This window comes from Cornus florida, unplaced genomic scaffold (assembly GCF_030987335.1).
Source record: "Cornus florida cultivar Cherokee Brave unplaced genomic scaffold, ASM3098733v1 CherokeeBrave_3.0.0_Hap2_Chr08, whole genome shotgun sequence".
Lineage (NCBI taxonomy): Eukaryota > Viridiplantae > Streptophyta > Magnoliopsida > Cornales > Cornaceae > Cornus > Cornus florida.
Genome location: NW_026775578.1, coordinates 14,065,381 through 14,136,043, shown reverse-complemented (window position 1 = coordinate 14,136,043; position 70,663 = coordinate 14,065,381). Strand labels below are relative to the sequence as shown.

The 70,663-nt window shown below is 35.5% G+C and overlaps 7 protein-coding genes across 10 annotated transcripts; 5 read left to right on the top strand and 2 right to left on the bottom strand.

Annotated features, from left to right (window-relative positions):
• Positions 1 to 1,010: 1,010 nt before the first annotated feature.
• On the top strand, positions 1,011 to 20,992 carry LOC132269520 (V-type proton ATPase subunit a1). Its single transcript, XM_059770750.1, has 18 exons — positions 1,011 to 1,391; positions 2,982 to 3,026; positions 4,096 to 4,215; positions 4,401 to 4,508; positions 7,960 to 8,073; positions 8,168 to 8,341; positions 8,563 to 8,700; positions 9,052 to 9,159; positions 9,283 to 9,390; positions 9,500 to 9,651; positions 10,471 to 10,624; positions 11,795 to 11,955; positions 16,204 to 16,410; positions 16,510 to 16,693; positions 16,790 to 16,873; positions 18,124 to 18,317; positions 18,407 to 18,466; positions 20,255 to 20,992. Exons 1-18 carry the CDS (start codon positions 1,251 to 1,253, stop codon positions 20,457 to 20,459), a joined length of 2,457 nt encoding a protein of 818 aa, XP_059626733.1. The 5' UTR covers positions 1,011 to 1,250; the 3' UTR covers positions 20,460 to 20,992.
• A 2,782-nt stretch (positions 20,993 to 23,774) lies between these two features.
• Positions 23,775 to 28,601, top strand: LOC132269519 (uncharacterized). 3 transcript variants are annotated; one of them, XM_059770748.1, is made up of 5 exons: positions 23,775 to 23,895; positions 25,804 to 25,952; positions 26,872 to 27,955; positions 28,057 to 28,109; positions 28,307 to 28,601. In XM_059770748.1, coding segments are annotated over exons 1-3 (1,206 nt in total). In that variant the 5' UTR covers positions 23,775 to 23,894; the 3' UTR covers positions 27,928 to 27,955; positions 28,057 to 28,109; positions 28,307 to 28,601. The 3 variants fall into 3 exon arrangements, with proteins under 3 accessions (XP_059626731.1, XP_059626732.1, XP_059626730.1); XM_059770749.1 differs by having other exon boundaries at positions 23,775 to 25,952; XM_059770747.1 differs by lacking the exons at positions 23,775 to 23,895; positions 25,804 to 25,952 and having other exon boundaries at positions 25,959 to 27,955.
• Positions 28,602 to 32,564: 3,963 nt separating this feature from the next.
• Positions 32,565 to 35,526, top strand: LOC132269518 (uncharacterized). Its single transcript, XM_059770746.1, has 5 exons — positions 32,565 to 32,768; positions 33,582 to 33,833; positions 34,196 to 34,339; positions 34,418 to 35,101; positions 35,199 to 35,526. Exons 1-5 carry the CDS (start codon positions 32,661 to 32,663, stop codon positions 35,391 to 35,393), a joined length of 1,383 nt encoding a protein of 460 aa, XP_059626729.1. The 5' UTR covers positions 32,565 to 32,660; the 3' UTR covers positions 35,394 to 35,526.
• Positions 35,527 to 39,368: 3,842 nt separating this feature from the next.
• On the top strand, positions 39,369 to 42,381 carry LOC132269517 (protein ALTERED SEED GERMINATION 2-like). The gene is made up of 5 exons (XM_059770745.1): positions 39,369 to 39,550; positions 40,434 to 40,685; positions 41,021 to 41,164; positions 41,245 to 41,931; positions 42,061 to 42,381. The coding sequence occupies exons 1-5, from the start codon at positions 39,443 to 39,445 to the stop codon at positions 42,307 to 42,309; spliced, it is 1,440 nt and encodes a 479-aa protein (XP_059626728.1). The 5' UTR covers positions 39,369 to 39,442; the 3' UTR covers positions 42,310 to 42,381.
• Positions 42,382 to 42,748: 367 nt separating this feature from the next.
• LOC132269516 (uncharacterized) lies at positions 42,749 to 56,886 on the top strand. Of its 2 annotated transcripts, XM_059770744.1 has the most exons (12): positions 42,749 to 42,827; positions 46,430 to 46,633; positions 46,737 to 46,996; positions 47,094 to 47,470; positions 47,722 to 47,849; positions 47,963 to 48,235; positions 48,357 to 49,607; positions 49,701 to 50,498; positions 50,652 to 53,176; positions 53,315 to 53,423; positions 53,937 to 54,017; positions 56,417 to 56,886. In XM_059770744.1, exons 4-12 carry the CDS (start codon positions 47,350 to 47,352, stop codon positions 56,492 to 56,494), a joined length of 5,364 nt encoding a protein of 1,787 aa, XP_059626727.1. In that variant the 5' UTR covers positions 42,749 to 42,827; positions 46,430 to 46,633; positions 46,737 to 46,996; positions 47,094 to 47,349; the 3' UTR covers positions 56,495 to 56,886. The 2 variants fall into 2 exon arrangements, with proteins under 2 accessions (XP_059626727.1, XP_059626725.1); XM_059770742.1 differs by having other exon boundaries at positions 49,701 to 53,176.
• Positions 56,887 to 57,924: 1,038 nt separating this feature from the next.
• On the bottom strand, positions 57,925 to 61,898 carry LOC132269515 (mitogen-activated protein kinase 3-like). Its single transcript, XM_059770741.1, has 6 exons — positions 61,415 to 61,898; positions 61,143 to 61,272; positions 60,069 to 60,206; positions 59,619 to 59,951; positions 59,001 to 59,184; positions 57,925 to 58,883 (listed from the first exon to the last, which is right to left on the bottom strand). Exons 1-6 carry the CDS (start codon positions 61,582 to 61,584, stop codon positions 58,717 to 58,719), a joined length of 1,122 nt encoding a protein of 373 aa, XP_059626724.1. The 5' UTR covers positions 61,585 to 61,898; the 3' UTR covers positions 57,925 to 58,716.
• Positions 61,899 to 64,031: 2,133 nt separating this feature from the next.
• On the bottom strand, positions 64,032 to 64,930 carry LOC132269750 (L-ascorbate peroxidase, cytosolic-like). Its single transcript, XM_059771001.1, has 4 exons — positions 64,789 to 64,930; positions 64,562 to 64,695; positions 64,409 to 64,474; positions 64,032 to 64,169 (listed from the first exon to the last, which is right to left on the bottom strand). The coding sequence occupies exons 1-4, from the start codon at positions 64,928 to 64,930 to the stop codon at positions 64,032 to 64,034; spliced, it is 480 nt and encodes a 159-aa protein (XP_059626984.1).
• Positions 64,931 to 70,663: the final 5,733 nt, after the last annotated feature.

Genomic DNA, 70,663 nt, shown 5'->3' with positions numbered 1-70,663 from the left:
GCCGTTTAGATAGTAGACGTGATGGCATAGCTTCGGCTCAGCTTTGGTTCTGCCTATATTAGACGCGATGGCTCTTGGACCATCTTTAACTCCGGTGCCTGCCCCCTGACCTGGAGGACTTTATAACACTTCACCGTCGATTTGCTTGTCTTCTTCATCGACGGCATCTTCGATCCATCGCCGATCTGCTTGTCTTCGATCCGCTGCAAAATCCACTGTCTAATTGTTTCGCATAGTAGTCTCCGGCGAAGGATGAGATCTTCGCCTTCTTTGAGTTTCCGGCGGTGAAGAGAGAGTTGAGGAAACTCACAATCCCGCCCGGCGAGATCAGTTACTTTGGCTTTTTCAGATTGCCAGTTCTCGACTTCGTCTTCTTCACGAAATTACTGCCTTTTTTGTTCTGTTCTTGATGATAATTATCAAACACTTTGATACATATATATAATGAAAAAGGACTTTACACACGGAGGCAGCGTAGGAGGAAGAGAGAGAGAGGTGTCAGAGAGATGAGACTTGTGAGGGAATTTGGGTTTTTTCTGGGGGTAATTGTGTCCTTTTAATATGTTTGATATTTTACAATAAATCTGAATTTAATAGTAAGGGTAATTTGTCTTTTAGGGGATTTAAGGTCTTGTTTGGTTGGAGTTTCGTATCAGAGGGTGTTTTTGTCCAAAAAAACATATAAGTTTCATCTGATTGTCCTTTTGGCAAACCTGAGGGGGTATAAGTGTACTTTACCCTTAATATTTAGATTGTGTTATTGAACACATTTAAGTTTAGAATTAAATGTTTAACAAACTTATCATAATGAAAAACTAAATTGTTTAATCTAATCTAACCAAAGAAAAAAAAAACTAATAAATTAATTGATATATTTGTTTACCTTTGAAACTACCTGGTTTTGGGTTTTAATAACCCTAACAAAGTTTTGTGTACATGGGAAAGTACTTGAATTTTTTAGGCCGAGTCAGATCGCATATTAATTCCGTTATAAGTAAATAAAATAGTTGCGTATTTCTTCGTCTTCATTTTTCCACCTTCGACGAAAACGACTCCAAATTCTCGATCCCAATGGCAGTTGCCAAAGAAAAACCGAAACTGAGCCATCGAAAATAAAACACACAACTACACACAGAGCTTTTATAGTGAGAGAAAGCAACACATATTTTTAGAGAGAGAAAGAGAGGGAGAGCGATTGTGTTTGCGTCAGATCTGAAAGATCCAAACTCTCCTAATCGAAGCATTGGAAGATGGAGTACATCGACAACTTGCCGGCAATGGATCTGATGCGCTCGGAGAAGATGACTTTCGTTCAGCTTATTATACCCGTCGAGTCCGCTCACAGAGCCATCTCTTACATCGGCGAACTAGGCCTTCTCCAATTCCGAGATGTACGTTCCCAACTCAGATCCGTTCTTGTTCGTTTATCACTCTTTTCTTTTACCAAATAGTATACATGTATTTGCATATACATATTTATAAAGTTCATCGATATCCTTGATTGGTATTTTTTGGCGTTGTAGTTTAACTCGATACGGACTTGGTTGTTTTGATTCAGTTTTTGGATTTTGATGCTGGTTGAGTAGCACATGAATTCCCATATTTTTGGATCTTTATTTTCTTGATTGGAGGCATTTTTGGATATTGATTACCGACGTGAAACAGAAATTTAACACGCATGATGAACCTAATTACGAGTAGAGATGATTTGGGTTGTTTCCAATCTTTTTGTTGAGATTTGGTGCTTGCCTTTCAATGGAGATCGTAAATTATATTGTAAAAAATCAACTGAGTCTGGCCCAGATTTCGGTTTACACAAGATTCCAATAATTATCAGATAAATTATATATAATTTATTAAATAATGAATGTCACAATTGATTCCAATGTGAAACAGAAATTTAACACACATACAGATGAATCTAATTGTGTGACTAGATGTTGTGGGTTGGTTCCAGTCATTTTGCTGAGATTTGGGCGTAGAGGTTCTTTTAAGCATTCTTAATTTTTTTAAACAGAGTAATCAGAATTTATATAGGTTTACAAAAGTGGCTCAGATCCCTTCATGTCGCAGATACGAATGCCTTCTTGTTTGTTCAATGGAGATGGTAGATTATCTTGTGAAATCAGGACAGTGGACTACATTATCGTTGCACACAAGATTCCACTAACTGTCAATTAAATTATTTAAAATTTTTAGAAAATGAAGGTGACGATTGGAGTTGCAGCCGTTTTTGCTGGCTTAAAACGAATTCACGTAAATTGTTAAATTTTTATTCAATTTCAGAAAACCCAGTTAATTAACAATTAGATCGCATTCCACTGAGTTTTTGAACTATTTGTCCAAACCTTTAGCTGAATTAACAAAAAAAGAAAAATATTGGCCAATTTTACAAAATTGTCATCTTGTATATGTGAATTTGACTCAATTTTTTGACTGGTTCTAGCAACCCTTCCACCCACCCCTGCATGAATGGTGTAGTAGTTGTTTACAAAAGTTACTATACTCCAATGACAAAATATGCCAGAAGCACTTCTCCATTTAGCCTATTCCACTATAATCCTATGACAAACATTGTCCAGGCTCTCTCTCTCTCTCTTTGTGCATAATCCAGTGTAGGTAATGAAAATGTTTGCTTTTACTCGTTTAGTATCTCCTGACCCTCAATCTTCACTACATCCCCATTTGCAATTCTAGTTTTGCTACAGTTACATTGCATATATTCAGCTTTGTTCTACCGCTTTTATAAGTTTTTTCTAGTCTAGTATTTTTTTGGAAGGGAAAAATTATGCTAAAGTTTTCATAGTAGTAAGAACTTTTAGATAATATTATGGTTTATTCACCCTTTTTGCCATTAAATGCTGTTATGCTTGAAGGTTTTGTAAGCTTATTGCCTGCCAAATGACAAAAATGAGTTTTTCCTGCTTATGTTGTAATAATTAATCAGACGTGTTCACTACTTTTAATTTTTTTCTTGGCAGTTGAACGCTGATAAAAGCCCCTTCCAGAGAACGTTTGTTAATCAGGTATATATTGAACACGACTGCTAATGCGTAATGAAGGCCTTTCATGTTGATATATGTTTTTGACATATAATGGGTTTGTATTTCATATATCGTCATGTTACAACAATCATTTATATTTATGAATTTATATCTACAGTTCTATGTTTTTTCAATTTGTGGGAGGAGAAATTCTTTTAGTATATTCATATTCTTCTTCTCCATTGATTAGTTAAATAGATGTTATTAATCATGCTGTAGCCAGTAATATCAAGAATTTTCCAAACAAATCATAAAACTAATGTTACTGTAAGAGCTAATACACTTGTGATTGCATGTAAATTCATAAACACAGTTATGTACCTCCCGTTAAATGAAATTGAGAAATCTGCCTCCTGACTTGCCTTTATGTTAGTCTCGCACTTATCAAAAAAAAATGTTAGTCTTAATGAACCTGAGGTTTTGCATGTGCTGCGCATGTTCTCCTTACCTTTGATACTGTGCTCTCCTCTCTCTCTCTCTTCTAATCCCATCCAGTTTTTCTTTCTCTCGAAATAGAGAATATATATATATATATATATATATATATTTTGTGTAGTGAGAGTTCTAGATGGTGAGGCACTATTTGAATTGTGCGAAATTACCATTATACCTTCAAACTTTGGAGAATGTGATAAATATCTTGGAAGACTCATGGTAACACCAAAACAGAGTTCGGTTTTGCTGAACAAGTAAAACTAATCATGCGACCGCAACACTTAAATGCCTGGCCTATTAGTTTACTATTAGCATTAGGCCATATAAGTTTCATGTTTTCCCTTTAGTAACAAGCCCTAAAAAAAGTTGTATAAAGCTAATGAACTTGGTTTCGATTTGTTAAAAGAAAAAGGCTTGCTAAATTGTTCTTCTTTTTTCTTTGAAATTAGTTTTAACTGAATTTTGAGTACTTTTATTATTGTGAAATGCCTCTCTAGATTACACTTAATTTAACTTAGTGATAGTAAAGTAACTAAATAAAATTTTATTTTATTATTATTTTTACCACAGTTTCCTTTCATTCATTTTGTCTTCATATTTTTGAGATTTTTGGCAGGTAAAAAGATGTGCTGAGATGTCAAGAAAACTACGATTTTTTAAGGATCAAATTCATAAAGCCGGTTTGCCTTCTGGGCTTCCTACTTTGCAGCCAGATGTTGATTTGAAGGAATTAGAGGTCCATTTCCTTCTTTTGCTTTTCAGTTACTGGCTAATGAACATTTTGTTTTTCCTGCTGGACTTTTCCTGGTACCAGCAATACCAATATGTTATCAGAAAAGGCAATGAACCTTTTAATCTTTATGAAAGGATAACTTTGCTTTTAATCTAATGTGGATATTGTCTTCTCTCTCTTGATTGCAGATTCAACTCGCTGAGCATGAACACGAGTTAATTGAAATGAATGGTAACAGTGAGAAACTGCAACAAACGTACAATGAGTTGCTAGAATTCAAGATGGTACTGCAGAAGGTATATTTTCTTGCATTTTTCTTGGTTACAGTAGTGAGCCATGGACATCCTATCCTATCTGTTGCTTCTTAACAAAAATGTTTGCAATACTGAAAGTAATAGTTTGTGGGGAAATCCCACCATTATCCACTGATATATTTTCCTATCAAAAATTATTTATTACCGATACTTTCGTCATATTCAGATATATATTTTCCTATCAAAATTATTCATTAGCAATATATATATATATTCTGTTGCCCCTTTGTATGATCATAAGCCCTGTTTGGATTGCCTTCTGAAACGCGGCTTTTGGCTTTTTGGATCTTGAAGCTGTTTTGAGTAGTGTTTGGCTATTTTTTTAAAAGAGCTTTGGGTCTTTGGAAGAGCGTTTTAAAGAAGCTGGGAAGCTGGCCAGCTTCTTTAAAACGCTCTTCTGAAAAGACACGGGAAGCTGAATTGTTATTTAAGTAAAAAAATGGAATTCCAAGCATGTCCCTATATAGCACCCACTTATATTCTTCCTAAACCCTAGTACACGGCAAAGCTCTCGCATAATTTGCAGAGACGGTGTCCTCAAGCAACCAATTCTTGCTTCTCCAACTAGGGTCACTGGCGATTTCCACTGCACTAAACCTTCATATCTTCTGCCACACAAATATTTGATCTTTTATGTTTATTCGCTCATTGTCTACCATCATGATGGTAGACAATGAGCGAATAAAGTCCTTCAAAGATTGCAAAAAATTCTCTCTAACCCTAATATGGAGTCATGAAATAAAGGAATAAATAAACCAGATCTCATGGTTTAAAGCAAATTTAAGGGCTAAAGAAGCAACACTTGCCCAGGGGATTTAAATTATAGACACAAAAAATTCTTAAAAGCAAAAATTTCTTGGCTATGCCATGAATGTCAAAAATGAAAAAAAAATTATATATATGTGTGTGTATATATATATATATATATATCCTGGCTGGTGTTTTTAGATTAATGGGTGGAAGTTTTCTTTGAGTTATGATGAGAATTTCTTTGGTCCCTGTTTCTGTCCAAGGGGGGTCGGGTTACCCTGATTAAGAGCACCCTTTCTAGCCTGCCTACATACTTCTTGTCTTTGTTTCAGATTCCTTCTTCAGTGGCTGAGAGAATTGAAAGATTGTAGTGCAACTTCCTTTGGTGGGGGAAAGGTGAAGAGTTCAAATTTCACTTGGTTCGATGGGAACAAGTGTGCCGTCCAATTCGGTTTGGAGGCTTAGGGTTTCGGAGGTTGTTACCTTTTAATAAGGCTCTTCTTGGTAAATGGCTCTGGAGGTTTGGGATCGAGAGGCATTGGTTATGGAGGAAAGTTATTGCTTGCAAATTTGGGGAAAGTCGTGGTGGGTGGTGCTCCCTGGAAATGCATGGTCCAAGGGGAGTGGGAGTTTGGCATTGTATTCGGAGGGGTTGGGATGATTTCTGCAAGCATGTTCGTTTTCGTATTGAAGATGGAAGGAGGATCAGTTTTTGGTTGGATCTCTGGTGTGGGGATCTCCCTCTTGCTCTCGCGTTCCCACGGCTCTACAGGATTGCTTCTCATCGACAGGCCATGGTTGTCGACTGTTATCATCTTGATAACGGGAGACTGTCTTGGGATGTTCGTTTCAGGAGGCATTTTCAGGATTGGGAGATCGAGGGTGTTTCTCGTTTTCTGGAGTTGTTGTATAGCCAGGTGTTTTCTATTGGGGGATCAGATCGGTGGTTCTGGATTCCTACCACGCATGGCCGTTTTGAGGTTAGGTCCTTTTTCAGATGCCTTTCGTTTGGTCATGGAGATCCCTTCCCTTGGAAGTCTATTTGGCGGTCCAAGGCTCCCCGCAAGGTCGCCTTTTTTGCTTGGACCTCTGTTCTGGGTAAGATTTTAACCCAGGATAATCTGAGGAGGAGGAATCAGGTGGTGGTCAATCACTGTTACATGTGTTTGTGTCATGAAGAGTCTGTTGATCACCTCCTTTTACATTGCAGCATGGCCAGAGATTGTTGGGATTTGATGCTTCGTTTATTTGGGGTTCATTGGGCTATGCCTTTCTCCTCTAGAGGGTTGATTGAGGCTTGGAGAGGCGTATCTGTTGGGGTTGGCATTAGGGATGCTTGGAGGGCTACGCCGCTCTGTATCTGGTGGTGTATTTGGCTTGAGAGAAATAGGAGATATTTTGACGGGAAAAAGAAGCCTGTTTCTATGCTTAAGTTCTCTGTTATTTCTACTCTTTTTTGTTGGGTTTCAGGGAGAGATTATAGATCTGTGGAGGAAATTATTGTTTTTTTGGCCTCTCTGAAGGTCTAAGGCGCCCTCTGGCCCTTGTGTTCCTTTTGTTTCTTTGGGTTTCGTTCTCCTTTTTGAGCGTTTTTAATAAAATCTTACTTATCAAAAAAAATAAATAAAAATAATCCTTTATCAAACAATCAGTATGAATAAAGGAATCAATAAGAATTTTCATCTAGTAAACTAGATAAATCATTTATTTTTATTTATTATTTATTTATTTATTTTTTTCACTCATGGAGCAGTTGAACATTTTAACTAGACTAACTTTTATTTAGTTTTTTTCTCAACCTTTTCTATACAAAAATTCTTGTTTTTTTGAATTTAATATTCATTTTTTGTGATTCATTGCATTTACTAGGTGTTTTTACCACTTAATAATTATTCATTTGTTATTTTAAATTAGATGGCAAATGAGGGGGAAAAAAAAGATAAAAGGAAAATGAGGATTATATGTACCCAACGAAGAAATTGAATGGTTTATTGATACGGTGTTTAAGACATAATTGTTCACACCATCTAAGGCAAAATAGCTATTTTAGTAGGAGAAGAGCTTCAGTAAATGTTTTTCCAAACAGATATAAAAATTCTTCTGACATAAAAAGCTATTCTAAAATACATGTTCCAAACACTAAATCATAAGCCAAATAGAAGTGATAGCTTCTGCTTCTCTTTTCCTTTTGTATAAAAGCTGAAGCAAAAGCTATGCCAAACGAGCCCATAGACTTTCTTCAATTTGTAGGTCCCCTGTATTTTTGTGTCTTAAATATTTCAGAACTTGCCCTCACTTAAATATTTGAGAACTTGTCCTTACTTGCATCTTCAAGAAATTATCTCCACTCACTTGGCCTCATTACCCATCAATATGATGCTCTACTCTTTGAGGTCTACAAATAGCCTCTGAATGTATATTTGCAGTTATAGCATTATAAATATGTCTCGGTGTCCAAACATTGGTTGCACTTCCTTTTCTTTCTTGTTTAGTTGTTCAAAACTTCAGAGGGAATATATTTATTGTTTTAAGATAATTGTACTTTAGTGTGGAAACTTGTGGCTGACTAGACCCATTCCAATTAGCTAAATTGTGTTTTCTTGGAATTATATATATATATATGAAGCATTTCCTTGCAAAATCTAAATTTAGATGCTTTTCTGTGCCTCCTGGGGGATTCCAGGCAGGTGGCTTCCTTATTTCAAGTAAGAGTCATGCAGTTGCAGAGGAGAGAGAATTGGATGAAAATGTGTACTCCAATGATGACTATGCGGATACAGCATCATTACTTGAACAGGTAATTATACTTCTGTGTTTTCACATTTGAACTGATTTTCACATGATACGCTCTGATTTTTAATTTCATTTATAAAAAATTCTTCATGTTACAGGAGATACGACCTGGACCATCAAATCAATCTGGTTTAAGATTTATTAGTGGCATCATCTGTAAATCCAAAGCTCTTAGATTTGAGAGGATGTTGTTCCGTGCTACGAGGGGCAATATGCTTTTCAATCAAGCACCGGCTGATGAACAAATCATGGATCCAGTAACAACTGAATTGGTCATTTTCTTCATTACACCTATTATTATATTTTTGGGATAAATCTTCTTTCATCTTATTTTCTCGATACAACTTTATTAACTGAAAATATCGACATCATTCCACTTTTTAATTGCATATTTTCTCCACTGATTCAACGGCCGGTTCACTTTGGTCGTTTAAAAGAACATTGGCTGATTTTAAGTTCAATGAATCTGACTCCTTTGGTATTAACTTTGCAGGTTGAGAAAACAGTATTTGTAGTATTCTTCTCAGGTGAGCAGGCAAAAACAAAAATACTGAAAATTTGCGAAGCCTTTGGGGCAAATTGCTATCCTGTTCCTGAAGATATAACCAAACAGAGGCAAATAACTCGCGAGGTATGCCATGAAATAGATGGACTATATATTTCTTCAGACATGGAAGAAATCAATTCAAAATGACGTTCTTTCTATTTTCAAAATGATGTTTTCAGCCAAAAGAAAATATGTAGAAAGATATACATTTTTTCCCATATTCTCATAGAATATATGCAGATTTTACAAATCCCACCAAAGATTCTAAATTTTTTCCTTAAAAATATTATTTTGGTATATGGAGATATATGTATCATCTCAAACCAACTCAACTAAGAACCTTGATATTTGCTAAAGTGGCTTGCAACAAATATCTGATTATAGCAATATTGAGCATCCTATTGCTTGGTTATAAGTTCAACTTCTTGATTGCAGGTTTTATCACGTCTCTCTGAGCTTGAAGCCACCTTGGATGCTGGAATCCGTCATCGAAATAAGGCCCTTACTTCCATTGCATTTCACCTAACGAAATGGATGAGTATGGTAAGATATAGCTCTTTTATGTTCTTGTTTTGGAGTATGGAACAATGTTGCCTTGAGTGTTAAATGTGGGAGTAAATTCTTCATTCTTGATATTATCATTCAATTTTTTTGAACATTTTCTAGGTTAGGAGGGAGAAAGCTGTGTATGACACATTAAATATGCTGAACTTTGATGTTACAAAAAAATGTCTTGTTGGAGAGGGCTGGTGCCCAATTTTTGCAAAAACTCAGGTACCTTGCTCTCTCTTTATAATGTTCTTGGTTTGGGTAAGATACCCGCAATTAATTCTATTACATTAGTTTCATGAAAAATAGTGTTTTTTTTTTTTTGGAAAAAAAGATTCAGGAGGCACTTCAACGAGCAACATTTGATAGCAATTCACAAGTGGGCATAATATTTCATGTGATGGATGCCGTGGAAGAATCACCGCCAACATACTTTAGAACCAACCGATTTACAAATGCATTTCAGGAAATTGTTGATGCATATGGGTAAAGTTAAAATCTGTAGCTATCTTTTTCCTTGGGCATGAGTTTTCTCTGTATCTGTCTCCCTGCTTCTCATATCTGATTTAACATTATTTCCCTTGTGGAAACATCTTTATAAATGGTCTTTAAAAAGATTATGTGGGATGGTTTTTAACGTGACAGCTCTTTTTGTTTTATGGGAGTGGGGATTCAAATTCATAAACTAAAGCAGTTGATGTTGGGTTTCAGGTCTTTTTGGGTCTCTGAGTTGGTTGCCTTATCCTCTGATTCTTTTGCAGATTTCCTTAGTGATGATTATATAGGAGGTTTGGCCCATTTGGGACATTCCTTTTTGCTCATATGCATAGCCTGTTCTTGGATTATACCCATTTGGGATCTTTTAGTGAATTAATTATGTCGACTCTCCATGTCGGTTAATCCAATTTGATTGCATTTCATGTTTTAGTACATTAATTCCCTACTTACCATAGTTGATTTATGTAAGTGACTAACTTAGATTCATTTCCCTAATCAACGTCATTAGTAAATGGCCAAGAAAGGAACCAATTTGTGGGAGTTGTGCATTTAGTGTTCCCCATTAGCATGAACTCAAAAACAAGTAATATATATTTAATTGTTTATTACAAAATGTAATCAAAATTATTCCGATTCACTTAACATACTATTTTTCGTAGCTTATTTTACTTACTTTTAATGAATTGAATACATTTTTAGTATACACTATTTTGCTGCTGAACTGTGTCACTTTTGCATGTCTTTGTGTGGGTACGTGTGTATACCCGTGGAATTCAGCAAGACACTAATAAAATAATTTATTGGCAGTGTTGCTAGATATCAGGAAGCAAACCCTGCAGTTTATACTGTTATTACGTTTCCATTTCTTTTCGCCGTGATGTTTGGGGATTGGGGTCATGGAATATGCTTGTTGTTGGGAGCATTAGTTCTTATAGCTCGTGAAAGGAAGCTTGGTTCACAGGTGTGTTCTCTTCTCAGATCCAGTAATTTTGTTTTCTAGTTAAGAAATTGTCTAATCATAAACAAAAAAAGTATATAGTAACATGAATTTTGTGGTCTTTTAGGGTGGATTAATTTTCTGCATGTTGTTCTACGTCGTGTTGTTTCCCGTTTTGGAAATTGTTGACCTTCCATCATTGTTCTTTTTTCTAAGAACTCATTAATTTATATTTTATGTTTTGGTTCTGAGTAGATCGAAGATGATGCTAGAATGGAGTTTTTTTTCCTTGTACACTATTGCTCAAGTACCAGAACTACTTTTTCCTTTTTCTTAATAATATGCCACTTTGTTTTCCCTTTAGAATTTCTGAAAACACAATAGGATGCAATTACCTGACCCTAAGAGGAATCTTTTGGGATCTTTTAGTTTTATGATTCACAATTTTTTTTGTTCACTTTATTTCCATCTTCCATAAAACTCTATATGTCAATGAACAAAAAAATGTTTTGGATCATGGAGATTTGCTGGCAGGGAGAATGCTTGTTGAGAAAGGCGGCAGTGTGGAAGTATGGCATGTAGATGGTGAATATTGGCTGTGGCTTAGGATGTTTGGGGAAGTCATGTTGCGTATATTTAGAAGCTTCAATGTATGGTTGTGGTTCTTCTTGGTAAAGAGGCTACTTTTAAACCGGGGGCATGGGGACTGGGTTTCGGATAGACATTTGGTACAAAGCATCTTTCGTTTATGAAAAAATTCTTCCTTTTAGAGATCTTGGTGGATGGAGAAGCTTGTGTGGAGGAATTTTTCTCTTTATCTTTTTTTTTTGGTTTTGGTTTTGTTTTTTGTTTTTGTTATTGGTTTTTTTTGGGGAACTATGGGTGAATGATGAAAATTTTAATTCAAGTATGGGGGGTAAGGCAGGTAAAAGGATTAAGGTATGAGGGAGGCGAGGCAAATGATCTTGATCAATTGACCGAAGAAACAATCAACTTTGCACTGGTTGATCATCTCTTGAGAGAGGAAGTAAGACAAACATGGTCAATTGAACTGACCCTTTTCCAGAACGATTAGATGATGATGATTACTTCTCAATGAGATACATAGAAATCTGTGATGTATGGTATTCGAAATACGTTTGCCTTGATTTTTGGTGCAATTTGAATTTGTATTTGATATTTGTTTCATGTCAGAAACTTGGCAGCTTTATGGAGATGCTATTTGGTGGCCGCTATATACTCCTTCTGATGGCGCTATTTTCAATTTATTGTGGGTTGATATACAATGAATTCTTCTCTGTTCCCTATCACATATTTGGTGGGTCCGCTTACAAATGCCGAGATGGTAACTGCAGGTATATGTTTATCCCCCTCCCAAAAAAAAAACTTCAACTATTCTGTTTAATGCGTTAGATTATCAGGAGAAAATTGAGTTAGATCATCAGAACAAATTATCCAATGCTTTCTAGTTCTACCAAATTATCCAATGCTTTCTAGTTCTACCTTATAATTGTTAAGAGAGGAAATATATTTCCTGATTAAATTTAGCTATTGTTGGCTCTGGCTTGAATGTGCTTGCAATTAATATGATGTCAGTAGTGTAGAATCACCTCTAAGAATGGCAATGGGGTGGTCATTGGATGAGCCCCACATCCCAACCCACCCCGGTAGAGTGAAACCCCTTGTCCTATAATTGGAATGGGGTGGGGCAGGACAGTTTTCTCAAATTGGCACGAGGTTGATCGAGGTATTATAGGGTTCTACCCCCCAGGTGGTTCTTCCTCCTCTCAATGTATTGTCGTGGCATTTTTATAGTTCAGGGTGGGAGTTAAGTAATGAGCCTAAACATGACATTTTTTAATTTTTGCTTGACAATTACTGGCTAGTCCAACTTGTACTTGAAGGGTGAAATGACATACCGTGGGCTGTCCTTATGTTAATGAAATTAAACTGTCAATCTCTAGAGTTGGCGTATGTCACTCAGGAGTTGAAGTGATATTTCTCTTTAGTAGGTCATGGTGGCGCTTGACTCCCTGAGAAGAGGTTCCCTCAAAAGGGACCTCGAGGAAGAGATCCCTAGAAGAGGTTGATGTGTATCGATATTTCTATCAATGATAAACCACTCGCAATAGAACGAATCCTTGCAGGATAGGGTTATATAGAGGGTGTCAAATCTCAAGGACTGTGAGGAATAAGTATAAAACCAGCGCTAAATTTAATTCAAGAGAAGAATTGTGATATGCATGATAATTCTAAGAACAAGAAACTAAGTTAAGATAGAATAGGTATCAAGAGAAGGGGAACTCAGGGATTGATTTCACCACTAGCCTCGTAACATGGTCAATTGCAGTACTTTCTGGGGAAATTCATATTTATGTATATTCGAGAACCAAGTGGCCTCACACTCACTTCCAGTTCAAATAAAGAGAGAGATATGTAAACAAACACTAAGCATAACTCATCTTCGGCTGGCATGACTTATCTACCTAACTACTCTAATCTACTTTGTAGTACAACCCGTCTTCCCTAGGTATGAACTATCAAAATATTCATTCACACATTCGTTTAAGCGCCATTGCATGATAACTACTCCTAACATTAAGAAAAGCCCTTAGCCGCCAATTTCCCACAATAAAAGAAGTTTGAATTCGATTAAAGTAAAATCAATTCCAAGATAAGATAGAGATTTTATCAAAAACCGGTTATTATCATTAAAACCCAATTGCTTAGTAGTCAATTGCTCACAATCAAGCAATCAATATACATAATCCAGAAAAGATCCCTAAAAATAAACAATTAACACATGTTACTTGGTTAGGGCTACATCAATGCCCTAAGTGGGAATTTAGCTACTCATGGAAAAGGAAGAAATCTTCAATCATGTGCTGAACACCATCTCCATGGACTGCTAATTCTGATCGGAACACCTTCTTTAGCCTTCAACAACGGAGAGAAGCCTCAAGCCGCCAATCTCTCTCTAAAACTCTAATATTTTAAAAGCTCCGTTCAATTGTGGTAATCATACCCAAAATAAGCTCCAGACCGGGGCCCCGAATGTAAAACATAAGCTTTTGATGAAGTTCGGCCTGCATATGGTAAGAAGGGATTAAAATATGCAATTCTCTTCTGATGCACTTAGGATTGATCGTAAATGACCTGTGATCGATCCTGTAGGGCGATGCGATACCAAGCTACGATCGATTGTAAACTTGGCGGTGGACTTTTCCTCTTCGGGCACTTGCAATCAGGGATGGAGCCATAATTTTTGTTTGGGGGGGCACATTGTACACTAAATACATATAAATTAGTGTTTATGGAGTATATATACATAAAGAGAAATGGGTTGATATATATAGAGATTGATATTTTTGGAATGAGGTAAATTAATAAATTACATATATAGTATACAAGGGAAAGAGAAATTTGAGGGGGGGCATTTATACACATTTTCAAAAAATATATACATATTATAGGAAAATATATATATAAAATAAGGGAAGGAAAAAATCCAGGGTGGGCAAGTGCCCCCCCGGTCCTATACTGGCTCCGTCGCTGCTTGCAATATTTGCTGGAATACTTAGGATCTATCCTATAGAAGCTAGGATCGATCGTGGCTTCATTAATTTTGCTTTATTCATCCTTTGAAGTCTGAAATCATCCCAATGCATGCCTTGATCCTTGGAAACCTCATTAAAGGATGAATAAAGCAAAATTAACCGGTTTTTACAATGAACACCTGAAAATAACCGAAACCAAATAAATGATGCAAGTGCAACTACATAAGGATTACAAAATAGCTAATATACGCAACTTTAAGGGCTCGAATGCACAACATTTGGTGCTCATCAGAGGTCACCTCAAGGGGTCTTTGAGGAGGGTCACTCAACAAACCTTGGACTTTAGCCAAACCAAATAGGTTGTAGGATCCGTTTAACTACTTGAGTGAGGCCTATCCACGGATAAGATGTCCTATCCATGGATAAGATGTCCTCATGGTAAGATTCTTCAAGATGAGGTACTTATCAAAAAAAAAAAAAAATATTCTTCAAGATGAGGTGCTTTGTGCAAGTCAATGGATGGGTGCTACACCCAAACAGGACACTGTTGTATGCAAGCATCAAGGCGGCTCCCTCCTAGATGCCACTTGTAATATAGGGTCACGTACCCACACCTCTCACTGCCTCACATCAAAATATGGCCAGACCTCACTTGAACTTATATTTTTTGTTATTTTTTGTAATCCCTGCCCATAGTCTGGGTTCTCCTGTTTCCCATCCCTAATTTGGGGCTCAAAGCTCAAACCCGCCATCTGTTATGGGGATGGGCAGGAGATACTATCTTGGCTAACTAGCTGCAGCCGATGATAAAGTTTGAATTTATATGTTTCGTTACTCACTGGACTATTGTTGTGGGCCTCGTGGTGGAACACAAGAATATTGCCTTGTATTGAAGCCTTAAACAACAAAAAATAAAAACTTACGTGTTTAAATATGCCTATCCTCGGTGGGGTAGGTTTCCCTAACCCAAACTCTGCATTGAACCCAACTTTGGTTTACATAGTTTACCCAAACCCGCCCCTACCCTATTTAGTTGCTCTCCAATTCTATCCCATTTGGGGCTAGGTGGGCTTTGTTACCCAAAAATCGAGGGTTTAGTTTTTTCAGAAATTAAAATAGAGGGTTTATTGCTATCCATTATCACATCAGTCTTACATCTATTTATGCTTAAGAGAGTGGTAGTTTGGATCTGTATTCAAGCTTATTAGGCCACTAGATCATATTTTAACTGAAAATGTCTTAGTGCTTGCACTTGGGGTAATGGATGTTGATCTGCAGCTAGTTTAGGCACAATTTTCAAACCATAAGTTTAGGTTATTATACGGTGCTTAATTTGATTACTCCACTTTTGCATCTCAAGATCATTTGATCTTTAAGTGCAAGTGACTGTCAACCTGGCCAGTAGGTTTACAGTTTTCTTATGTCTTATATCCAATAATGTAGTCTCAAATTAACAGAGGATGCTAATGTCCTAGCTATTTCCGTCTTTGAACATCCCACTAAAACATACAAGTTGAACTAGCCAGTTAATGACTTGCATTTGATAGATCAACTATGCAAAACATTATCTAAGTTAGATTATTTCACTACTATTTTTTAGAAATTATATGGATATTCTAACCTTGGAATTTGATGAGAATTGAATTGCAATGATAATTTTCTCATGCTGGGTTTCTGTACAATTGATCCGCACAATGTTGCCTAGTGGCTTTTTTCGCCCACGTGAATAGTAGAATTTGAGTGCTTAATCATTGTTTCTAGAATTAGCTGCTGTAAGAAGCCATCATCATCATTATTATCCTTGCTTTTTTCCCCAATGAATGGTGTCAGTAACATGAATTCGCCCACATTCATACTTCTCTTCTCCAATGGCTCATCCTTCAAATTTCTGGAGATTACAATTTGTTTTATGTTATTCTGTTATATAATTTTTGGAATTTTTTTCCCTTTCTTCTTCTTCTTATTGTTTTTTTATTTTTTATTTTTATTTTATTTAAGTTACTCGGTTGTGCAAATCTTTAACAAATATTTTATATTCTTTGTCAGTAATGCACATACAGTTGGTTTGATCAAATATCGAGATCCATATCCATTTGGTGTGGATCCCAGCTGGCGTGGAAGTCGTTCAGAACTTCCTTTCTTGAACTCTCTTAAAATGAAGATGTCAATTTTGTTGGGTATTGTTCAGATGAACCTAGGGATCATGATGAGTTACTTTAATGCACGATTCTTCAGCAGCTCACTGGATATTAGGTGTTTACTCTCTCCTCCCCCGTCTCCCTTCTTTCTACCTCTGTTTGAAATCTAAATATAAGTGGGAAGTGTAGAACTTATTTTGTGCTTTGTTTTTAGGTATCAGTTTGTGCCACAGATGATCTTTCTTAATTGTCTTTTTGGGTATCTTTCACTTCTCATTGTCATCAAGTGGTGCACTGGTTCTCAAGCTGACCTTTATCATGTGATGATTTACATGTTTCTGAGTCCCTTTGAGGCTCTTGGTGATAATCAGTTGTTTTGGGGCCAGACGGTACTACAGGTATAACCTCTTCTCACTTTTGTTGTTGACTGAACGAATGCAATTTTTTAATTATTATTGTCTTTTAAGTTGATTAATAATAATAGACTTTTGCAGATCATATTCTTGCTTTCGGCAATTATTGCAGTTCCATGGATGCTTTTTCCAAAACCTTTTATTTTGAAGAAACTTCACATGGAGGTACTGTGTTAACATCTCTTGTTCCACGCTTCTCATTCTTGACTTGAATGAACAACTTCTCTAATGGAATTCTTCTTTTGTTCATGTTCTTTTCTTTCAACATATACATTCTCCATTTCTTCTATTTTATTTATTTATTTTTTATATTGCTCTAGGGAAGCACTCACTCTCATTTTCGTTCAAAGTTTCTAACTTTATACATTAACTGTCTCTATCTCTAACCCAAATTTTGCTTACGTTCAAATACATGCGATGATTCAAATCTATGTTTACCCAACTGATGCTGCAGCCCTGTTTTTTGAAATTGTAGAAATGTCACCCCAGGCATCTTAATAGGTTAAATACCATAAAACTAGTAAATGGAGTAGTCTTTTATTAAACATTTGAGTGCCTTTCTCTCTCTTAGAACATTATGTGTGTAGTTTCTTACTGCTTGCAAAGTCCTCTTTTTTTTTCCTCTCCTTTATTCTCTTTGTACCAGACTCCAAACATTGACCTAGAGCTTGGGAATTAAGACCCAAAGCCACTAGTTTATTTTTTTGATTGTTAATAGCTGAAGCAAGTTATACATTATTCAATATGTGCATTTTATAGGGGTCCAAGTCTAGCGTGCTTATAACTCCCATATTTATGTTGCATCTGGTTTTCGATTCTATAGTGTATTTGTACTTAATACAGTGAACTATAACATGGAAAGATCTACCCCAATGTATTATCCATTGTAAAATTATGAATGCATTATCCAGAAAAAGAAGAAAAGAAAAGAACAAGGTGTAATATGATCTCCTATAATTGTGACATCATATGGTGGTATTGCTTGTAGCTTAATGAAAATTGACGCTTTCTTAAATTTCTTTGGATAAAATATATATATATATATATATATATATATATATATATATATATATGCACATAGCTTAGGAAAAAAAAAAAATGTATATATATATCCACATAGGTTGAACTGCATCTATCATGATTTCAAATTTCCAGTACACATTTTTCCCAAAAGGGTTCGTGGTATTCTAAACTCTAAAGGTCCCTGAGAACCGTGATGCAACTCCTTAATTTAGCGAACTTATTAGAGTGTTGCTCTTTCTTTTACTTGTTTGAATACTTTTGATCCTATATTCTGTAGTCGTTGAAAACTCAAGTTTCACTTTCGAGTAACAGTGTCACATTGTTGAGTTTCACTCTTAGTGTCATGAATTTAGTAATTAATTTTGTTTCTTCTGTTACAATATATTCTTTAGAGATTTCAAGGTCGTACATATGGAATCCTTGGAAGTTCTGAAATGGATTTTGATGTGGAACCTGATTCTGCAAGACAACATCACGAGGAATTCAATTTTAGCGAGGTCTTTGTGCATCAAATGATACATTCTATTGAGTTTATACTTGGTGCAGTTTCTAATACTGCATCATATCTTCGGCTTTGGGCTTTAAGGTACAGGAACCATGTTGTCCCTTTCTTAAACTTAATTTAATTTTTCTGTTATATTATCTTTTAGTTGATATTTGTTACTGCTATAACAGCTTGGCCCACTCGGAATTGTCAACTGTTTTCTATGAGAAAGTCCTCCTCCTTGCCTGGGGGTAAGTTTTCACTTTTCACCCAACACATCAGCCTACTGCATAGTCTTCTTCTGCCATTTCAACTTCCATTAGCATGTACATCTCTTTATTGTCTTTTCCTCATTCATGACAAATATCCAAGCTATTTTCAGGATAATACTCGCTCAACCTTAAAACACACACCCAAATTATTTGGGTCTGTGTAGGCTGAGCAGTACCCAGCAATCAGAGCTTGAATTATTAGTGTGGGTTGAATAATATATTTTTTAGGTATTAATATTGTGCAAGTTGTGACTCTTTTAGTTTTGGCAAACCTTGAGAATGTGGAGATAACAGTTCACTTACTGAAGCAATTGATGTTACATTCCACTCAATGTTAGATTTTTCTGGGAAGTTAATGGATTCTTTAGTTTCTTTTATTAATTTTAGAGGAGATTTAGCTTTCTGGAAGGAGTAGTTTTTGTTTGCTGTCAAGTCATAGTCCTGTATACTTCACATGTATATAAGCTGCATCCTTTTTGGTGCTTATAGTTTATATTATTCTTGTTTATCCAAGTTATCGGTAAAAAGGGGGAACTATTAACCTCCTTTGTTCTAGTTAATGAGGGGTTCTAGAAGGGGTAGATCACTAGATTTGGCACAAATCAAACTTTTACCATGGTTTGCAGAAAGTGGCTGGCCATAGATTGGAATCGGCTTCTCACGCTTGTACAAGTCCGAACTTTATAGCCTTTATCAGTACTCGTGAAAAAATTCTCAGGTACCTAAGTTTTAGCTGTTCAAGACGGTTCATATATGAGGAGTAAATGCACCTGTGGGGAGGAGGTGATATGTTACCAGTGAAAGACCAAAAAACATAAAAAGCTACACTTATCAACCAAAAAAAAAAAAAAAAAACCATAAAAAGCTACGATATAATGGTGGATGTGGTGGATGGTTGAAAAGCTTTTTACTTGTTCGCTAAACCCTAGTAAGGGTGTCAACATACAGGCAAGAAGCCTTTTGTTATTTCACTTACTGTAGCAAATCTTCTACAGTAAACAGTTGAATATGTTTATGATTTTTTTTTTTTTCTTTCTTGGTAGGCACTCTGTATTAGTCTCTTATGAAGGAATTAATTGCCAGGAGCACAGTTGAATGTGTTTTAAAATTTGCTTAAGATTCGATTTGGAGTTGAATCTATTTTTATCTTTACTATTATCAGAAGGACAATAAGCAACACAAGTCTTGAACCCTCTCTTAAATTCATATTTCTGTATAATTTTGTTTTAGAATATAAAAACACACAGCATTCTAGGTATGAAATTTTTGGGTTCTTAACATAGGCAAACATCTCAATTTTGTATCAAATCAATCCATTCATATAATTATTAAGTGAAGGGACCTTCAACTGACCCGATCTTTTTTTGTTAACCATTATTGTCCACCCTCTCCCCCTCCCTTTATTTTCTCTCTTCTTCTGCTGCCTCTCATGCACTTTGTGTGCCAATAACAATACCTAGTAGAGAGCACGGTTGTGACTTGTCGAAATTTGAGGCCTCATCCACTATTTCCCCAAAGATCGTCTTGTAAGATACAATCATTTTTTATTAGTCGGGTTTAAAATGTGAAGATCTTGGATTAGGAATTATTCAATGATAAAGTGAACTTCCATATTTTTTAGTGGATCCATAGTGCTTGCATTTTTTTCATTTTTTTTTTAGTGACTATTCTCATACAATGCATTGTGCTTTGTCCTTTAACATGCTTAGTGGCAAATGACTGTATGCTCTCTATTGTTTTTACTGCCATTAATGATGAGTATTGCAGGTATGATAACATCATCATCCGGTTGGTGGGGCTAGCAGTTTTTGCTTTTGCAACAGCCTTCATACTACTGATGATGGAGAGCCTTAGTGCTTTCCTTCACGCCTTGCGTCTCCATTGGGTGGAATACCAAAACAAGTTTTATCATGGTGATGGCTATAAGTTCAGACCTTTCTCCTTTGCCTTACTAACCAATGATGATGATTAGTCCATTCATATTTTCTTTATGTTTCCACTAATTTTGCGAAAGAAGAAAGTACAAAGAGGAAAACGAAGATTTCCGCTATAGATGAAGCCAAGAATCGATATCCATATTACCCATGTTGGTTGGCAAGAATTATAATACTTCTTCGCTCTAACACCGTGCAGCTCGATTTTAACTTAGAAATGTATAATCCCGGTTCAGATTCTTTGGATGTATTGGTATAAAAGGGTTCTGCCTGCTGTCATTCAAGCTGGTAATCAAGAGTTCATGTAATTTTTTTTTGGTTTTGTTTTGTTTTTATTTTAACCCAATAGAGGATTAAGATTCAGTTGTAGAGAGGGGGATTCTTTAAGCGGTGTGCTCTTGGGTATCAGTTTTAATAGACGGGCTGATCCATAAAGTTTCACACACATAAGCTCGCACAAACACACACACCAGTGTGGATTTTGGAGGGAAATTTTCTTATGTTCTTTATGTAATAATGAATCACATCCTTAAAAGAGTTATGGTATAGAAAAGTCCTAGTTGAATAGTCATTCATTTACGTCTTTTTTCTTTATGATTGGCTGGTTTATTTTTATTTACAATCAAGACATCCTTTTGCATCCTCATTCTATTATTATCCTATACAAGATCTTGTTTAACATTGATGACAGTGGGTGACCTTATTAAATAGCCAAAACATGGATGAAGGGAGCTTGTGGGGATCATTTTCTTGCCCTTTTATTCATAAAGTGCAACCCATGTATAAATATATCTTAGTAATCTGAGGGCTTTCAACCATTTTGCCATATCTTCAGTTGTTTGTTTTCCTTTATTAAACATTTTTCTTTGAATTTAACAGATTTTTTTTCCTAAATAAATTTAACAGATTTATAATATATTTCAAGGTTTATAACTTAGGGGAGGAACAATAGTATTTCATTGCCACAACTATGTATTATTGAAAAGAATAAGACATATATTTGGACTCAATTTATTTTCGACCCCTTTCTCGTGTATATAGGATTGATACTTAATATATTCTCTAGCATATGAACCAAAGAAAGTTCTAAATAAACCTAATGCTGTGTTAGGTAGCAAGGAAGTAGCAAGGAAGGAAGAGATGTGGAGATAAAATAGGAAGGAAATAATAAATTTAAAGAAAGGAGAATAAGAATGATGACTCATCATTCCTACTTTACAAATTTTCATTTGCCAAAAAATAGGCGAAGAGAGCAGTTTGTTTGGATGTAAAATATTTTTCAGAAAATATTTTTTTAATTTTTTCGGTATTTGATTGTTGTAAAATATTTAGGAAGAAAAAAATATTAAAATTTAACAAAAATAATTTATCTATTAATTTTTGACATATTATTTTACATGTCCCATCGATGGATTCACCTCAATTTCGACGTAGATTAGAAAAAAAAAAATTCCAAAAAGAATATTTTACCTTGAAACAAACGGAATCTAAATATTATCATAAATTATACAAGTTTTAAATTAGAGTACTATTCTTTATAAATTATAATAATATAAATATTATTGAATATAATTGTAAAAACAATTAAAACTTTCTATTTTATTATCTCTTAACGAACATAATAAATTACGAGTTTATTCTCTTCTCTTTTATTCAACCGAACAAAAAGAATGATATACACAATCTCTTTCCTAGGATGTCTTATCGATCAATTCTTCTCTCTCTTCTATCCAATTTTTTTTTTTTTCCTATCGAATAGAGCATAAAAGAATTCCAGTGTAATTTATTTATTTTCTAGCCACGGCACAAAATGCTACTCTATGGACTAAATTTTATTTTTTACTTTGAATTATTTCAATTAATGAAATCTCATCATATAAGAGGATTCTTCCTTAATTAAAATATTTATACACACAAAAAAGAAAGAAATTAGAAATTAGGTTGTAACTTGGATTGGTCAACCTGAACCCAATTTGATTTTTTACGGGCATTATTTTTACAATTAAAGTTGGGCCTGGTTGAAAAATCTCAACCCAAAATTAATTGGAGTTGAGTTTGAGTTGAGGTACTAGTAACTTGAACTCAACCCGAATTTGAATGGATTAAGGTATCTTCTTGAATTTTTTCATCATGAACGTTCCATTGTAGTATGATCTGCGATGCAACTCAGCTACAAAACTTTTCTGTTGCAACTCTTTCAGAGAAATTAAGCTGCAGTATGCCAGTATATATGCCCCCCTCACATCGAATGACATTGTTATTTACCCAAGAAATCCTAATTGTTTTGCTGTGGCATGCAGGTTGTGATGAGTATGCTGGTGTCTATGACATCAGAAAATACCAATGGGACGCGTCAACTAATGTAGGCAGACCTGTAAACGTGATTGGCATACTCTTGACTCTTACAATGATCAGCTCATTTACTTGTTCAAGAAGAACATGGGGAGGGGGTCCTGATCCGTCGTCTCTCTCACATGAAGATTTAGAGAAACTGGAAGATTCACAAGTTTTCTTGGGCCATAAATTCACGAGCGGATAAAGGAGCGAGTTTCTTTGGTCCCAATGATGAATACGTTATGAGTGGATCCGATGGTGGTCATATATTTATTTGGAAGAAGAAGGGAGGTGAAGTTGTGTGTTTAATGGTGGGTGATGAGAACAATATAAATCATCCCGAGCCTCATCCATATATGCCTGTTCTTGCTAGCTGTGGTGGAATACAAAATAATAATGTCAAACTCTGGGCTCCTATGTCAAATGATGTTCTTCCACTGCCTCAAGACGCAGACAAGGTACGATGTTAATGTTTTTTAGCTTATCAGTTAATTGATTGCTTTTTGGGGCTGGTCACAGAGAGAGAGAGAGAGAGACTAAGGTACTGAATTATTTGTCACTTAGATTGTTTTATTTACATTTTGCTTGTCTACAACCAGATTATGGAGTCTAAAAAGGCAAGAAAGGGAGGATGATTTAGATCGATGATATGCTTATCCCTGATTGGAGGCAAGCACAGGCTCCTATTGAGGAAGAAGAAGCAGCATGGCTTATCTTTTAGGAAAAAGTGCAAAAAAAACCCGTGAACTATGGGGGTTTTGCAACTAACCCCCCGGAACTACAAGAAACCCTTCTGAACTTTCAATTTTTTGCAATTTGCCCACTCAGGTCATTGGAAAAGAAAAAAGACTAAGTTGCCCTTTTAATAAAACGACGCAGTTTGGTGGATGATATCAGTTTCACTTATTGACGTGGCACAGAAAATCTAACCGACCAATAACATTTGGACAACGCAACTAGATAAGGATTGCTATCTCACACACATCTAAACCTAACCCACCTTCCTTCATTCACGGCAAAGACACAGAGAGGAGAAAAGGAAGCCATTGTCAGCCTTCTCTTCAAATCGGCCTTCTTTTCAAACCGAATCAACATAAAACCCTAAAAAACGTTTGCCTTAAAGTCTGGGACTCGCATTCAGTAACTCTCTTACTCTAATTAACTGATTTTTCTTATATGTGTGTATATCAATTTTGTTATATATTGACGAAGCTCATGTATGTCTGTTTGTTGCTTTGTTCATGAGTTTTTCTTGCTTTGTACAATATCTTTGTCGAAATTTTAAAGGACAGGAGTAAAAGTTTGTAATTGATGTTGTTGTGACCTTTTAGATTTCGCTTTTGTTCATGCCATTTTAGAACTCTGATGTTATAGTTGATGTATCATTTTTTTGAAAGGTCCGAGGTATAATGTCTTTGCAGTGGTTTTTCTTCTTCTTCATGTCGACTAGTCTCTGTCTAAAAACCTACTCTGTTGTTATTGTTTCTTTCTATTGTCTGCATAAATAGTATACAATCTCTTTGTTTCATGACTTTTTGTGACATGGTGGTCCCTCTGTGTTTGTCAAAGACCTGATATGCTTTGTAGTGGTCCTTTTTTGTATTTAATTTTGACCCACTATTATTGATTACATTGTCTATATTATATAGTGGTCCCTTATGTTAGTAAATATGCACCATGTGTTATGTAATTGTACCCCAATTGCATACTGACATACATAGTAATCATGTATATAAATTATTGAATTGTCTCTATTATTTGTATTGTCTCTATTATTTGTACACTTAGTGAATGGTGTGTCTCTGTCATTGTCTATATTGAGGTTTTCTGTACCCACTTGTTGTTGTAGATAGAAGATATGTCTACCATTGAACTTCATCATGGGGGTATATTTGAGAAATCACACCCTATGACATACTTAAGAGGAAATATAACTGAATTTGAAAAAATAGACCCTGACATGATGTCATATATTGAGGTTCAAAGGATGGCAACTGGATTAGGGTATGGGGTGATTAGTGAAGTGTTCTACAAAGTACTTTATGAGTGGCAACAATTCAGAGAAGTGAAGTGTGATTTAAATGTGTTTAGGATGTTTTATGACCATGATGCTCATGGAAAAATGTCTGTTGTGAAATTATACATTGTTGCACCTTTGTTGAATGTGGCAGAGAATGAGGTCAACTCAGATGCTGATTTAAGATGGGATTATCTAATGAGTGATACCCAACTCATTACTCCTGTGTCAAGTGAGTATAGTCCTAGTGATGAGTTGATAAGTCTGTGTGAATCTGATGATGAATGTGTTGATAATGGTTATATGCACCAGGATTACATTCCTTCAAGGGATTTGGGGGAAAAAGAACTAGAATTAGGCATGAAATTTGGGTCAGCTGTTGATTTTAGGTTGGCACTTAGGGAAAATGCATTGAAAAACTAGTTTGATATAATGTTCACAAGGAATGATGAAGATAGGGTAACTGCAGTGTGCAAGGCTGAATGTGGTTGGAGGATACATGCAAGTAAACCTGAAAATGAAGATTGTTTGATTATTAAGACCTATGTGCCAGAACATACTAACTGTTTATGGTTTCATTCAAATGGACAGGCCTCATCAACCTTCTTAGCAAACAAATATTGTGAACAAGTGAGATTGAACCCTAAGATACCTTTGGGAACACTTAAGAGCACAATTGCATTTGAAATGAACATTGATGTGTCCACACATAAAGTGTATAGGGCAAAAAGAAAGGTATTAGAAATGATAGAGGGGAATGATGTTGAGCAGTATGGTAAAATGAGGGATTACTGTAGCTTGATATTGAGAACCAACCCTGGTAGTGGAGTTAAAATACAAACTGAGCCCACTGTTGATGAAAGTGTTAAAAGGTTTCAAAGAGTCTTTATTTGTTATTATGCAATGATAGCTAGTTTTAAACAAGGTTGTAGGCCACTAATTGGTGTAGATGTATGCTTCCTAAAGGTTCGTTATGGTGGTCATCTACTGATTCCTAAAGGTTCGTTATGGTGGTCATCTACTGAGTGCAGTGTCCATGGATGGGAATAGTCAAATGTTCCCAGTTGCAATTGCAGTGGTAGAGTGTGAGACAAGAGATTCTTGGGAATGGTTCATGGGAGAGTTGATGGATGCTGTAGGGCCATACAATGATATATCCTTCATATCTGATAGGCAGAAGGTAAAATGTATATTAATGTGTGGTCAGACACTTCCTTCCACACACACTTACCTGCACACACATATTACCTACACACACTTATCTGCACACACTCAATTGAACACACATTTACCTACACACACACTCATACCTGCACACACTCACACACTCAGACCTGCACAGACACTCACCTCTGCACACACTCACACTCACACCTACACACACACTTACCTATACACACACTCACACATGCACACACACTCACGTACTCACACCTGCACACACCCACACCCACACACACACTTACCTATTCACACACTCACACCTGCACACACTCACACACTCACACATGCACACACACTCACCTCTGCACACATTCACAAACTTACCAACACACACACACACACTCACATATGCACACACACTCACACCTGCACACACATACTTACTTATTCACATATTCACACCTGCACACACTCACACACTCACACTTGCACACACACTCACCTCTGCACACACTTACACACTCACACCTACACATACACTTACCAACACACACACATTCACACATGTACACACACTCACACATTCACACCTGCACACACTCACACACTCACCTCTGCACACACTCATACACTCACACCTACACACACACTTACCTACACACACACTCACACCTGCACATACTCACACCTACACACTCTAACATATGCACACACACTCACACACTCACACCTGTACACACTCACACCTTCACACCTGTACACACTCATACCCTCATACCTGCACACACTCACACATGCACACGCACTCACACCTTCACACCTGCACACATTCATACCTGCACATACTCACACACTCACACATGCACACACACTCACCTCTGCACACACTCACACCTACACACACACTAATTGACAGTTTGATGTCCTATTTACAGGGTTTAGTAGAAACCTTTGAGAGAATGATGGAGGGATCAGATCATAGGTTTTGTGTGAGGCATCTTTATGAGAATTTCAAGCTCAGATTCAAAGGCCAGCAATTGAAGATTCAATTATGGGAGGCTGCAAGGGCATACACTGAAGTAGATTTCCAGCAACACGTGACAAAAATGAGAGAGTTAAATGTTGAAGCTCATGATTGGTTGACAAAGGTGCCGGTTCATTTGTGGTCAAGGTCAGCCTTCACTGACACTTCAAAAAATGATTTGGTTATTAATAACATTTGTGAGAGTTGGAATGTTGTAATCGTTGAAGCAAGAGATAAGCCGATTATATACATGCTTGAGTGGATTAAAAGGCATTTAATATTAAGGTTTCAGTGTAAGAGGGAGTGGATGCATACACAATTTAGGTTGTTATGTCCAGATATCCAAAAGGCATTAAACAAAGTGACACAACAAGCTTGCATGTGTAAGGTTCATTATGCTGGTGATGACAAGTATGAAGTTCAATGCTATGGAATCAGCGAGGCTGTTGACCTTGATAAACATACCTGCAGCTGCAGAGTTTGGAACTTAACTAGTATTCCTTGTAGGCATGCAGTGGCATGCATATTTACTAAAAGGGACTCTCCAGAGTCATATGTTCACCCATTTTATCACAGAGAAACCTATATGAAGTGTTATAGTGGTATGATTTTTCTAATTCCAATGGGAATGTTGATGAAAGCTGATAGTATTGACACATTACTTCCACCACACTATAGGAAACCCACTGGTAGGCCAAAGAAGGTTAAGAACAAGAAGAATGATAATCCCAAAGGTTTAACCAAGCTTAACAGATCAAAGGAAAGTCTGAAATGTTCCAAGTGCAAGGAAAATGGTAATAACTCAAGGACTTGCAAATTACCTGAGCCATTGGTCATTGACAGACCTCCACCAAAAAGGGGTGGTAGACCACCAAGTGTTGGAAGAGGGAAAACAAGAGGACCTGATGGGATGCCTGCAAGAGAAAGAGGAAGAAGGGGTGGTAGAGACAGGAGCCAGAGGACTTGATATTCCAACTCCAATTGCAAATCAAGAGGTATAGTTATATTTTAATTTAGTAAAAATTACCATATTCACAGCTTTAAAATTATATATCATATTCAAGCTCACTTATTGTTTTACCACTTTTCATTTCAGGTTCAAAATATACCATTTTCTCAATTGTCACAAACTTAAGCATCATCTTCTAGGTATAATGACAATAGTCCTATATTGAATGCTATGGTTTGTTTGTTACTTTTAACTGCATGGTTTGTTTGTTGTTTTTAAGTTTCCGAAGATCATATAATCTGCTAATTAACTTGATTTATAATCTGCTAATTAACTTAAATTATTTTGGTTTGCTTTTTAACTGCATGGTTACCACTTCGTTTTGTTTCATTGACAGATCAATGATGGAAAGTGAGTATGCATGCTGGTAGTGAAAATGGCCACAGAGTTGATGATGATCTTGCTGATGAATGTTTTGTTATATTTATAACTATTGTTGACATGAAGACTCCCATTTTTTTGGTGATTGTTCAAGTGAATGGAGTGAAGACATGTTACATTATAATGGCACTTTGTTTACTGTCAGTATGTTATATGATCATGTGGAAGACTAGTACAAAACTAACCTGTTTATTGTCAGCCTTTTTGTTTATTGTCAGTCTGTGTATGAAGACTTTGTTATGAATGTATGACATGTTCTATCACTCTATTTATCAGTGTTTTAACTGCTGCATTTATTTTGGGAACACTTTTATTAAGTGAAGGTCAGATCACCAAGTGCATTGAATATGAAGTGAATTGCAGTGCACTTAGATCAATTAAGTGAAGGTCATGTTAACTAAGTCTGTCACTTTGGCACTTACAACTCAAGTGTATAACAGGTGCAGTGTCAAAAACTGAATTATAATGGCTTTCATTTTTGCTATAAATGTATAACAGGTACAGTGCCAAAAACTGAATTATAATGGCATTCATTTTTCAAGACAAGTGTATAACAGGTGCAGTGCCAAAAACTTGCAATTCCAATAAGAAAATTCAACCCCCAAAACCTTGCACTTCCAATCACTATCATAACCTGTACTGCACTATCATTCAGCAAACCAAAATCACCTAATTTTGGTCTTATTGCATGACAAATATAAATTGCAAATGCCAAAATAGATGTTCATTCTCATTCATACAACACCACCTTCAACAAAACAGATTGAATTTTCATTCATCTCAAACTTTTACAAGATTTTGATTCATACAACATACAATCAGAAAATTCAACCCTCAAAATACATGTTCAACATACAACACTACAATCGGATTTTTCAACTCCCAAAATACATGTTCATTCATACAACAACATACTACTATATCCCAACATTCACTTCACAAAAAGGCAAACAAATAGCACCATAACTGGCAGGCCAAATAAAAACATGCTTCCAACTAACATTGACTTAGCAATTGCAATGAAATTACTGATGGACACAACTTGACATACTCAACCTTCATGTTCCTTTTGTATAGCTTCACCCAAACCAGCCGAAGGAGTCCATCATTCGAAAAAATTACAAACCCTATCCTTGCAATTGAAAAACAACTTCCCAGGATTGTCGTTTGACTCAGAGATCAACACAGCTGCCATTTTGTCACAACAACATTTCCTATTCCTGAAAGGGCCCCTTCGCACCACACCACGAAATCCATGTCTTGCAGATGGTTCATAACTCATTTTCTGTAAATATACGCACACACAGAGAAGGAGAACGAGAAGGAAATGGACATCAAAACTGACAGCATCGCGAAGATGAAAATAGAAGTAAAGATGGATGATAACACTTACCAACACTTGTATCGATTTTCTGACCGCGATTATTACCTAAATTAACAGTCGATTGAGCACCAAGAACAACAACAGAAAACCCTAGCAGTTGCAGAGTTCGTGATTTGGGGATATTTGGGTAAAGCCGTGTTTGGCTTTGTCGGTCCATTATAAGGAATTGGATATTGGGGTATAACCGTATAACGGTTAGAAATTAAGGGCACTATTGTCATTTCATGCTTCTAAGGGCAATATCGTCTTTTAAAAAATTCACTCAAATTTAACGGCTATATTTCACCGGACCTTGGCCGGATGGGGTGATCTGTAACTTTTTTGCATAGTTCAGGGGGTTTCTTACATTTTTTGAAGTTTAGGGGGTTAGTTGCAGGTTTTTCCATAGTTCAGGGGTTTTTTTTTGCACTTTTCCCTATCTTTTAGGATTGTCAAATGTTTAATCCCCTTGGAAGGAGGGTTTTACAGAAAATTCCACATGAGTGCAACCACTGGCTAGAGTTTCGCCAATGACGCCTTCATGGTTGGGTAGTTGGATTGCTCCTCGTTGTCTTCGGGAGCCCGACTTTGAACTTTTGCTTTTCTAACTTCTAATCTAACATTATTGCCTTGAAAGAAAAAAAAAAATCTATGAGCAAAACTTGTTTCTTCTTATTCCCTTCCTACTGGCAATTTTTTATTTGTTTTCATGCTTTGCAACATCAGTCTAGCAATACAAGGTTGGAATTGGAACCAAAATTGGACTACAACTTGTTTCAAGTTGGAATTAAATTTTCGGAGTATTAATGAGTTATTTTTGACTACCAAGTTCAATAATTTGAGTGCATATAGCAAAAAAAAAAAAAAATGTCGAGTGAGATATTGTAAATAATCTACTGATTATATTATCTTATGCTCGACTGAGATTGCTAATTTGTTTTTCATTTGTAAATATGTATGCAAGTAAATGTAGTATTTGTTATTTATTTACTTTTACAGTAATGCTATCTCTATCACGAGATTTTTTGTGATTACGTACAAAGAGGCACGAAATTACTACTTGAAAGAGGACCAAATGAGAATTATATAGTTAAAATTTCGTTTAAAAATTTATTATCAGTATTTTACATGAGTCAGTCAAAATTTTACATTTTTGTTCTTGTCTAAATTATATTATTAACTTGTGTGATATACTGTTAATGAGTTTTTTGAACGAAATTTTGTACATAATCATAAAAAAAAAGAAGAAGGAAGATCTCATGTAAAATCTCATGAGAGAGACATCATAGTAGCATTGTTCTTACTTTTATTAAGAGGACGAGTCTTGGAGTGACGGTAAAATTACTCTATAACTTAGAGGTCAAAACCTCTTATTTTTAATATATCCAACTCTTCTCGAAAATAAAAAAAATCACAACCTTCCCTTCACAGTTCTAAACAAAGAATTTTCAGAAAAATCCAACTTCTCTTTTTGTTTTAGTAAAACCCATAATTGTTTTTCAAATTTACACAGGCATAATGGTGGATTCAAGCGAAATATTGCTGCATTTAATTATTTATAAATATATATATTTTCAAAATTCGTTTATAATTTTACTGCAACATAAAAAAATATTGAATGGAAAGGACGTGGATAAGTTTCATTCATGATAAATTTAATCAGCCTACAGGTCAAATAGATACAGTTACTAATGTATTATTCAATGACTTAATTGATAAGGTGCTTAATTTTTTTTTTTAAAGTTAAAACTACATATATTCTAGGGAGCAATCAAGAAGAAAAAGTAGAGTCAATTGTTTGAGAATTTGAATGCGAATTTGAATTTGAATTTGACTAATGCTTAAAATAAAAAATAATATATGGGCTGAATTTGACTAATACTTTAAAGGTCTGACCCAAATAAGTATCTAAATATTTTGGAACAGAAGCATTTGTTAATGAGGAGTGCCCATCTTCGATTGAGTGAAAAATAAGTTTTAATTAATACTATTTTTTATTTATTTAGAACTATAAAACTTTAACTTTTAAAACTAAATTACCCTTGTACTTGTAGATAAATAACTTTCATTTTTAATTTGCTTCCATACCTTATTCTTTCCACTCTTTTTTTTTAAAAAAAAAAATTATTTTTAACTATTTATACTATATACATATATACAAGTTTACTGTGGATAGTTTCTTGTTGTTTCTCCCCTCTTTTTTAGATCCATATTAAAGAGAAAAAAAAAAAAAAAATCTCATGTGTTTTTTTCAATTCTTTCCTTTTCTTTGTTCACATATATAGGAGTTATATATTGTGAAGAACAATACTTAATTTCTTATTAGTGATGATCTATAATATAGTGACCACTTATGTTGATCAATAATAAATAGATATGTCATATTTAATTACCAAATTAAATATTCTCGCTAGTGAAGACTTAAGTATTATCCTATTGTGAATGAATTGAGAAACCATATTTTTCTTGTTTTATATATTAACTATATATATAGAAAGAAAATAAAGACAACAGTTAAAAATAAAGACAACAACTAAAAATAAAGAAAAAATAAAGTTAAATAAATGTAACAAAGGAAAGAAAAAAGTTATTAGGTATAATCACGAAATAAAAAAAAAAAGAAATAATTTAAAAAGGTAATTTGATTAAAAAAAAGTTTTATAATTTAAAAATAAAATAAAAAGAGATAATAATTACAACTCATATAAATATATTTTTTTTAATTAATTAAGCTCTATCAATCAATTAAACACAAAGCAGTATTCCAATCCAAGTTTGAATGTGAAAGTATAACGCCGTTATGTTATGATAGTATATTAGTATTATATTTACATTACATAAAACGAGGACCCCCCAAAGCCCCTGAAAAAATTCTCTCTCTTTACGTGAGAGAGAATGATCTTTGCAACGCTTTTATTCCTCTGAATTTAGTGAAAATTATACTAAAATGGAGGCTGTTTATAGGGGTCGTGGATATGGCTTGTTGGGTATTTGCAGGAGGGAGATGGGTTTATCTCAGCCTCGAACCTTCGCTCGCCAAATTTCTGCTTCAGAGGTTTTATGCTTCCCCCTCTCCTATATGTGTGTGTGTGTGTGTGTGTCTCTCTCTCTCTCTTCAAGCACAAAAATACATGCTTCTTAATTATCAGTAGTAGGAGTTTTTGCTAACTATTTTTTCAACAATAAAACTCTAATTCTGTTTATGAACCTAGGTTTTTATGCTATGCCAGGTTTATACATTTTGATTATGATCGATTGTATAATGTGAAAGGATTTTTGATGAATTGAGTTGGTTTGAATAAGAAGTATTAATTTTTGAACTTTTTAGGGCATGTTTGATTGTTTTATGGAAACCAAGTAGTTTTAGTGTATGCAAAATAAATTCAATATTGGAATTGGCCTCTTGGGTTTACTAAAAATAAATAAAATATTGCCACAAGTATATGGAATTAGTTTTTAGTGATAGCATGAAATTTCCCATTTTAAAGTTTCACTATTATTTGTGTTGGTTGCTATTAGTTTTTGTAATGGACATCTATGATGTTACATTTGTAAATAGAGATAAATATATGAATAATACTCATTATCAAAAGTTTCACAGTTATTGGTGTCAATTTAATGCCTTTTTTGGGGGCAATGTATTCAAAAAAAATTTATTTTTTATTTTTATTTTTATTTATTTTTATGTGTTTTAAGTTTTACATATGATTATATATATATACGAATATAATTGGCAATATAATTTCCCTTGGATATCCAATTTCCATAGCGATTCAGTTTGTCAGGAGTCTCTGTAATTGGCAAATACCAACATAATTTGCTGATTGGAATTTTTATTGTTGCAATTAGCTAATTCTTTCTGTTACAGGGCATTGTGAAACAAATTGATCTATATGGGAAATTAAATGGTCATGAGGGTTTTGTAAACACAGTGGAATTCAATTCCACAGGCGACCTTCTTGTGTCAGGTTCTGATGACAGACAAGTTATGATTTGGAATTGGGCAATGAAAGGATTAAAGTTGTCATATCATTCTGGCCACTTAGAGGAGATATTGCATACAAGAATCATGCCATTCACTGATGATCGGAAAATAGTAACTTGTTCTGCTGATGGCCAGGTGAATTTGAGCATATATTATTTGTTCTATTTCAATATGCTCTTTTAAATAATCTGTCTCCTTGTTATATATATTTTGATGTGCAGTGCATGTGTCAATTTAGTAGTCCTGCTTTACTATTGTAACCTTGATTTCTTTGATTTTAATTATGAAGTTATTTCAGAGCCTTTATGTTCTCCCCGCTTTGGTTGATTAATCTAGCTTATAGCTTCTTACTTATTGTGCTCAGGCCATTATTTTGACGTTTCATCCACGCTCCTTGTTTGCTTACAAATTCGGACAATAAGCTGTGAATAAACTTTGCACTTTTATGGATTAGGGTATCTTCTATGAACTGTTGTCATGAACTTTCCACCTTGCAGGTTAGGCTTGGCCTGGTTATGGAGCATGGCAAAGTTGAAACAAAAACGATTGGGAGGCACCAAGGTAGTGTACATAATCTTGCTGTGGAGCCAGGAAGTCCCGACATATTGTTTAGCTGTGGCGAGGATGGTTTTGTTCAACGCGTATGTCAATTATAGTGTCTTCGTTGTATATGACAATTCATACTTCAATTTTAGTTTACGGATCTTTCTCTTTTGCAGTATGATCTGCGAAGCAACTCAGCTACAAAGCTTTTCTGTTGCTCCTCTTTCACAGAAAATGAGCAGAAGTGTTTGAGCCCGATCAAATTGTATTCTATTGTCATTGACCCAAGAAATCCTAATTATTTTGCTGTGGGAGGTACTGATAAGTATGCTCGTGTCTATGACATCAGAAAATACCAATGGGGTGTGTCAACTAATTTAGGCAGACCTGTAAACACATTTTACCCTCGTCCGGGGATTCCAGATCCTGATGTTCAAATCACGGGATTGGCATACTCTAACACGAGTGAGCTTCTCGTCTCTTACAATGACGATCTCATTTACTTGTTCCAGAAGAACATGGGGATGGGTCCTGATCCGTCGTCTGCCTCAAGTGAAGATTTACAGGAAGATCCACAAGTTTACTTGGGCCATAGGAATGCAAAAATGGTTAAACGAGTGAGTTTCTTTGGTCCTAATGATGAATTCGTTATGAGTGGATCCGATTGTTGGCATATATTTATTTGGAAGAAGAAGGGAGGTGAACTTGTGCGTTTAATGGTGGATGATGAGGACATTGCAAGTACTCTCGAGCCTCATCCACATATGCCAGTTCTTGCTACCTGTGGATTAGAAAATAATGTAAAACTCTGGGCTCCTATGTCAAATGATGTTCTTCCCCTGCCTCAAGACGTAGACGAGGTACGTACCATCTCCATGTTTTGCTTATTAGTTAATCCATTGTTTTTGTTGCTGGTCACAAGATGTTTTATTTACATTTTGCTTGTCTACAAACCAGATTATGGAGTCTAATAGGCAGGATAGGGAGCACCATTTAAGTACGAGGCAAGCACTGACTGATAGTGAGGAAGATGATGTTGAGAGTGAGGAAGAACTTGATGAAGATGAAGCGGCTTATATTATAGGACTTTCATATTATTACCACTTTGGGGAGGGTTCTACAGGAAATTCCGCAGACTGCAACATTAACTAGAGTTTTGTGTACCTTTTCAGTCAGCAAAAATTGTTTCTTTTTTTTTTTTTTTTTTGCCTCTTATATGCAGTTTCTAACGAATCGGTGTCTTGGAATTGGAACTAGAATTGGACTGCGACTACTTTAAGCTGCACGGTTTTTGGTTTTGATCATATGGTCGCTTCATTCTAATTTGGAGGTCTCAAGTTAGCATCCATAAATAAACTGCGCCGATCACACAACCTCATTGTATGTGAATTCAGAGTTGATATATATTTCTATCATCTATTTAACTATACTCCAAAATAAACAGAGAATTTTCAGAAAAATCCAACGACTCTTTTGGTTTCAGGGAAATCCATGACTGATTAACAAATTTACGCACGGATAATGGTGGTTTCTAACAAAATATTGCTGTATTTAATTGTTTTTAATATCCATTTTGTTCGAAATTTGTTTTTAATTTTACTGCAACATGAAAATACATCGAAAAGGGGTGGACAAGTTTCATTCATGACAAATTTAATAAGGGTAATAATAGTCTACTGGTGAAATAGATAAAGTGACTTATATCGATCCAATGGGAACAATCAAAAAGAAAAAAGCAGTGTGTTAATTTGTCAACAAAAATAGTGACTAAAATTAAGATGAGTTGAGATAAAATTCGAAAATATATGAAAGTCCGTGATTTATGATCTTACATAAAGTTAAATTATGTTTAATATATATATATATACACACTCATATAGTACTGATGTCTTACTCCTTTATGTGATAACCATTAAATTAGATCTAATGGTCACATTTCAAACCCACTTTTACGCTTTCTTTTTAACATAAAACCACTACCACTATTTATTATTTTCAAATTTTTCGAAACTTTCCTTTTAATACAAAACCACTATCACTCTTCATTTCTGGAAATCATGTCTCACCCACTAATAGGATTTTGTTTTCTTTGAAAAAAAAGAATTATAAGTGTTAAAAAATTATTGTATACCTCTCTAAATGCATCCTTTTAAAAATTAGAAATTCAATTTATTTTTCTCAGACCCCTTTGTCACAAATTATCTCATCTTCCTTATTATTATTTATTTATTTATTTATTTTCAGATTTTAACCAGTTGTAAACACATTTCAATTACTCATCAATATCATAATAACTCAAACAATATCATGTTTCTAGTTCTACCATAATAACAAAAATTTATTGATGTAATGAGGAGATTGATTACAAAACATACTATTATTCTATTAAATTTCATATTTCCTTTGTAAATTAGTTTTTTTGCTTAGTGTTTTATTTAATATTGCTATTATTATACTATCATTACTATTATTTTTCATTATCATCAAAAATTATTATTTTATTATTTATTTTTTTCATTATTAAGTGGTAGATGCAATTTTCTCACACTTTTTTTTTTTTTTTTTTTTTCAAAGAAAACAAAAATTCAAATTAGTGGTGGTGATACGTGATTTCCAAAGGTGAACAAATTTCTATTTTTATTTTTTTGGTACTTACCTTTTATTATTATAATTAGTTGTAGTGGTAAATATTAAATTTGGAAATTATAAATACTGATATTGGTTTTGTATTAAAAAGAAAATATATAGGTGTGTTTGGAATGTTACCATTAGATCTAATCTAATGGTCACTGTAGAAAGTGTGGAAAAAATTTCTTTCTCCATGGAGCAAGAGATCAGTACTTTATATATATATATATATATATATATATTACACTTACTCACATTAACTAATTTAAAGAAAGCTTGAGAATGCAGCATTTTGAGAGAGATAAATTTTAAATATTTATCTTGGAGGATCCAAGTCCATGCTCAATAACCCCCTCTCCTTAAAATTTGTAAATTTTTTTTTTCATAAAATAACCAAGTTGCCCATACACTCAATTTTATTTATTTATTTACAATATATATTTTTAAGAAGGTCAGAATTATAAATCTCAAACGTTCAATTTATGGGAGATTTGTCTCAACATCATAAAATGATCTCAACATCATAAAATGTAAATGTAGCCTTTATATATAATAATAATAATAATAAAAAAAAAAAGTGAAATTACCTGCTCCAAACAACGGAAATATTTTGTAATTGGGTGGAGAACAAAATGGTAAAATAAGTAGGTAGAAAATACTCCGTACATTAATGTTTAGTAAGTTGTAAAAAAATTCCTGAAATATTTTTTTGAAGTACTGTCATGGTTTAATTGGTTGATTACTTATCAAAATGGGGAAAAAATCGTCTCGAGACACCCTCTGGCGTCCATTGCTGACATGGAAGCCAAAAAACAGGTGACATGGCAGGGGTAAAAATAGTATTTACTCTTCTTATGTATATGTATGTATATAATCTATGTGTATGCATATATATATGTGTATAATATATATATCTGTACATTGTCTTCCACTTCCTCGCCGCCCACCGCCGCGCCGACCTCCGCCGCACCATCCTCACAACCTTCCCTTACCTCACAGAAACCCATTTTCTCTATCCTTCAAGGCTTAGATCATTCAATAGAGAGAAGGCATGTGGGTCAGATGACGGCGAGAAGAACCCAGACGATTTAGGAGCTAGAGTTGCCGGCGCCGGCGACAAGATCCCCGGATTCTGAGAGGATCCTCGGCTGAGATCGGGTCGGCGATGAAGTGGAGGCCGACGATGTGGGTCGGCGATGAAGTCAATCAGCGGCGTGAAGATGATCCCTCTGGTGACTCCGACCCCTGAGTTTGGCGACGGCAGGGATGTCGCCGTTGAAGACGAAGACAGTGATTCTGTCGATGGTGGTGTTCGGCGATGCTGGAGTTGACAAAGGTAGCAGATCCGGCTGCGGCGACGGATCCGGCGGAGATCACTGGTTCGGCCGGCTGTGATGATCTCTGGAGCCGGCGAAGATGGAGATGGCGGTTGAGACAGATCCGGCCAGCTCTCCTTCAATTCATCCTCATCTTCACAACAGCTCCGAAACTCTTCTTCACTACTTCTAATTTCACTTCCCTAGCCAATTTCGCAGAAGGACCAACACCAAAAATTGTTTGTTCCTCCATTCCCAACACCAACTTCCTCAGCCACAATTACTCTGTAACTAGACCACTTCAAGGTGTGATTGATATCTAGCAAAACCCATCAACAAAAACAATCCAAAACTCAAAAAACTACCATCCTTTTCTCAAAGTCACAACAACAAAGATTTTTTTCAACAGCTCAGCTCCTATTTCTGAATCAAAATCTAAGCAAAACCCATCAACAAAACAGTCTAGAACTCCAACTTTGGCCTGTGTATCTAAGAAAATCACTAATTCCACTATCAAATAATGATCTTTTGGCTATTTTTTATTTTTATTTTTTATATATCAATAATCTGTGAAATACAAATCAACGAGTAGATCTAAAATTCCAAATGATTTCCAGCTACACCTTACAATCTAAATTAGGAACTGCACAAACCAAAAACATAAATTACAGGGTCTTCGCAGCTCAACCTTAAGAAATATGATTCTGCGTTCTTTATTTGAGATCGCCGTTGGCAGCTCGCCGGAGTCAGACCTGCGTGTAATGTATGTGTATATGTGTCTGTGTATATATGTATCTGTGTGTATATGACGATGGAGTAAGGGTAGAGAGAGAGAGAGGAGCAAGGACGAACCGGAGTTCCTGAGAGAGAGAATGGACGGTGGTGATCCCGGCCGTTGCGGTGGTGGTGCAGGAGGACCGGTGGTGAGGATGGTTTTGGTATATTGTATTCGTATATGGTAAGTATGTATGTATATTGTTTGTAGCATTCGTACATGGTAAAAAAAAGTAAAGTATAAAGTTATTGCTGACATGGCTTCATCCCAGCCATTGGATCCTCAATGGACCAGAGAGGTGCCCAGGAGACGATTTTTGCCCATCAAAATGACTAAAACAGGCCCAAGTAAACACTCCCATCGTGGCCCGCGTATGTGTATAACATATATATATATATATATATATATATATAGAGAGAGAGAGAGAGAGAGAGAGAGAGAGAGAGATTGGGCTATGAAAGTTCAGTTAAAATTATGCTAAAATGGAGACTATTTATAGGGGTTCTGGATATGGTTTCTTGGGTATTTGCAGGAGGGAGATGGGTTTATCGCAGCCTCGAACCTTCGCTCGCCAATTATCTGCTTCAGAGGTTTTGTACTCCCTCTCTCGCTCTTTCGCTTTCTTATATATGTATATATACATATGTTCACACACAAGCATATATGCTTCTTAATTATCAGAGGTAGTTGGAGTTGAAATTGTAAAATTCAACTGATTAATTTGCTATTTTTTCAACAATAGAAGTGTAATTCTGTGTATATACCTAGTTTTTATTATGCTATGTCATGTACATACATTTTGATTGTGATTGAATGTTTCATGTGAAAGAAGGGAGTTTTGATGAACTGAATTGGTTTGAAAAAGAAGTATCTGATGGGTGGACATCAAGTATTCATTATTTTTTATACTTTTAGGGCAAGTTTGATTGTTCCAGTAGTTTTATTGTGTGCAAAATAAATTTATTATTGGGATTGGCCTCTTGGGGAAATAAAAAAAAAAAAAATAAAGGTGATATTTTTTCCACAACTCACAAGTATATGGAATTAGTTTTCAACTATATCATGAAAGTTCCCAACTTAAAGTTTCACCATTATGTGTTGGTTGCTATTAATTTTTTTGTAATGGACCCATCTATGATGTTACATTTTTCAATAATGCTATATGCAAATAATGGTCACTTGGGTATTCCTTTTCAAAAGTTTCACTGTTATTGGTGTCAATTGGCTGCCTTTTATTTATTTATTTTGAGGGCAATGTATCCATTTCTATATGTTGAATTTTTACGTATGATGTTAATACAAATATAATGGGCAATATGATTTTCCATTGGAAATCCAATTTCCATGGCAATTCACTTTGTCAGGAGTGTCTGTAATTGGCAAATACCAACAAAATTTGCCACTTTGGTTTTGTATTGTTGCAATTAACTATAAAACTAGGTGATTGTACTTTTTATGTTCCTTTTGTTACAGGGCATTGTGAAACGAATTGATCTATATGGGGAATTAAATGGTCATGCGGATTGTGTAAACACAGTGGAATTCAACTCCACAGGCGACCTTCTCGTGTCAGGTTCCGATGACAAACAAGTTATGTTTTGGAATTGGGCAATGAAAGCATTGAAATTGTCATATCCTTCTGGCCACTTAGATAACATATTCCATACAAGAATCCTACCCTTCACTGATGATCGAAAAATAGTAACTTGTGCTGCTGATGGCCAGGTGAATTTATGCATATATTATTTGCTCCTCTTTGATATACTCTTTTGAATAATATCTCTCACTATTATATATTTTGATGTGCAGTGAAAGTGTCGATCTAGTACAATTTCTTTGATTTAAATTAGGAAGTTATTTCAGAGCCTTTTTGTTCTCCCAACTTTAGTTGATTAATCTTATACCTTCGTACTTAATGTGCTTAGACTATTATTTTGACATTTCATCTATGCTCCTGGTTTGGTTACAAATTTGGACAATAAGCTGTGAATAAACTCGTCACTTTTGTATGGATTAGGGTATCTTCTATGAACTTTCATCGTGAACGTTCCACCTTGTAGGTTAGGCTTGGCCAGGTTCTGGAGAATGGCGAAGTTGAAACAAAAAGGATTGGGAGGCACCGAGGTCGTGTATATAAGCTTGCTGTGGAGCCAGGGAGTCCCCACATATTGTATAGCTGTGGCGAGGATGGTTTTGTTCAACGCGTATGTCAAATACATAGCGTCTTCGTTGTATATGACTATTCCTACTTCCATTTTAGTTTACGGATGTCTGTCTTTTGCAGTATGATCTGCGAAGTAACTCAGCTACGAAGCTTTTCTGTTGCTCCTCTTTCACAGAAAATGAGCTGTCTTCGGGCCCAGTCACGTTGAATGACATTGTCATTGACCCAAGAAATCCTAATTATTTTGCTGTTGCTGGTTCTGATGAGTATGCTCGGGTCTATGACATCAGAAAATACCAATGGGATTCATCAAGTAATTTAGGCAGACCTGTAAACACATTTTACCCTCGTCACTCGATTCAGAATCCTGACGTTCACATCACGGGATTGGCATACTCTAACACAAGTGAACTGCTCGTCTCTTACAATGACGAACTCATTTACTTGTTCCAGAAGAACATGGGATTGGGTCCTGCTCCATCCTCTCTCTCACATGAAGATTTACAGAAACTGGAAGATCCACAAGTTTACGTGGGCCATAGGAATTCACAAACGGTTAAAGGAGTGAGCTTCTTTGGTCCCAATGATGAATACATTATGAGCGGATCCGATTGTGGTCATATATTTATTTGGAAGAAGAAGGGAGCTGAACTTGTGCGTCTAATGGTAGGTGATGAGAACATTGTAAATCATCTTGAGCCTCATCCATATATGCCTGTTCTTGCTACCTGTGGAATAGAAAATAATGTTAAACTCTGGGCTCCTATGTCAAATGATGTTCTTCCACTGCCTCAAGATGCAGACGAGGTACATACTACCTTAATGTTTTTGCTTATTAGTTAATGGATTGTTTTTGGGGCTGGTCACAGAGACCAAATGATGCACTTAATTATATATAATTGAAGTTTTATTTACATTTTGCTTGTTTACAACCAGATTATGGAGGCTAATAGGCTAGCAAGGGAGGACCGTTCACGGGTAACGCTCACCCCTGATGTTATCATGCATGTTTTGAGGCTGCATAGGAGGCAAGCACAGGTTTATATGGAAAGAAGATATGACAGAGCTGCTGTCGAGAGTGAGGAAGAAGACGAAGCAGCGGCTTGTGTTTTAGGATTTTCGGATGATGGTCCCTCTTTTGAGGAGGGTGTTACAGAAAATTCCACAGAGTGCAACATTAGCTAGTGTTTTGTGTAACTTGGCAGTGAGCAAAAACTGTTGCTTCTTTTTTCCTTCTTACTTGCAGTTTCTTTTTCATTTTCATGCTTTATAAAACTAGTCTAGCTATACCAGGTAGCATAGAATCAGTGTCTTGGAATTGGAACTAGAACTAGACTACAACTAGTTTAAAGTTCGACTTAAAATTTCTTCGGTTTCAATTTCAAGGTGTTCATTTTATGCTTCCAAACGCATGGGATCACCATTTTATGAGTTTAAGGGAACATCATGTTTTTTTTCTATTCCTTGATCTGTTTTTTTTTTTTTTTTTTTTCGTTTTCTGGCCTGGCAAAGCACAAAGAAGACATCAAGAAAGCTATAAACACAGAGTTAGGATATGCCCCTATATCTACACATATCAAACTCAGCCAGACGGAGAATATCTCAGGGGATAAGCACGGAGGCAGGATCCTCAGTGATGTGACTTTGAGATAGTTTAGCCACTGAATGAGCGACCTCAATTGTCTACTTACATGGCTAATCCGGTAATGATGGTCAGAATATTGAAGTTTCTGTTATTTATTTATTTTCATCTCCTTAATTAATTTTCATTTGACACCCTGATAATATGATAATATTCATACATGTGCGTAACGTGTGTTTGGATAATGGTGGATTCTAAGTTCTAACGAAATATTGCTGTATGTAATTGTTTTTAATATTTATTTTGTTTGAAATTTGATTTTAATTTTTTTTTTTGATAAATAAATTTGATTTTAATTTTAATACAAAATAAAAAATACATGGAAAAGGGGTGGACAAGTTTCACTCATTATAAAGTGACTAAGTGGGTGATATTTACCCAATCGTAAGAATGGAAAAGAAAAAGCAGAGTCTAATGGAAAAATTAGGTGGGGCCGATTCAAACAGACAGAATAAATTTCATTTTTGTTTGAAAAGAAAATAAATAAGGCTTCCAAGTGATACATGCTGTGCTTATTTTACTGAGTTAACTGAAATCGAGTACGTTTAAACGTGAGAGTCCTACCCAAACTAAAAATTACAATAAATTGAGATAATTAAAGAATATACAAGAGCCACCTAATCTATAATCTTACATAAAGTAAAATTATTAAACAGACTGTTCCAAATAATTAAAATTTTTTTTAGAGAACAAAATGATAAAATAACACACTAATATTACCTAAATTCCTTAATTTTTTTAGTAAATTGTAAAAAATTCACAGAAATATATTTTTTAAATAAATACAGTAACTTTCTAAAGCCAGTACCATTTTGGCTGCGTGACCTATTTATTTTATTACAATAACCCTCTCTGTAGGTCTCACGATTAGACAAATACTAATTATATACGCATAGGCAAGTGTATCACAACGTCACGCGCATCCTTGTCTAAGCTTCCTTTCCCGCTTGCAAATGTTTTGAAAATACACATTAAAACAAAACCCAGAACCAGATCTATGTAACAACTCATACGAATCTGTATCCACATTCAAGTTGAATTTGTAGATAGAGAAAATGGAATCGGATCTGCCGCTGATAGAAATCGCCGGCGAAGACGATTCTCTGGTCGAACATATGAGGCTGGATGACACCACCACCACCACCTATTTCTCGTCCTCACCTTTTCAATTTCGTAATTACAATCGCTCCACTGGTAAGTCTTTTTAGGGTTTAGTCTTTACAGTTTGATTTTAGGATCTGTGATTGCTTTGATTGATTTGCTTTTTTTTTTTTTTTTTTTTTTTTTTTTTTCTGTATATTAGACTTGTTAGTTAATTGATTATACTCTTTAGGGATCGGTTTGTTTGATTAATTTCACTCGGAGTGTGATCTAATTACACAATTCTTTGTGCTCCGGTATTTGATTGCTCTATAAGATTTGGAACTCAAGTTTGGATCCTGTTCTGTTCACACAAACCAGTGCGCACACGAGCACATCAAATACTAGCAACCCGTGGTTCTCTCTGATTGATGTAGATTTCTAGAGGTTTGGTTTCTGTTTCTCTGTATGTTTCAATATATCTGTCAGATCTACAGTTATCGACCTCATATTTCTCCTCTAACTGTGGTTTGCATTTTGTGCGGTTAGTATCTGGTTTTCTAGGGTTTAGCTATTCTTTGTTTTGAGACTGAGTTCTTCTAATTTTGTCCTTTCTACATGCAATAGTGGTCCTAGTTGTTAAATACAAAGTATAATTTATATAGGAAGTTTAGGTTTAGAAGAATATAGTAACCTTTAGAGAGATTTAGAAAATAAAATTTATCACAGGATCAGTGCGTGCAAGGTCAAAAATGCATTGAGCTGGATGAAAATAGGAAGGATTTTAGCACCAAATGACATTGCCATTGAGACTTGAAAGTGTTTAGAAAATTATAGTGTGTCTTCACTAACAAATATATATATATATATATTATTTTAAATTATTTTCCAGGGTAAGTGACTGACAAAGTTATTCAATAAGATAGTAATAACCAAAAAATGCTAGATGGGTGGTGTAAATGTATTTTAGTACTTATATATAAAAAGAAAGAGGACATTCAATGTTGTTCAAGTTATCGGAAAAATAAATTAATGAGAGACATAATATGGATCTTTGAAGAGAGTGATTGAACAACAACTAAGATGTAAAGCTACAGTAGCAAAAAATTAATTTAGATTTATGCTCGGGGATATTAACTGTTGAAGTTATCTTTTTACTAAGACGACTAAATCGAAAGATATAGAGAGACAAAGAAAGATCTTTATACAATACATATTCATTTGGAGAATGCCTATACAAGGTCCCTAGATATATATAATGATGGGTTTAGAAAAGAAATGAGTCGCAAAGAAATATATTGACATGATCAAGAACATCTGTGATACAATTAGAGTAACTATGGGAGACTCAAGTGAATTCTCAATTACTTTAGGCTTACATCAAGTATTAACATTAAATCTATTTATTTACGCCTTATGAATTAGCTGACAAAATACATTTAGGATTGGGTTCCATGGTATATATTATATACAGTGGTATTGCTTTAACTAATGAAATTAAAGTATGAATAGGTTCTAAATTAGAGGCTTGGAGAGAAGCTCTAGAATTAAAAGGGTTTAAGTTAAGCAGAACTAGTTTATGAATACATGGATCCAGCTCTAGCAAAACTAGAAACTTAAATGATGATGTACTGATGTAGTGAAGATTGAGGAACAAGAGATACCTAAAATTTAGGCTTCCATGATCTAGTCTAAATCCTTCACAAAGGCAAGAAAATGATAAACTTAAGGATGAACACATGAAGTAGCATATGTTGTAAATAAAATGAGATAAAATTGATTAAGATGGTTTAGTTATGTGCAAACAAGACCAATAAACTAATAAGGAAGAGTGATGTGGTGGTCCATATTGAGGGTGTTGTTAGGGCGATGAACTAAAACTAATATGGATCGAGATAGAAAGGAAATATTTGATAGTCTGTGTTTTGATTGAGGTTATGACATCATATAGAAGAGTTAATATAGGCAACCCCAAATGGTTGGAAAAAGGTTCTGTTGGGTTGAATTTATGTCCAAAAATGGTTCTCTATGTGTGATTGCTGTCATCAGTTTTGTTTTATTGGGTTTAAAATCTGTTTAATTTGAATAATAGAAAGTACTCAGGATTTGCTATTTTGTACCTTATTTTGCTCCCGAAATTGACCCTGCTTAAATTGATTGGTATTCAGAGTCTCATTTCATTGTTGATTCAAGTGGATAAGAATAATATTTGAAAATATTTCTTTAAGCTTTCTAAATGTTTGGACTTTCTCCAATTTAGGATGACGATGTATTTGTGACTCTATTATACTTATAAGTTTGGATTTGGCAGTTGCCAGTTGGTTTACTCAGATAACACCTTTAATGGGGAAAATGATAAATTAGAACTCTTAAAGCAATGCTTCAAAATGGAAAATTGGAAATTCTGTAAAAGAAACTGCTAAATATCAGGTGCTTTTTTGGAAGTACTTTTGCTGTTTTAGGAGCCAAATTAAAGGAATTTTGGCTTTGAGTAGCTAGAGTTTTACTTCTAAAAGCTAATTGAACAATGCCTTGGTAATTCATGTGAAGATATGATAATTGACATACACTATTGCATTGCAGAGGTTTTGAAGGGTGGTGCGGTTGTAGCAAAACCTAGTTGTTCATCTCCTAGAGATAGCAACAACAAAGAGAATATAAATATGAGTAAATCAGAAGTGCCAAAATTAAGTGTGGAGCCACAGCAGATGAAGAGAAGGAAAAAGGGCGGAGGATACAATTTGAGAAAAAGCCTAGCATGGGACAGAGCTTTCTTCACTGAGGAAGGTTTTTATAATTTTCTTTATATACATAAACACTCACACACACTCAAATCTTGATTTTGTTTTAAATATTCATTAAGGACACACATGCACCGTTCTTTTCTCAGGTGTCTTGGATCCCTTAGAATTATCTTTGCTTGGTGGGAATTTTGGCAACTCCAATGGGGAGGTCTTGCCAGTCATACATGAAGAAGGCAGAAAGTCATCATCTGGTGATTCTGAATGTACTATTGATTCAGCGGCACTAGAAGAAGATTTATATAAAGAAATTTCTGCATCTTCTCTAAATGAAGATAGAGTGAATGGTGGCAGTTCATTGCTGAAGCATAATTCATCAGCTCGAGATACTGTAGCTTCAACCTCTGTGGTTAGTTCATGAACTTTACGTGAAGCTTAAACATAATTTTTTTTTTTGTACAGGTGTAGAGTAACTTACTGTTTCATTGTTAAAAATATGCTTCCAGGCCACCCCAAAAGTGCTTCTGAAAAACAGTAGCAGAACTGGGCCTAAGGGCGGTGTTTGTCCACGGCCTGTGGCTTCACCTTCATATCCTTTCTATTGGTTTGATTTGATATTTTTATAGTGCATGTGATGGTTTTTCATAAAGGCTCTTTGAGCTACCATATCGTTTTTCAATCTATTGGAATTTTACTAGTGATGAGCCTTAATGTTTTTTTACTTTAAAAAGGCCTGCAAATGCAAGCACAAAAAAATCTGCGATGAAAGAATCAAAGATTCCTAAATTACCAGTTTCAAAGCCAGGTCCTTCACTTCCTACAACCACTAAGAGTACCGTGCTGGGTGCAAGTTACACAAAGCATAATCAGATTTCCCAATCAGGTACTCTTTGTATATTTGTGGCATATATTTAAAACTTCTGTTGTATCAACCTTATTATCTGCATCAGATGAAATGGATGCATTCAAATTGTTATTGGTTTGCTCAACCAGGTTATCGTTGTAAAATTCTCAAAAGCCTCTAAATCTGTTTTTTTTTATTTTTTATTTATTTCCCCCCCTCACTCAAATAGTCTTGTCTGCATCTGATAAAATTGATGTGTTTCCGTTTATATCTTATTTCTTATTAAGCAGATAACATTCAGGCTATTGCTGGATTGAGGGGCTTCTCTAAAAACACCAAAGATGCCCCAAATAAAACAAAATCTGGTCCTGGTTGTTTATCTGCAAAATCATCAATTCAACGTCCCAGAAGAAATAAAGTAAGAATCTAGTGCTTGTTCAAAACTGTTAGTTTATGTAAGTTACTATAGTAGAAATTTTTTGATATATGCTTGTCTCCATTTATTTTACTTTTCTCTCCTTTAAAATGCAGGCAAACTCACCTTCAAAATTACATTCATCAACTAATCCACTGCCTGCATTGGTTAGCAAAACTAATGTTGGTTTAGTGGTGACTCAAGATCCAGTACGCTTGGCTACTGGAATGCATGCATTAGATGGTCATGATGTATCTAGAAAAACTGGATTATCTTTCCCTCAAAATACTCACAGTTTGCAAACAACAAAACCTTCAGGCTTGAGGATGCCATCATCAAAACCCTCAGGCTTGAGGATGCCATCGCCCTCACTAGGATTCTTTGGTCAGGTATGACTGTATGATCACCCAATTGAATCCCATGAACAATTTAATAAGATGATTGGAATATTTTCTCGTGCTTTAAACCATGTATATGGATGCTTTATTCTGTCATTTTGTCAATTTGCAGCCAAAATCATCCACTTCACACAGCTTATCTCAGAGAACAACTCAATCCTGCAATCTTCCTGAGTCTAGTATTCCTAATTTGCCTAAACTTGGTGCCTCAAATTATTTGCGTGAGCTGAGGCCGCCACATGCTCCAGGAAAAATGCCCGAAGTGGTCATTGACGCTGCAGCAAGTGGAAATGTTGGGGCCTTACGGTCCAGTATGGATTGTGCTGTTCCATGTGCTGTAAATAAAGCGCAGATGATAAAGGTTGCATGTGATCCTAAGAGTCCTGAAGTGGTAAAAAGTAATGAAGAGCTGCGTACCATTATTGATGCTGACAAAAGATTTCAGGGACATGCAGAACCTGATAAAGTGGAACAGATTTCTTACAGTGAGGCTGCAAAAAGGCAGACGAATGATAATGAGTTGCTTTCACAAAGTGGAATCAGCGATCACTTTAAAAGAGAGAATAATTATAAGAATGTGACAATTGTTTTTCCAGAATGTGAGGACCGTAATGGGTGTGGCTTGGTAAATCCCAGATCTACAACTCAACTCGCAACGAGTGATATAGTTGAGCACCAGCACATAGAAGAGAAAGAATGCAGTTCTTTAATAAAAAATCAGGGAGTCATATTGGAATCTCAGTGTGGAAATGGCATTAGTGTTATCGAGCAGGATTCTTCAACAATGCATAATGATTGTTTAAGAAATACTCATTACGTAAATGAACAGTCTGGGGATCAAGCTGAATTGATAAATCCTTCTGCTCACAAGGCTGATCAAATCTCCCATGGGGAGAATTACAGTCTGAAGACAAATGGCGGCATTTTGTTTGAGGACATTAAACCGTTTGAGCAGTCACAGAAACACAACAGTGGAGACTTTCTAGATGCCAATCCAAACACCCAGCCTTCAAGTGGAAGTATAATGGAATGTTCTTATGGTCCATCTCAGCACCAAACCGTAGAAGAAGCAAATAAAGATGCCGCTGGATTCAGTAACTTGACTAAAAAACATGCGGAAGTTGTACAAATGCAGTTCTTGGATGGCACTCTATTAGATGAAAGCTGCAACAGTAACTTGAATACTCCGGCTGTGCATACTCCCCATCTAATTGTTGATGATGTTTATGAACAATCTGGAGAGCATCCAGAACCTCAAAGTTCTTGTGGCATTGTTGAACAAACTTCCCAGTCCAGCCATGGATTCCGTTCGGATGGTTGCTTATTGCTTGCAGAAAACATCTCTTCTGAAGAATATTTGGAGGTAAATGATCTTGAGTGTGCTTTATATGTTGTTTTAGAAAGAAACGATGATTGTGGAACAGAGATGAAAGGATCAAATGTTTTTCTTAATCAGGAACCAGGTGCCATGCAAGATGGGGCTGTTGATGCGGACGAAATCATTGAGCAGCCACATGTGGAGGCAGCAGTGTCAGGTACTGAGGAGATGGTTCCTTCAGTTGAAATTCATGATGGTTCCATTGATACACGGTTCAGGCATTACATCAAGCTTAGAAGCGAAGCTACTTCGGAATTTGATTCATCTTTGAAGATGAGCAGAGATCATACAACAGATTCTGTTATTAGTACTCCTGCGGATAGCAAAGAATTGGGATCATTAGTTCCAAGTGCTCAGACATCATTAAATGGAAGTAGTATCATAGAGATTCTAAGAGGCAGTGGACTGGAGAGTACTATTGCTGTAGAGGAAGCTGAAACTAATTGTTTTTCTGACAATCCTCATGAGGACAATCAGAAAATAAAGACAAATGATGGCATTTTCTTTGAAGAGAACAGATCTTTCAAAAAGTCCCGGACTGGAGATCTCAAAGATAATGCAGATGTCAGTCCAGTAGTCCAAGGTTCTACTGGAAGTGAATTAAGCTCTTACAATCCATCTCACCTTAAAAACACAGTTTACACAAATGAAGGTGAAGCTGGAGCAGATAACATGACCAATAAATCACATGTGGGAGATGCAAAAATGTACTTAGACAGCAATCTATTAGTTGGAAGCTGCAACAGTGGCCTGAGTACTTCAGCTGTGCAAACTCCACATATAATGTTTGTCGATGATGCAAATGAACAAATTGGTGAACAACTGAAGTTGCAAGATCCTCATGTTGTAGATGAATGTGTTTTTGAGGGTAATCAGGTATTGCATTCTAATGATTTATTATTGCTTGGAAAAGGCACTAGTTTTGAAGAATGTCTGGAGGGAAATGTTCTTGAGAGTGTCGAATATCTTGTTCCGCAACAACTTGATGTTTATGGAAGTGAATCACAATGTTTTACTGTTGTTGCACAGGTGTCACCAGCAAAACAAGATGTTGGTGCTGGGGTGGAAAAAATGGATGAGCACCCACATTCGGATGCACCATCAGGTTCTGTAGAGATCAAGTCTTCAGCTGAAAATCATAAGAATGCCTCTATCGATGCACAGTTCAGGCATGATGTCAAGTTCTGTGATCAAGCTACATCTTCTGAATGCGATTCAGCTTTGAGTACGAGCAAAGCTCAGACTACAGGTGTGATCACTGCTCACAAGGAATTTTGTTCTTTAACTGAAGAATCGGGTTTATTGGTCCAGGCATTATCAAATGAAAGTAGCATACTGAATATAGGAGTTGATGTGAGTAAGCATATAATGCCAGATGAAATTGAAGTCAAAATTTCGCAAAACATTGTTAGTCCTATAGGCAAACTGGTTGTTGCTGATGCAAATGAACTATCTGGTGAACAACTGATGCTGCAAAATCCTTGCATAGTAGATGAATGTGTTTCCCAGGATAATCGTGGATTACATTTCAATGATTACATACTGCTTAGAGAAAGCACTAATTCTGAAGAATTGCAAGAGGAAAAAGTTCCTGAGAATGTTGAATATGTTGTTCCCGATCGAATTGATGCTTTTGGAAGTGAATCAGAACGTTCTAAGGTTGTTGCTCATGTATCACCAGCAATACAAGATAGTGGTGCTGGGGTGGAAAAAATGGATGAGCACCCACATGTTGAGGATGCATCAATAGCTTCTACAGAGACTGAACCTTCAGCTGAAAATCATAAGTATGCCTTTATCGATGAACAGTTCAGTCATGACATGGAACTCTGTGGTAGGTCTTCATCTTCTGAATCTGATTTAGCTTTGAGGACTGATGAAACTGAGACTGCAGATGTGGTCAGTACTTTGAATGAGGAATCAGGTTTATTGGTCCAGATGTTGTCAAATGAAAGTGGCATAATGGCTGCTGGAGTTGACAGGATTAAATGTACATTGCCAGATGAAACTGAAGTCAAAATTTCTCAGGACATTGTTAGTCCTGTCAATGAACTGGTAGTCTCTGGTGTAAATGAAGAATCTGCTGAGCAACTGATGTTGCAAGATCCCTGCATTGGAAATGAATGTGTTTCCCAGGATAATCATGGATTACATTTCAATGATTACGTACTGCTTGGAGAAAGCACTAATTCTGAAGAATTGCAGGAGGAAAAAGTTCCTGAGAATGTTGAATATGTTGTTCCAGATCGAATTGATGCTTTTGGAAGTGAATCAGAACGTTCTGAGGTTGTTGCTCATGTATCACCAGCAATACAAGATAGTGGTGCTGGGATGGAAAATATGGATGAGCACCCACATGTTGAGGATGCATCAATAGCTTCTACAGAGATTGAACCTTCAGTTGAAAATCATAAGTGTGCCTTTATCGATGTACAGTTCAGTCATGACATGGAACTCTGTGGTAGGTCTATATCTGAATCTGATTTAGCTTTGAGGACCGATAAAACTGAGACCACAGATGTGATCAGTATTTTGAATGAGGAATCAGGGTTATTGGTCCAGATGTTTTCAAATGAAAATGGCACACTGGCTGCTGGAGTTGACAGGATTAAATGTACCTTGCCAGATGAATCTGAAGTCAAAATTTCTCAGGACATTGTTTGCCCTGTCAATGAACTGGTAGGTTCTGGTGTAAATGAAGAATCTGCTGAACAACTGATGTTGCAAGATCCTTGCATTGGAAATGAATGTGTTTCCCTGGATAATCATAAATTGCATTTCAGAGATTACTTATTGCTTGAGAAAAGCACTGGTTCTGAAGAACTGCTGGAGGACAATGTTCCTGATTGTGTCCAATATGTTGTTCCTGAACAAAGTGATGCTCATGGAAATGAATCAAAAAGTCCTAATGTTGTTGATAAGGTATCACCAGCAATGCAAGATGATGCCACTGAGGTTGAAAAGTTGGACGAGCACTCACATGTGGAGGATGCACAAACATGTCCTGTAGACATTGAGCCATTGGCTGAAAATCATAAATATTCTTTGCAAAGTGATGCTCATGGAAGTGAATCAAAAATTCCTAATGTTGTAGATCAGGTATCACCAACAATGCAAGATGATGCCACCGAGGTTGAAAAGTTGGATGACCAACCACATGCGGAGGATGCACAATCATGTCCTGTAGACATTGAGCCTTCGGCTGAAAATCATAAATATTCCTTTATGGATTCACAGTTCATGTATGGCATTGATCTCTGTGGCCAAGCTACATCTTCGGAATCCAATATAGCTTTGAAGACAAGCAAAGCTCAGTCTACAGATGTGGTCACTACTTACAAGGCAGTTTATTCTTCGAGCAACGAATCAGGTTTTAGGACAACGTCAAATGAAAGTAGCATACTGGGTATAGGAGTTGATGGTATTAAGTGTATCTTGCCAGATGAAAATGAAGTTAAAAGTCCTCAGAACATTGTTAGTCCTGCGGGTGAACTGTATCAAAAGCTGGACAATGTCATTTGTCTCACAGAAGACGACGATGCAACAAAGCCAATGTAAGTGTATATAAAATTTGAAAACGCCTTTGGGTTTGTGCCGTGTTTGTGTTTTTGGCTCATTCCATATCTTTTTAGTCAAACTTTGATAAGCTTCTAAACTCTGGGTAAGTTTTAATCTGACTCTCCTTAATGCAGCAAAAATTCTGAGAATGGTGCAAAGAGAGGCAATCTTATGATAAAACCTCCAGCAAATGCAATTCCATTTTCTGATGAATGGTTGGCTGCTATGGAAGCTGCTGGAGAGGTATATCTATGAGAATCCAACTCTGTTGCATAACACTTCCATCTTGGATGCTCTGTTCTTGAGTTCTTTTGAATACTATAGGGTGTATTCGGAAACAGATGCATGGCATCTAGGAGTGGCAATGGTTTGGGTAGTTAGGTTGGATGCCTATGGCACTGATGACACCCTTAACGTAACTTGCAGACTCAATTATTCCTGCTATTTTGAGTCCTGTTAAATATTTATTCTATTATTAAAGTGGTGCTTTTTGGTCTAATCCCTTTACAGTTTGAGGAAGTGATGGGATTGAATCCCAGAAAGTAAAGTTGAACCTGGTCACTTATAAACAGATTTGGAGGGGAATAATTAGATCTGAACCAAATATCGAACGGACTGATAGTCCACCCTGAGCCTGAGAAACTTTCTGGAGGATTAACCTTGTTATAAGATTTGTTCGCATGCCCGATTACCATTGTTATTTTGATACAATTGTTAAATACCGAGATATGCAATCTTATAGAGAGTTTTCTGCAGGACATTCTTACCATGAAAAGTGGTGCTGTACAACATTCTCCCCCTGACAAATCTGTTCCTGAACCAGGTCCATGGTCCCCGGTATGACCCTACTTTCTAGAATCTCATTTTTCATTGTTCAAGGTACTACATTTTGCTTTAATTTCAATTTGCATTTGACCTCATTATTTGCACGACATTAGCTTTTGTCGACTAATGAACTTGAGGAATAACTGGAACATAATATTAGTATTCTTGGAACCCCCTACTGTGAGGAGAATAACGTAGTTGTCTTCTGGTTAGCCATATTAAGCCTTAAGCTCTTGACATTGTTAAGATCATTGAAACCAGGCCTCAGCTGTGAGAGAAACTCACACTATATATTCAGGAAAAAGAAAAAACCTTTCACTATGTGCTTTGACAATGTTTCAGTTCATCGAGAAATCCTCAACTTCATCCTTGTTTCTGCACTACTTTATCTGAATTTTGCACTTTGTTCCTGCTTTCGATTAGGGTTATTAGTTTTGCTTGGAGTATTAGTTGATACTGAACTGCTGTCCATTAGCTTGTGTTTCAAAATTAGTGGTAAAGTTAATTTGTCTTTGAACTCTGTTGCCTTTATGGTAGTATGTGGGTCTTAGAATATTCTTGATTGATTGAGCATGCTGATTTTGAGCCTACCTGTTACTTGAATCAAAATAAGGCTGCGTTTAGTAACGAGAAACGTTTCTTGTTTTCTGTTGTCAACCTCTTAAAAAGCAAAACGAAAACAAAAATCGCGGCCAATAAAATGTTTTTGTTTTTCTATAACGAGAGAATAATCAAACGTGGAGAGGCACAAAACCCCACTTTGCAAATCCTGCTACAGCTACGTGATTTTTGTGAAGAAAATAGAAAACATCAAAATGATGTTTCTTATGTTTTCGACACTATAGTGCAGAAACATTTTAACTAATATTACTGCACATGCACTATTCATTTTAAATAAAATTCATATTATTTGTGTTATATACTAAGTTGCATATTAAATGTTAATAAAAATATATATTTTTAATATAGAATAAATTAAATATTGTATATTATTTCTATTTGATAAAAATATATTTTAATATATAATATATTAAATAATAATGAAAATTATTTTTTGTGACAAAATAATTTTTGATATAGAATATAATGTTATTAAATTATTAAGCAATAGATATTTTATATTATTGTAGATCATATCTATATTATATTATATGTAAATATTAAATTATAATTAATTTATAATATTATAACACAATATATATTTTATTACATATAAGATATATTATTTAATATTTTTTATTCATAATAAATTATCATATGCTAAATATATTATATATATTATATATCACATAATAAATGTATACATCATGCATATATATGTATTTATATATATAATTGGTGGGAATGTTTTTGTCTTGGTATATCTAATTTTGTACTTATGATGTATTGGGTATTTTTAAGATTTATAATTTTTAATTAGATTTTATAGATTTATGGCTTTTTGATATTAATGGAAGCAAGTGTCGTGCGTAAGTGGTTGGGTTGCTCTCTGTGTGCGATAGTTCATGTTCAAGTCATCTACCCTCCCCTCTAATCAATAACTCTTAAAATTCTTGCCATGAAAAGAATAAAAAATAAATTAAAAAATTTAAAGAATATTATGTACATTTTGTAACAAACATGTTGTATTACTAAACACAGTTATTGTTTTATGTTTTCAAGTTTGTGACAACAATAAGTGTTAATAAACATCATTTCTGTTTTCTATTTTCACTCAAGAAAGCAAAATTATGTTTTTATTTTCTTAAGACTGCAAAAACAGAAAACAAAAATGTTACTAGACGCACCAAGCAATTAACATAGATTTTCCACATGAATATGTAAACAATAATGGCGCGCTGCTTAGTCTTAGAAGTCCTGTTTTGCCATTGTTTAAATGTAACTCGATGCGTGCATCAAGTGAATTACTATTTCTTTTCCTGTCTTTTATCCAACTCACGAATTTTTAATTTATTCAGTTCCATTTCTCTCTAACAATTCAGCATGTGCACCCACTTGACATGGCATGACAAACCTCTCATAAACACCTGTGCAAGTTTTTAGGAACACTCTCATCTCTGGCCTTAGATAAAACGGAATGAAAATATAAGATTTATGCGGCCGACCAAAACCTCAAAATCTTTAGTTTTCGTGCCTTCTTGAAATGGGCCCATGGTTTCTATTTGTCTTGTGTTATGTAGTTTTCTTAATTTTTTTAATGCATAAGCTGTAGCTGTGGCAGTTTTGCCTTTTGTAAATAATTTCAGTTTAATTGGCTTTAAGTGTGACCATCCAAATCTCATACTTAAGACATAAATTTTTACACGAAACAAGTAACATTGTTTGTTAATTTTGTTGGTATGGATATGAGTAATTGGAAATTCATTGACTACAATTTTTTAACTGACACGTACAATTTCTATGGCTTTCAGGTAAAACGGAAAAACAATCAGATTGGACCGTATGACTGTACAAAGTTCACTAACATTGCACCTCCTGATTCCCATTAACTAAATCATTCTTTTGGACTAACAATCATCATGACTCATTCATAGTGACCCAATGTGTAACAATCCCTGGCTGATTATAAATACTGTTGTTGTCTTCAAAAAAAAAAAAAATTGTATTAGTGAATTCTTTAATTCTTGTAGTTTAAAAAAGTCCTTAACCCTTCACAAATTGTGGTACCGCAAATTAACCTGTGAATTTCGCAGTCCTATTATTTTGCAAGTTGCTTTTACAAATAGTTGCAACGTTTTGATGTGCCCAAAGTGACTGTTTGATGTGGATGGGAACTGCTCTTGTAGAAACTTTTGCTCTCCTGTAAAATGCACATGTTCGTTCCTTCTTTCGGGCTATAGGCTCCGATCAAAGCTTTTGAAATAAGATAGTTGTAAGCCGATTATTATCATCATCATTCTTTCCTTTATCCCATACAAACAGGGTTGATTATTTATTTTATTTGAAATGGGGTAAGCCAATTATACATAATTATAGTGGTACTATTTGCACGTAGTATTCCTTACTCTAGTTTGTTAATTACGTGAAAAAACTATGGACACAGGGTGAAGATCATATCAGAATAAATAGCATGATTTATAAATTGTTAAAACAAAAACAATATTTTTGTAAAACAACTAGAGCCACAATGCCAGCAATGTTCTCATGTGACAACAGTGGGGAATTGGTGGAAGTGCAATATTAATAAGATATGTGGAAGGGATGGTTGTGGGTGTGGCAAGAAGTGGTGTGTGTTAGTAGTAGTGGACATGACTACTTGTTTCGTGTTGGGGATTTGGTTTGGTGTCTACTAAATTATTAATGGTTGCGGCACAAACAATTACTGTCCATGTCGAAATTGTTTAATGAAAAGCTACAAATTATTGTATTGTGATTGCAAATTTTTAATATTAGTGATGCTAGGTCCACATGAATTCATGATGTCATCAAGGATGCATATTAACTATTTTTTTTGTAAATTGTCTGTTTCTTTTTTCTTGACGAGTCATGGAATATTCAAAGAATTATACTCTTTTGTGCGTGCACACACATTTCAATTTTATTGGTTCTTAGCTGTGTGACACATCTTGATCATTGACAGATCAATTGCGAAGGAATTGATCAATTAAGAAACTTATCTTGAGACAAAAGATTATAACACTAATAAGATGTCATTCTCTTTGAGACATCGTGGAAGATAAAAAAAAAAATATCACTAGACTTCAATTCTTAATAGGCTCATGAAAAAAAAGGAAACTGAATAGAAGTAAAGTGAAGCGTCCAAATTCATGAGGAATTGGTCTTGAGATTGTATTAGAAATTGTAGAGGCTTTCATCTAAAATACTATTGAATGTCAACTCTCACTTTAAAATATATAAAATTAGTGGCAATAGATTTTGCTGAGTTGTTGTTGTAGTCGAGTACGTGTAGATATACAAATTGAAGAACAAGAATTCTATAACAAACACATATTGCAAATTGTACATTGTACATTGTATGTAGTACATTAAAGAAGAAAAGGAAACGAGAAACAATTTAGTTTCAAAACACACCAAAATAATTTACAAAATGAAACAATAAAAAAATAAAGGAAAATGTGAAGGTTGTTATGTAGCTAATAGTACTGGCAGGAACCTGACCATATAAGTGTAGTGTCTGGAGGCCCATTACACCCATGGGCAGTCAATAAGCGCTCAATCAACAGAAGCAACAAATAGATAATGCTAGTATATCAAACCCAACCCACTCAGGACAATCTCAAGGGTTTTGTGCTGCAAGCTGGCAGGTTGAACTGGATTAATGATATATAATAATTAAACAATTAAGCACACTTGAACACCTATACTACATAATTTTGTGGAACATTCACTCCTCAACTGTAGTATATGTTTTTTTTCCAGCTAATCCCCTAAACTACTAAAAAAATTTGCACAGTTTGTCATCCCTTATTCGTTAAATAAGGGGGTAAAGTGCAAATGGTTTAATAGTTTAGAAGGCAGTCACTAGAAACATAGTTTAGGAAGATTATGGGCCGGAAATTATAGAATAGAACAGGCGGATACAAGGGGGGCGCTGGACTTGAGGACTCCCCCCCCCCCCAAAAAAAAAAAATTTAGCCCAACCCAAAAAATAAAATAAAATAAAATTAATAGTACTAGCCCATCCCAGAATATATATGCGGGGCATATAATATATATGGAAAACCTGGCATGGATGGTGGCCTTTGCATTATTATGCATAGTCTGGATTGAGTAGCAAGGCCTCCTGATAAATCATATCCTTCATCTGCTCCTCTCCCACAGCCTGTTCAAAATCGAAGGAGAACGACTCCGGGCAGATTGGTTCATCAGCTGTGTCATGTAATCTTGCAAGGTATGGATGGGCTAATGCTTCTTCAACTGCAACCACACAAACAATTTTTCCTTTAAATAACTACGGGCAAACAAATAAAATTGAAGTGTGCCTCCTACAAGCGAAGTAGGTTGAACTAGCTGACATCAAAATAAGTTAGTTACCTGAAATTCTTTTTGCAGGATCAAGCGTCAACATTTTATCAATGAGGTCAATGGCCAACGGGTGGACATGCGGGAAAACCTTCCCTAACTCCTGGCGAGGATGCTGGGGAAGTTGCCTGATATATCTTCTTGCATCATCAGTCCGAGCAAACCCAAGATCAGATTCAGTTGGTGTCCCAAGAAGCTAAGAAATGTAAAAGAATACGGTAAGTATTCATCCAATGACAAGCACTACATAGGGCAAAACTTCATAATTCAATCCTATAATCGTGTAGAAGAAAGGGATATGATAAGCAATAGTAGCACAATTTTACTTGTTCACCATCCTTGGTAATTTGAATCAATTAGAGTCAATTTATGGAAATTGAAGTATTGTTCACCAAATGAAATGCCACTGGCCTTATTTCATCATACTAGCAGTCGGGAAAAATTGGAAATTTTACCATATAGAAAACTTAGATCTAATTAGAATGTCATTGGCCTAATGCCACTGATTATTGTTAACCAAATGGAATGCCATTGGCCTAAAAACTAGACCCTGAAAACTTCCACACACACAAAAAAAGAAACTGAAGTTTACAAAGTTGAAACAAATTTTTGCTCAAAGTGTCATCTTACCTCTGTTAATAAGCGCATCTGATGCACATGATCTTTACCCGGAAACAAGGGTTTCCCGTTCATAAGCTCCATATAGATGCAACCCACAGACCAGACATCTATGGCACCAGTGTAATCTGAAGAGTTTAACAATAACTCAGGTGCCCTGTACCATCTGGTGACAACATATTCTGTCATGAACTCGTTCTCCGCAGTAGGCCGAGCAAGGCCGAAATCACAAATTTTCAAATCACAATTGGCATTCAGCAACAGGTTGCTGGGTTTCAAATCTCTGTGAATGACATGTGCAGAATGTATGTATTTCAGTCCTCGAAGAATCTGATACAAGAAGTACTGCAAGTTTCCCAATTAAAAATAAATAAATGTCAGTTCTTTCCCAGAAAAATCAAGCTTATAAATTGAAGGTTGAGTTGTTATAAAATCCAGAACTCCAATAGTAAACAATCTTACCTGACAGTGTTCCTCTGACAAACTTTGATTGGATCGAATGATTTGGTGAAGATCAGTGTCCATGAGTTCTATGGCAATGTAGACATCAGAAAATTCCCTCCTTAACGGTGGGGGAATTACATCCTTAATGGCTATGATCTGTTTTAGAAACACAGAAAATCAATTAACTCGAGCTCAAAAGGAGATTGTAAAAAATGAAATATTAACTTCTATATACTCCAACTTTGTTGTGCTAACATGTGGCTCATAAACCTTCAATATCATACTCTCTCTGTCCCAAAATAAGTGTCATGGTTTCTTTTTTTGTCTGTCCCAAAATAATTATCCATTCTTCTTTTTTAAACAATATATTTCACATTTTTCCATATATATTATTTGAGTTTAAAATTTCAAACTTATTCAAAATTTAAAAGGACAAGTTAGTGACTTTTGAGAGAGACAATACATATCCCCTTAAAAATTACTACTCCTCATAAGCAACACTTAAATTAGGATGGAGGGAGTAATTGATTTTGTGAAGGGACGAAAATGATGAAGATGAGAGAAAATTATAGAAGATTGATTGAGATGGGTTGTCCATTGGCAGCAAAAACCAAAAACTCTAGCAGGAATGTAATCACATTAAGAATAATACTGGGGAAGAAAAAGACTCAAACAAAAATTAATCTGACTTTTGATCTTCATAATAGTTTTCTTGGACTTTCGTGGTGTTGAAAGAGCTTTGGACTTCATGACGTTGAATGAGCTTTGATGTTTAATTTTGACTTACGAGACCATTTATATAAAAATTCTGCCTAAATGATGAAGGAAACCGAAAGCACTAATCATTTGTTATAAGAAATTCTCATAAAAAGATTAATAGGATATAATTTTCTCATATACAAATATGTATAAACCTTAAAATACTACTATAAGAAATCAAAATTCAATGAATGAATCAGTGAAATTGTGATAATTCTCCCATCATTCGGTAATTAATCAATCAAACATATAATATATATATATATATACACACACACACACACAAACAACGAATATCAGATGATAATTTGCAATCAAGAACAAAATACTTACATTTTCGTGATCCAAATGTCGAAGAAGCTTAATCTCCCGAAGCGTTCGCTTGGCGTCCATGAAATTGTCAAAAGCATTGGCGATCTTCTTGATCGCCACCATCTCGTTCGTCTCGGAATTCATCACCGAGCTTCATAACAAAACAAAACGAATACAACAGAAATCAATTTGAATTTCACTTCTCAGTACTGATGAACCCTATCACTACCAATAAAATCCATCCATATCGAACCACAATCAAATCAGTAACAAAGCCTGAAGAGATCAATTACCAGACGATTCCATAAGCACCGCGACCAATTGGCATGATCGGAGGCCTGTACTTCGCCGTGATCTCAAATTGATTGCCGAAAATGTTGTATTGAATGAACTGCCCTCCGTGAGTCGGAACCGCCGGAAAATCGGAGTAACCGCCGCCGTTGTTGTTGTTGAAGTGAGCCATTGCTTCAATCTCTGTCTATATGTATGTATATAAGCTCTCTCTCTCGAACTACTTCTCCCTCCAACACACTGTTTATGAAGCTATAGATTGAAGAAGAGATCAATCTCTCTGTGATATATATATATATATATATAACTTTGTATATATATGTATGAAGTGTTTCTCTCTCTAGAATTTGTGTGTCACTCGTTTAGTGATGAGGGAGAGAGGAAGCTATGAGAAAGTGGAGATTTATAGGAGACTTTTCAGAGCTATGGAGTTTATAGAAGTGCGAGGAAGGAAGAAGGAGATGAGAAAAACGCGCTAGGACGCGTTTGGACACAACTCAAAAAGATTTTGTTGACTTTTAGCTGAGCCGCCTCAGATCAACGGTAGTTAATTCTTTCCATTTATTCAACGGTCTTCTTCTCCAACTGGTTTTAGATAATTTTTTTTTTTTTTTTTTTTTTTTTTTTTTTTTTTTTTTCATGATAGAATATAATATAACATAATAATGCAAGTTCTTGGTATACACTCTTTTTGTCCTGTCTACGTTTAAATCTCCAGCCTCATAATTAATTTTAAATTCAATTGTTCATACAATAATTTTAAATGCAGAACACAATAATTTAGTATTAAAATTTTTATTTAAAAGTTTTGCAGTGGACACGATATAATATGTTGTATTTTTTTATATAAGATTTAGTATAAATTTAAAATCCTTATTGCATACGCGTGTGTGTATGTGTGTGTGTGTATATATATATATATATATGATGTTAAGTCATATAGTTCTTTTAAACAGGTGCCCTTTTTGCGTTTCGTGCTGCTCTCATTCTTGCTCTTCGCGTACACTCTCGCTGTAGTTCATTCCAACTTGACTTAAATTTTTGCCGCTCTCGCACTTATTCCTGTTTTCACACTCGCTTTATGTGACTTATATATATATATATATATATATATATATGATGTAGCGCTTGTATATGAACAGGAACCCTAAATATATATTGTTTTTACTAATATGCCTTGCTATTTTTTTCTTTTTCCATTATATATCTATAAAATATTGCTATTACCCCCTAAAATTATTAAAAGATTTCATTCTTGCCCCTCCCCCTCACCTAATGTTCTAGGTCCATCCCTGTATATGGATACATAATGAGTGAGTAAATAGTGAAGATCTGAATTCCTAAAGTCAATATTAAAAATGGTTCGAGTCACATTAATTCCTTGTTAGCAAAATTTTTAACAACTCTATGCATGATATAATACGATGAAAAAACTATGTTTTTTTAGGAAGATAATGAATTTTATTATGTACTTGTGAGGCCACAGGCCTCATTATTGTTTAGAATCGGCCCCATTAAAACAAATTTATGATCCCACACTGCTCTATATCATAAATTCAGTTAAATAAAACATTGTGATTTCACTTTTTTATACATGTTTAGGTTCTACGTTGCAAAACTTCCTCTCTCTTTCCCTTAACACTTCTTTAATCCATAAGTCTACATGCTTCACTTTTTATATTGAAAGTTTTAACCTTATGATCTTGTCCTAATATGTTTATTCGAGCTCGTTTAAAGTAATGTGAAAGCCTTTGCTTACTTTACACCAAATATGAGCACCAAACATTATCCATCTATTCGCAAAGTACCCAAAATTGGGACCGGGTCAAAATTGATACAAAAGGTCACTTAAGAAACCAACATTCATCCAAAAGGGATATATATGTATTTGGTGGCAATCAAGCAACCTATTAGCTACTTATTATTATTATTATTTTTTCCCAGATTTTGAACCAAATATACATGTGATAGTTAATGATATATGATGGCCCACTAGACTATTACCAATTTACCAGAGTGTATTCTTTGACCCTTTCTATAGGAGCGAATTTTTGGGACCAGCTTGAAACTTTATTAGTAAAATATTTATGGTGAAAAAACGAGTTACACAACATGACAACAAACAGTGTGTGATTCTATCTTTAAACTAAGCAACAGAATGTAAATATAGTTTTTCCTACTTACGTTGGCCTGCTCAAACTAAGGTGGTTTCCACTTGAATCAAGATTGACATTAAACACACACCAAAAAAGCCTAGAATCAAGAACTTTCACAAGCCTAACCAAGTTCATCAAATAAGATGGGTAAGATTACATTCCTAAAACTACATATTCTACAAAAGTGGATCATTTGTTATTACAAGAATCATTTACATGTGTGATACGATCATTCGTGATAGATATGATTAATACGGACGCTAGTACAAACCAAAGGATCCAAATTAGAGATAATGATTACATTTTTTTTTGTTGGAGTTACATATATTTTTAGTATAAAGATTGTCAGAGTCGACTAAACGTCAAAGAATGGACTCGTTTTCTACCTAAATTAGCACGAAAGGACTTCTTAACAAGTCAGCCAAGCAATTCACGTAAAGCTTCCCATGGCAATAACTTGTAGTCAAAAGCTTTCTTCACGTTTGGTTTGGTCAGAAAACGACAGTGGCAAGAAAATTGGTCCTTGTGTGAGATAGTCGGTGGTCACGTAGAGTTGGCATTGTCCCAGAAGCTTCACAGCATCAGAGTTCAATGTGAGAGTCTGAGAGAATAGGGAGGGTCAATAGATCATAAAGTCAGCTTTTTTTTCAAGATTCTCTGTGATTTTGATTTCTTCACAAACTTTTCTTACCATCCAAACAGATGGTAATCATATTGAATACGCTATTATCTTATATATTTGAAATCAACTTTGTTGTGCTATAATCCCATTCAAACTACATATGTGAAAGGATATAAAATCTTAAGAATAGAGAAACAATTGGACAATGCTTCACCAACCTCCCTACCAGGGTGGAATGGAACCTCGGGTCCACCAGTAATTTCAACAGCAACAACTCCCGCCAACTGTATGAAATAGTTACAAGTAATCAACAACTGAGAATTCAATATCGGAAACAAGAAATTGAACCAACTAGACTCATAAACACATACACAAATGTTGCCATGTACAGCAATCTCTAGGCCGTTGTTGGCTGCATGACCTTGCTCAGCCTTTTGCCTCATTGTCCCGAACGGACCTCCGGTCTTAGAGTTCACATCCCAATTAAGTGCCAGCAGAGTGCCATCTGCACTCACAACGCACCATCACCATCGAACTCTCGCCAACCTACCTTCTATACACATATATAAGCATACATATTGTTTATATACAATTTTACATAGAATTAGAGACGGAACATACGCAAGACGGAGCATAAATGGGGCACACTTCTTTTCAGCAATGAATCCTCCGAGCTTCCTCCTGCATTTCTCAAAAGCCTTCTTGTATTCCTCGCTCACAGCTTGGTAGCTCTTCCCCATAGCAACACCTCTTTTAACAAATTAAAACAATTCAAATCCAGATTTTAGATCACATGATGAGTAACAAAATATATATGTACATTGTATATACATGTATATACATTATCAAAATCCTCTCCGGTCACAATTTTCGACTATTCTCGCAGTTGATGAAATTTTACCTGCTTTGAATTTGGAATTAGATGAAATTCAGTTTAAATTTTTAACTAAATTTCTTTCAATTTTAAATGATAGTCGTTGATCCGGTGTTCCCAAACATATTATAATTCACCAACCACATAGAACAACAATTAATGCCTCAAAGTGTGTATCAGACACATATATGTATGCACGATGCCTCCAATATTCCAAATACCAAATTTCAGATAAAAAGAGTAAGTGTATATACACATTATATATATATATATATATTTATGCTTGTTTGTTACAGATGCTTACAGTCGATGAAATAACAAATTCAAAATGTTTAAGTAACTACCAGCGTTAAAATTACGATTAAAAGACGGATCAAATCAGTAACAACTTAGCAAGCTCGAAGCTACATTGAAGATCGAGAAATGCATAAGCAAACCTTTGAAACAGAGATTAGGCACGACCACACGCACTAGTGAGGGTTTGGAGAAAGAAAAGGTTTTAGTAGATTAATGTGGGCCGTTCGATTGGTGTGAATTGAGAAATGGATGGATTGGATTGATCTAGACAATAGGATGGCGCGGCTAGCTTTTGCGTGCGGAAAATTTTGAACGGAAACAATCGGTTGATCCGAAACAACTTCGCAAAGCTTGACCCATAAAAGACGGAATATGATCATGATTATTTTCTTTAAATGACAAAAAATCCCTTTTTGATTTTACACTCTATTGACTAGAACTACTCCACCTTTGACAAAATAAAATTAGTCCACCAGTGAATTTTTTTTTGAAATATTCTATCAGTTTTCATAAAATAGAAATATAGAAGTAGGGTTTGAGTCTCACTGTACAAATAAATTGGGTGAATCTGATCAAAAATACTTTTATTTTGAAATTTGTATTAAAATAAGATACTTTTGAAGGCACCCGACTCTCCATTGTGAGTGGGAATTTAGTGTGGGACTAGCGGGCATTAGGGAATTAGACGTAATTAATTTCTTTAGGATCTTGCCGTCAATACGCACAATAACAAGCACAAAATCACAAAATAAGAATTATACATGGTTCGGCCAACTTTGCCTATGTCCATGACGCGCACGAAAAATTAACTATATACCGTGTATCAGCAGATCCCACACACACATACACCGTGTATCTCTTTCTCACTCCTGAAAAATATACTGTGTTTTCTTGCTCACTCTCTGAAAAATACACACATTATATTTCTCTCTCTTTTTTTTTTTCTTTCTCTCTCTCTCTCTCTCTCTCTCTTATCTCTCACTCCTCGGATCTAATCTGAGCTACTGAGCTTTGCTTCTTCTCTACGCTCTCCACCTCTTCGCGATGGTGTGTTATTGTGTCTTTTCTTTCCATTTGCCCATCTATTTATAGGCAAAGCAAAATGGTGTAACTAATTAGGTGAGAAACAAACTTTTGGCCTAATTAATTAGGTGAGAAACAAACTTTTGGCTTAACTAATTAGGATTAGCTTAATAAAGTGAGTCATCAGTAACAATCTCCCACTTGACGAACTTTGCACAAGTAACTCAACTCTAGTGATAACGGTACGCTTATTACTGTCTTCAAGCTAGAAGACCAACTGAAGTTGAGCACAACTTCAGTTTTTCTGTAATTACTGTATCGGTTAACATGTCGGCCGAATTCTTGGTGCTAAGTATATTCTCAAGTGTCAACACCCCATCTTCCAACAAAGATCTGATAAAGTGATACCAAAGTCCTATATACTTAGTCCTCGAATGAAATGTTGAATTCTTTGCCAGATGTACAACACTCTGATTATCATTGTGCAAAACATTATTCACCTGCTTGAATCCCAACTCTGCCAGCAAACTCTGTAACCAGATCATCTCCTTATTGGCCTATGTCATAGCAACACACTCTACTTCTGTAGTAGATAACACTATAATCTTTTGTATCTACGAAACCTAACTAATTGTAGTCATACCTACCATGAAAACATACCTGGTAGTTCTTCTTTTGTGATCCACTTCACCAACAAAGTCTGAATCTACATAACCCTATAGCTTCACCTCTCATTTTCTGAAACATAGACATCTATTTGTGGCCCGTAGATATCTCAATATCCACTTCAATGCTTCCAAGTGTAGCTTTCCTGGATTCGTCATAAATCTGCTTACAGCTCCCACTGCATATGCATGGTCTCGTGCAAACCATGGCATACATTAAACTTCCAATGGTTGAGGCATACAGAATCTTAGCCATGAAGTTCATTTCATCATCTATCTTCGGACACGGATCTTGGAACAATCGGAAGTGATTAGCTAAGGGTACGTGAACTCACTTTTTTAGTATTACTCATGTTGAACCTTTTCAGAACCTGTTTAACGTACTCAGCCTGATACAACTGCAAAATACCTTTCTGTTTGTCTCTGTTAATCCTCATCCCAAGAATCTGTTTTGCTGCACCAATATCTTTCAACCCGAACTTGCCTAATAACTGCTTCTTCAACTTACTGATTTCTTCAAAATCAGAACTAACTGCTAACATGTCATCAACATAAAGTAAAAAGATGATATAACTTGTCTCAAACCTCTTGAAGTAGCAGCAACGGTCAGCGTTGCACTTGTTGTAGCCATGTCTTCGCATAAACCCATCAAATTTCTTATATTATCGCCACCATCTCCTCAACCACCACCACCTCTTTCAACTACAACCGCCACCATCACCGATCTCCTCAACCACATCCGCAACCACCATTTCTTCAACCACAACCGTCGCCACCATTTCCTCAACCACAACCGTCGCCACCATCTCCTCAACCACATCAGCCACCACCATCATCTCCCTCCTTATACCGCCACCACTTTTCCTCAACCACGACCGCCTACTTTTTTTCAACCACAGCCGCCGCCACCACCTTTCCACCCATTGGTGATTGCATGGTATCACATCTCTCTTATCACCACCACCATGCTTGATTTGTGCAAAAATAAATAGAGGAGCAACTCGTAGATCAATCCCAATCCATTTGCATCATCAGACCGTGGTCTGAGGTTAAGGCGGAAGTGGTGGTAGTATCACCGGAATTAACTGAATCGGATTTGTAGATTGATATAATTCCTTTATCCCATCTGAAATCTCGTTTGAATCTACTTGGGAAAGCAAAAGGCTCAAAGAAGTCAGAGGATTGTTGGTTGACGACGATCTTGTTTCGAGCGGTGGCGGCAAAACACACTATGTTCTAGCCACGGATCGATATATGTGAGTCAATATATATATGTGTGTGTGTGTGTGTGTGTGTGTGTGTGTGTGTGTGTGTGTGTGTGTGGTATGTAACTTCTACACACACACACACACACACACATATATATCATACTGAGGTCTTTATAGATATACATATTGATGATCAAAGAAGTTTAGTTTGGTGTGTTGTTGACAAAAGTTTGGCACGATTTGGGCGATTTTACAGCACTGTTGATTCTAGGGCTTTGGCGAGTCCTGCGCAGAGCTCCAGTGACCACCCTCCTAGTACATTGGAGAACCATGGAACGTACATTTGTGTATATATACATGCAATTTCAACCCAAGGCTCCGGCAATCCCATTGATACATTAGATCTATGGAATGCATATGTGATACACACACACACACACACACACACACACACACACACACACACACACATAAATCAGGTTATGTATATATTGACAATATTTGTATATAGAGAGATGTAGGAGAGATTATTTTGGACATTTCAAATTTATTAGAATGAGTAACTTAGTTATTTCGCTATTCAAAAGTGTTCTGTATTTCAGAAGTTGTGATACCCCTCGGATCCGAGACAACGGGTTGATCAGGGCCAGGTCCAAACCCGAGAGATATCAAACAATCAATATGTTATAACGAACACAGAATACAAAAATATGAATTTAAGAATAAAAGTTTAAAGCTAAAAAGAAAACTAAAAGATAATCCTTAAATAATTAAATACCCAAATCTGATAAACCAAAAATCCATAATTTGAACAACTCGGGAATCCATCTCTAGTGGACCCCTAATAAAAATCTCACACTGAATGAAAGTAAAATGGAAGATAAAATCAAAATCCAAGATTTGGAAAGAAATCCTACATCGTCGGTAGAATGGAAGATCGTCTCTGCTCAGCACGAACAAGCTCAAGCCTGGAACTGACGTACACCTGAAAAATAGGAGTGGGTCAGGCCCACGAACAAGTTCTATCCTACTACAATCCAAGTAGAGACTCGATACGCATGTACATACTAAATAGTTCAACAATAACTAATAATCCGTACATAAATATATCCACACTACTGGACTCTCGCTAGGCTATGAAGGGGGTCTAAACCTGGATAAAAGGCATCACACAATACGCACCTGAGTGGGCATGAGTACCTAAACCTAAACAGGGTATACCTCAACCTTCACAATCAGCTACACATCCAACTGCATATACGCACCCTAACCGTCGACACTGAGACTCAAGCTCATGACACGGTAACATAAAAATATATCTAAACTCCGTTTCTAACCATCCACAAGAAATCCAGTAAGTCACTCGGCGTATTCCACCGTACCGACTTATATATATAAGGAGGATTGTATTTTATAACCCGTGCCCTTACTCCAAAATAGATAGGACTTAGTTACTTGAGCAAATCCAAACCCAGTATGACACCGTCCCATACCGGTGCATACAATTCCATCCGTCCAATAGTTCATATGGCATTGACAACTAAATAACAATATCAACCATTCCAAACTAAGTATATTAGAGTAGAGTAAACAACATGCTTAAGTAATCCAATATAGATATCACAACTTGGTCACACAGAACCGTGTTTGTAAATATAACTCTATTCCCGGTTTCCATATAATTAACCCAGCCTAATAGACATTGTATCAATCTGTTCCATGGCATGCAAAATAAATGTAAGTAATGTATCATATATATAATTTTCTATCCAACAAATTGATGCACTAGGTTTTACAATGCAACCATCAATTAATCCTTAACAAAAATATAGATTTAAAACATGTATTTTTTTTTTCAAATATATGTAATTAACAGTGAACCAACTATCACAAAAATTTCTAATAAAATTTAGAAATACAGTATCCAAAACCAAACAGGTCTGCAAGGCACATACAAAATCCATACAGTTTTAACGATTAACACTCAGTGTCTAAATTTATATTACTTTGTTCCTCTATACTCTAATCTTCCTCTGGACAGTATCTCAACACTCATTACAGTAATTAATCTCCTTAAACAATACTAGAAATTCACTAACCAAGAGGCTTCCTTACTGAACTGAAAAATAAAAACAGAATGTAAAAACTGTGAAGAAGACAACATGAAGCAAACTCAACACCCTTTAAAATTTATTCCCGCACCAGACCACTATTAAACCATCCATTACAGTATTTAGTTTCTGTTAGAAAACTTAGAAATTCCATACCTAAGAACCTGTCTCACTGAAAACCAAAAGAAAAATCAATAGAACGTAAAAACTGGGAAAAAACCAAAATGGAGCAGGCTCCAAAAACCATGGAGCCGCCTCCATTGGCCTTGGAGCCGGCTCCTAATTCCTTAGAGCC

Excerpts from the sequence above, each read along its gene's own strand:
- LOC132269520 (XM_059770750.1), top strand. The coding sequence starts at position 1,251 with ATGGAGTACATCGACAACTTGCCGGCAATGGATCTGATGCGCTCGGAG. Across the intron at positions 1,392-2,981 it reads GCCTTCTCCAATTCCGAGAT|TTGAACGCTGATAAAAGCCC; the intron begins GTACGTTCCCAA and ends TTTTCTTGGCAG. Across the intron at positions 8,342-8,562 it reads ATCCAGTAACAACTGAATTG|GTTGAGAAAACAGTATTTGT; the intron begins GTCATTTTCTTC and ends TTAACTTTGCAG.
- LOC132269519 (XM_059770747.1), top strand. The coding sequence starts at position 26,641 with ATGCACACACACTCACACACTCACACCTGTACACACTCACACCTTCAC.
- LOC132269518 (XM_059770746.1), top strand. The coding sequence starts at position 32,661 with ATGGAGGCTGTTTATAGGGGTCGTGGATATGGCTTGTTGGGTATTTGC. Across the intron at positions 32,769-33,581 it reads GCCAAATTTCTGCTTCAGAG|GGCATTGTGAAACAAATTGA; the intron begins GTTTTATGCTTC and ends TTTCTGTTACAG. Across the intron at positions 35,102-35,198 it reads TGCCTCAAGACGTAGACGAG|ATTATGGAGTCTAATAGGCA; the intron begins GTACGTACCATC and ends TCTACAAACCAG.
- LOC132269517 (XM_059770745.1), top strand. The coding sequence starts at position 39,443 with ATGGAGACTATTTATAGGGGTTCTGGATATGGTTTCTTGGGTATTTGC. Across the intron at positions 40,686-41,020 it reads CTTGTGCTGCTGATGGCCAG|GTTAGGCTTGGCCAGGTTCT; the intron begins GTGAATTTATGC and ends TCCACCTTGTAG. Across the intron at positions 41,932-42,060 it reads TGCCTCAAGATGCAGACGAG|ATTATGGAGGCTAATAGGCT; the intron begins GTACATACTACC and ends GTTTACAACCAG.
- LOC132269516 (XM_059770742.1), top strand. The coding sequence starts at position 47,350 with ATGAAAGAATCAAAGATTCCTAAATTACCAGTTTCAAAGCCAGGTCCT. Across the intron at positions 53,424-53,936 it reads CTATGGAAGCTGCTGGAGAG|GACATTCTTACCATGAAAAG; the intron begins GTATATCTATGA and ends AGTTTTCTGCAG. Across the intron at positions 54,018-56,416 it reads AACCAGGTCCATGGTCCCCG|GTAAAACGGAAAAACAATCA; the intron begins GTATGACCCTAC and ends TATGGCTTTCAG.
- LOC132269515 (XM_059770741.1), bottom strand. The coding sequence starts at position 61,584 with ATGGCTCACTTCAACAACAACAACGGCGGCGGTTACTCCGATTTTCCG. Across the intron at positions 61,273-61,414 it reads GGTGCTTATGGAATCGTCTG|CTCGGTGATGAATTCCGAGA; the intron begins GTAATTGATCTC and ends TTTGTTATGAAG. Across the intron at positions 58,884-59,000 it reads TCCTGCAAAAAGAATTTCAG|TTGAAGAAGCATTAGCCCAT; the intron begins GTAACTAACTTA and ends GTGTGGTTGCAG.
- LOC132269750 (XM_059771001.1), bottom strand. The coding sequence starts at position 64,930 with ATGGGGAAGAGCTACCAAGCTGTGAGCGAGGAATACAAGAAGGCTTTT. Across the intron at positions 64,475-64,561 it reads CTGTACATGGCAACATTTGT|TTGGCGGGAGTTGTTGCTGT; the intron begins GTATGTGTTTAT and ends TATTTCATACAG. Across the intron at positions 64,170-64,408 it reads CATTCCACCCTGGTAGGGAG|ACTCTCACATTGAACTCTGA; the intron begins GTTGGTGAAGCA and ends CTATTCTCTCAG.